This window comes from Rhinoderma darwinii, chromosome 12, assembly GCF_050947455.1.
Source record: "Rhinoderma darwinii isolate aRhiDar2 chromosome 12, aRhiDar2.hap1, whole genome shotgun sequence".
NCBI lineage: Eukaryota > Metazoa > Chordata > Amphibia > Anura > Rhinodermatidae > Rhinoderma > Rhinoderma darwinii.
The window spans coordinates 51,568,322-51,640,410 of NC_134698.1; the positions used below are offsets into that span (position 1 = coordinate 51,568,322).

General features: G+C 42.6%; 1 protein-coding gene across 1 annotated transcript; it reads right to left on the minus strand.

Annotated features, from left to right (window-relative positions):
* Positions 1-3,662: 3,662 nt before the first annotated feature.
* Positions 3,663-56,050, minus strand: SUSD6 (sushi domain containing 6). The gene is made up of 6 exons (XM_075843332.1): positions 55,774-56,050; positions 40,790-40,952; positions 11,955-12,152; positions 11,153-11,291; positions 9,416-9,840; positions 3,663-6,860 (listed from the first exon to the last, which is right to left on the minus strand). Exons 2-6 carry the CDS (start codon positions 40,893-40,895, stop codon positions 6,835-6,837), a joined length of 894 nt encoding a protein of 297 aa, XP_075699447.1. The 5' UTR covers positions 40,896-40,952; positions 55,774-56,050; the 3' UTR covers positions 3,663-6,834.
* Positions 56,051-72,089: the final 16,039 nt, after the last annotated feature.

Below are 72,089 nucleotides of genomic sequence, written 5' to 3' on the forward strand. Positions count from 1 at the left end.
AGGGCCATGGGACATCGGGCAACAGGGACACGAGGTCCACGTACCAAGAGCAGTGCGGTTAATCTAGGGCTACCAGAAAGGCAAGATTCCCTTTTGCCTTGAGCCATCTGAGGAGCCGCAGCAGGAAAGGGAAGACATACAGGAGACTGAAGTCCAACCATGACGCCACGAGAGCGTCCATGGCGCAGGCCTCTGGATTCTGAGCATGGGCGTTAAAGCAGGGGACCTGCCGATTGAACATGGAGACCATCAAGTCCATGTCCAGGTGATCCCACCTCAGACAAATTTGGTGGAAAACATCATAATGAAGAGACCACTCCTTGGGATCCACCATTTCGCAACTGAGTAATTCCATGACCCAATTATCAACCCCGGGAATATAAACTACTCTGAAAGCCGGAACATGAGATCCTGGAAGCCTCAGCCATCACTGCCATGGTAATTTAGAAAAGCCACGGCCGTGCCATTGTCCGACTAAGCCCTCACCAGGTGTCCGGACAGAGACTGAGTCCAATTCAGGAGATACAGAAAAATGGCTCTCAATTCCAGATGATTGATGGGACTAGAAGACTCCTGTGGAGCCCACAGTTCCTTAGCCGTGAGGTTTCGAAAAGTGCCCCACCCAGAGCTTGAGGCTGGCATCTGTGAAATGTATCAGCCAGTTCAGCGGGAGTATGGAGCACCCCCAGGGAACACCTGGAGAAATTATCCACCACTGAAGCGAGCGATGGACCGTGAGGGGAAAGATGAACTTCAGGTCCAGCGATTGCAAGGATCGGTCCCACAGGGAGAGAATCGCCCGCTGCAGAGGGCATCTGTGGAACTGCGCAAATGGAATTGTCTCGATTGAGACAACCATGGTACAGAGAACCCGCACGCAGAGGCAGAGTGGGATCGGGAAAGCTGTCTGTAAGGAACTAATCCCTTCCTGAAGAATGGAGAGACGTTCCCAAGGAAGGAAAACCTTTGCAGAGCGAGTGTCGAAGGCGACCCCCGAAAAGACTATCTGCTGAGAAGGGGGATAGGCAAGACTTGGACCGGTTGATGATCAAACCGAACCAACTCAGGAGTTTCCAGAGTGATCTGGAGAGCCATTGCGTTGTCCTCCGTGGATGGAGATTTGACTAGAATGTCGTCCAGGTACAAGGTGACCGACACCCCCCTGATGCGAAGGAGTGCCATCACGACAGATAAAACTTTTGTAAACACTCTCGAGTCTGTGGCCAGACCAAAAGGAAGGGCCACAAAATGGTGATGAGACTTTACCACAAAGCGCAGGAACCTCTGGTGGGAAGCACAGATAGGGACGTGCGTCCTTGATGGCCACAGAAGAAAGAAATTCTCCTTGTTCCATGGAAGAGATGACAGAGCGGAAATATTCCATCAGAAAATGACAGATCTGAATGTGTGGAGGTGCTTAAAATCCAGGATGGGCTGAACCGTACAGTCCTTTTTGGGGATGACAAAACAAATGCCCCTAAACCTTTGGTTCAAGGGTACCGGAATGATGACCCCCTGAAGAAGCAGAGAGTCGATTGCCCAAAAAAAGGGTGCCGTCCCGAATGGGGACTGTGGACGGAACAAAACGCTCTGGAGGGAGACTGGCAAATTAGATTTTGTATCCTAAAGATACTACCTCTTGAACCCAGGAGTCTGAAATGTGAGAGAGACAGACTTTTTGGCTGGGGTAATGCATTTAGGTCTATTCTGAGGAAGATGGGTGCTTTTGCCACCCGTGACTTCCAAGATAATCTTGTCCAATCTAGGCCCAAAAGACGAGACCCTTAAAAAGGTAAAGCAGTCATGGAGCGCTTGGAGGCTGAATCAGCAGACCAAGCCTTGAGCCAGGTGGTCCTGCAAATAGCGAGATAGGAAGCAAAAGCCTGCACCACAAGGCAGGCAGCGTCAAGGGCAGATTCACAGATATACTTGGCCACATTGAAGATAAGGTGAGACATTACCGAAGTGCCGGGATTGTGAATATGCATCGCGTCCTGGCTGGAAGCGATGTCTATTCACTCTCAAGACATTCCAGTAAAGTTAATGTGTGAGTAAGTGACAGCACATCGTGATCTCGCAAGATTACTGTGCTGAGTACACGAATGGAGAGAAGTGTATGACGCTGATTGGTCACAGATTGGTCAGCGTCATACACTTCTCTTCACAACGCCCACTTGGTCAAAAACTAAAAAACGCGCAGTTGGGCATTAAGAAACACATTAGCATAAATCTAAAATAGATCATAACTTGGTCAAAATTGACCGGTTTCCTAAATAAAAAAACACTGCTGTTATCTACATTACAGCACCGATCACATTATGTAGGAGATAGGGCACTTATAATCTGGTGACAGAGCCTCTTTAAGCCTCCTAGTGGCAACAGTGTATATACACACTGTCTGTGTGCCCCCCCCCATCCCAATGTAACAACCAAGAAAAGTAGAATACAGCACAGTACTGGTAACAATAAAAAGATTTTAGACTGTGGTAAAAAAAAAATATATATATATATAAACATATATAAACATTTTTTTTAGCTAGACTTGTGTATTCATTTTTATTAACAAATGTTGCTCAGACTGGAAATGGTGTGGACTAGTTAAGGGTATGTTCACACAGCTTAGCACAGTACGTCTGAAAACACACACACACACCTTTCTTCTAAAGGTACATTCCCACACACAGATTCTGCTGCCGATTTTCTGTTGCAGAAAATCTTCAGTGTATCCTAACAGAAATCCGGTAAATCTGTGACAGAAATCTATACCAAATAGTGCATTTTTGCTGTAGTTTTTCCTGCAGATTTAGTGTTAAAGTAGATGAGCACCTGCAGATTGCTAGCGGTTTTTACTGCGTGTCCGCAGCTTAAACGCTATAAAAACCGCAACAAAAAGAAAATCTGTTGCAGAATTTATGCTCCCCATTGAAGTCTTTTGGCCAAACACAGAGAATCTCCGCACAGAACCCGCAGCATAAATGGACATCCTGTGGAATTAAAGTCGCACCACAGAAGACTTACCGCACAACCTTTCTGCATTTTATTTATTTTTTTCTTCTGCACCGTGAGCATGAGATTTTCCAAACCTCACTTTGGTGCTACTGTAAATGGGTTGCGTTTACACTACATGGGAGCCCGGCCTTCGGACAGAATCTCTCTGTTTTTTGAGCCAAACACACGGGTGGACAAAAAGAAAAAAAGAAAAAACACATCAGCCTTTTCTTTATACCTTTCCTTTATACCTTTCCTTCCTTTTGGATACGCTTCTGACTTTGGTTCAAAAGAGGAAGACAAAAATAGCCTCAAAACTGTACGACGCTGGTCTAAGGGTGCAGTCAATTACATTTCCGCACTTTTCTGTGTATTTTTTCTGCAGCATGGATGAGATTTGTTGAAAACTTGTCGACTCTGGTGCTTCTGGAATACGCTGCAGATTTTCCGCAATAAAATCTGTTGTGGAAAATCTGTTGCCAATACCCCCTGTGTGCCCTAAAACTGATACGATTTGTACTGAAAAGGTACCCAAATTCATCTTGGAAATCTGAACACCGTAATATTTAATATTCTTAAACCAAAAAGGAGTTTTATGTAAGTTACAGAAATAGTTGAAAGAAAATGTGCATATTACATTGGTCTCATTTTATATGAAAGAAAAAAAAACAAAGTTTAATTTTAAAAGAAACTTTTTTTTATTATTATTTAGAAATGCAGTTATATACATAGAACAATTAAAATTAAATTACTTTGTACAAATATTAAAATATTATCTTCAGCCCCACAGCATTGTCCAGGGTGACAGTCGGAGCAGAGGGAATAAAGCTGTGATTTATTTATAATGTATCATTCTGGCACCAGAGGGGTTAACAAGCCCCATAAACCTGCATGCAATACCTCATACTAAATGACACCAGGTGACTGCACGCAGCGTGTAACACCTGGAAGACAGTATAGAGGTTAGATGACCAATCTAGTGGTGATCTATCAACTTTTCTCATGTGCTGCCCAGGGCTGTAACCTTATTTCTAAACAGCAAGTAGAAATTCCAATCACCTGATATATATGAGAGGGCTACATTCACCACCCCAAAAAAACAACAAAATTAAAATATGACAATTTAAAGCAAAGCCTTGGTTACAGTAGCAGAGGAATCTGTTGAAACTTATTTACAAGTGGTTGAATGACTGCAGGTCACAGAACCTACACACGTAATGCTCCCAAACATATTGCACATCTGATGGTGGGAAAGACGTCTATAGGCCAGAGGGCGAAGGTGGCACGAGAAAAATCTACTTGACTGGTAATCTACCCGCAGTACAGGCAGCCAGTTATAAGCCCATCAAGACAGAATGACTTCACTGAGACATAAGGCACAAAGGGGGAGACTAATCAATGTGTCGTAAGAGGGTCCTGAACGCGGGTACAGATCTGTATTGCAGCTGGCGGAATGAAGATTCAGATACTTTGAGGCAGATTTACCATTGTGACTGCAGTGTTTTTTTGTTTTTTTCATATTTCGCACCGAAATGTGGCACATTGTAATTTCGTTTTAGACATTTTATTACTAGAATGTACTGAAAAGAACAGATGCTTGTGCCAAAAAGGGTCTAGAAAAGTAGCGTGGCTTAAGATGAGCAGACGTTCATCATAATTTGGTAAAAACGGTCATAAACTAAGCCAACCAAGAGGTGCTTGTTTATAGGGAGAAAAAAAAAACAGTAACATATCTAGCAAGATGCGCCAAAGTTATCATATAGCGTGTGCCACCGTCATAAATTTGGCATATCTGGTGATATGCTGACCCATACTGGCCTGGCATATGCCAAAAGGACTCCCTTTTGCCATACATTGGGTGAATGGGGCCTGTGGATAGATTTAGTGCATGCACCAGCAGCTTTCCCGGCACAACCGCAGTTTAAAGGCGTAGTGTGAACACAGCCTAAGTAGAACGCAGAAAAACCTTTCCAATGAAGGGATACAATTCTGTTTCCTATATACATGGCTCACGCAGGGAGCTGTAATGAGACTTCTGAGAGTTCTCATGAGCCATGCAGACAGCGCTCAAATTAGAGGTTACAGTACAACATTAAGACGTCTACCCCATTGTGCCTCAATATGTTAGTGATTTTGGTACTTTAGGAACGGGGGAAGGGGTTTTGTGGTCATGAGTACTGCTTCACGGTGTAGATGTCATGGTCAATGAGAGTTTCTGGTCGGTGATGAGATTCATTTTGTAACTTTCTTAACAAAAAAGTTGCCCCTGTGGCATAAATGTATTTTGATCCCCCACAGTGTAGTCTCTGAACAGTCCATTATATATTTGTGACATAACGGTAAAAAAGGACGCCCCAAAAGCATACAACATATGCACACCCACACTCCCATACACAGGTTCTTTGTGTCCGTGAGATGAGACATTAGTCTAATGTAGTAAATGATAGACACTCTGGCAAGAATCCAAACTCCTCCTCAGTTCCTGTTTTACAAAATTCCCCCCCTCACCATTTCCTGTATTTTTTGCACAAGTTAAAAACATCCAGTTCAATATATTTTCTGGTTGCGTCCATGAACAGAACAGGGACATTATGTTCAAAGCATTAACCTCCAGGACAGGACTTCCTAGGTCATCGCCTGTTACCCCTCCACACAGCCCCCATTACTGCGGTCACTTCCTACCTGACCTCATCCCATTTCTAATTTGGCCTTTCCTGTATGACATTACTTTCTAGGCTGGCGTGTTACCGATTTCATGCACCGTGGCTACAATTTTGCAGCCAATCAACCAAGGATACATTTATCTATAACATATCCAAGTCTTAAACATAATATCTTATTTAAAGGGGAAGTATGGTAGAGACATTTAAAAAAAAAAAAAAAAACACTTTACAGCCAGTAATTTAAAAATGGAATAGTAATAAAAAAAATGCAAAACCTGATGCTTCATAGAATATTGTAAAAAATATCTTCATGTAATAGACCTGTAATGCACAAGTGTACTCAATTTTACACGGTATTAAAAGTAAGGAGGCACAAAATATGAACTCCTTGACGTCAATATGTAATCCAAACCCTTATTATATCCTGGGATCTAAAATAGAATTCGCTTTAGAGTGAAATATTTTAGGATACTTCCCCTTTAAAACTGCAGAGCACAGCTTTATAGCAGAAAAGGTCAACCCTATGAATAGTCCTAATCTACACAATAGCGGGTCTGGCTTGGGGGATACAACACAAATCCAGGGATTGAGGCTTTTCCGCATACTAAATACAACTCCGTGTGACAAAGAGAACAATGTTGTTCTATAGGACATCAAACATAATAAACTGTATGAAATGCTGTCGGCATGTAGGGCCTCAATGTCCTGTGCCGGACAAAAAATAATAATATTGCACTGGACTTTCCCATGTTTCTTACTGCGTTAGTGACTTGTTTAGCGCAAGCCGGTGACAAAGGCCCTTTATTCAGGACTTTATATATGCCGCCGCACAGGAGTGTGTCTTATAGAAGCCAAGGGTATACTGTGCGGGCGCGGAAACCACTGGGAAGGCCAAGAGACCTTATTAGAATTGGTAGGGATAAGTGGCAGGTCATGTAAGATCCAGCCCCCGTTTCATGGCTGTCCTTAGATCTGTATATAGCCTATAGTAGAACACATAGATATGTAATAGAATTGTACACCTCTGTAAGCAAGGCTCAGACTATCTCCTCCCAGAGTTCTGCAGATGGGGAACAAAAGTCTGCACTCAGTGAGATGGCGAGGTGGGGGAGGCACGATTTGACAGCTCCTGGAAGTGCAGAGCAGGAAGATTCTAGAGATCCTGCCTGGTTGTCAGAGGTACTCAAGCTTCTTTTAGCAGAGGGATATCTGGAGAAAAAAATAATAATTAGTCAAGCAGAACAAAAAAAACACTAGAGGCGGTGAACAAGCAGTTATAGATCAGAGGAGAATTCACCGAAAGAGACATAAATATGGCCTGCAAATACTTAAGAGTATCACTGAAAATGTTCAACCTAAAATATAGCTTATAATAATAATCCAAGAAAATATTAGACCAGAGTTCAATCCATATGGATTTATCTGTGAACAAATATTTTAGTGGATTATTATTAAGAGATATTTTAGGTTTGACATATTCAGTGATACTCTATAGATCAGGAGATGGAACATTAACCACAAGATACAGCTCTATGGTGCCCAAAGTCTACACTGCAAAACAAGAACCATACAAATTCATCTCCAAAAAGAAATCCATAGCACTTCATGACCACCTGCCAACACAAGTCCCGGCACTGAAAGCCACAGCCGCCATGTGTTAGGACAGCTGCCCAATGCCGGGAAGACATCTCAGCACTCTGATCACGCACAGATGTCCACATTTTTGTACCATAGACTTTTTAGGTCCATTTAATGTGCAAATGACTGTCTCAACATATCTTCGTAGTGGATGGAGCTCTGTTTTTCTGGCATAGGGCACCAAATCCCCTGCATAGTTATACATTTAAACCATCTGGCTGCTTAGTAGTTTACTGTATTATTACGGACTTCCATGTATAAACAGTACGCAGTGAGCGCCCCCTCTTGGTTGCTGCAGGTGGCCAAAATTTATATCACTTAAAGCGGTCATTTATGCAGCCCTGTCTGATGGCAGCATAAAGTAGTGACAAACAAGCACATTTTTCTAATCCAAGACTTAGCACAGAATTTTGGGTCCACTAAAATGAACAAAAATGTTGCTTGAGGGTGAACAATCACTTTAAAGTGGCTACAGAAGTGGAGAATTCGGATGTTTCCTTTGCGGTTTTGCTTTTAGTAGTTCACGGTTCTTTTGGTTTTGGATCAATTAAAATCTTGTCTAAAAATGTAACACACTATTAACCCCTTAGGTGACCACCAATACGCCTTTTCACGGCAGCCTAGTCTAAGCCCTTCACCAGTGTCTCGTGCAGGCTGGAGTGGGTGCTGAGCGGTCTGATGACAGCCGGGCTCCTGCTTCAACGGTAACAATTGAAGTTGACTTTGATCGTGGCCGTTTAACTCCTTAAATGCTGCAGTCACTAGCGATCACAGCATTTAAGACTTTACCAGAGGGAGGGGGCTCCCTCAGTCACCCAGCAGCGGCACTCTGATGGAGTGTCATGGCAGCCGGGGGCCTAACAAAGGCCCCCAGGCCTGCGCTGGCTATATGCTTATTAGGCCGTGCCAGAGGCACGTCCTAATAGATTGCCTGTCAGTTTTACACTGACAGGCAATAATGCTTTGGTATACGAAGTATACCAAAGCATTATAGCAGCGATCAAAAAAAAAATTAAAAAAAAAAAACAAATCGCATAGTAAAGTCCCCTAGTGGGCCTAAAAAAAATAAAGTAGTAAGTGTTAAATAGAATTAATAAAGATTAGTTAAAGAAAACAAAACATTTTTTCCAATAAAAAGTGTTCAAACCGCAGGGTGAACACCGTAAAAAACAAAAACAATGGCGGAATTGCTATTTATTTTCATTGTCTCCCAAAAAATAAAGTTAAACCAGTCCCAAGTACCCCCAAAAAGTACCAATGAAAACTGTCTCGTCCCGCAAAAACAAGCCCACATATAACTAAATTGACTGGGAAAAAAAAAAAAGTTACGGCTCTTGGAAAGCGACGATGCAAAAACAAATAATTTCAGTTCAAAGGTGTTATTATTGTGCAAAAGTCGTAAAACACAAAAAACCTTTATATATGTGGTATCGTCGTAATCGTACCGATGCATAGAACAAAGGTAACAGGTTATTTACGCCGCACGGTAAATGGCGTAAATTTAAAAACGCACAGAACAATGGCGGAATTGCTGTTTTTTTCTATTCCCTCCCAAAAAAAAGAGTTAATAAAAATCCAAAAATTATATGTAACCCAAAATGGTGCCATTAAAAAGCTATAACTAAGCCCGTAAAAAAAAAAAAAAAAAAAGTCCTCATACAGCTATGTCGACGCAAAAATAATTTAAAAAAAAAAGTTATAGCTCTTTAAATGCGACAATGGAAAAACAAAAAAATGTGCTTGGTCATTAAGGCCTAAAATAAGCTGGTCACTAAGGGGTTAAAAGTTTTGATCACTAGTTATTACAGCTACTTCTATACCTACCTATTATCTAGTACTGTGAATGGCTTCCATTAGTATAATCTGCAGTGCACGTCTTACACATCTGTCTGGCTGTCAATGTTCAGTTTGCTATTTGTACTATATTTATTTTATTTATATATCGCCATAATGGCTCCGTACAATGGTACCAACCAGGGTTCAAAATAGAATAAAAGTTTAGCAGTTTCCAACTGTACTAGGTTACTTTAATGCTGTAGAGTGCCCTGAACACAATCTATAGGGACTAGGGGTGCAGACAAGAGGTCGTATTATTAGAAACTAGACCAGGGACTTTCACTACTCACCATCTGTGTAATCCTCAGAGGACAGGGACAGAAGACTCTGCACATCACTAGTTTCTGATTCTGCGCCTTCCCGTCCTAATGTCCTGCTCTCTGCCCCAGCTGCCCACTGTGAAGAAGTCTGGTGAACCAGCACAGTCTCTGAGCGCTGGGTGCTGCCTGGTGGGTGTTGTGAAGTATTTGCCATAGTTTGACCTGTGACGTGAATACTCCCGATAGATTGTTCCCTGGTTTCCGAGCGAGACACCTCCTGCTGTATGTCCTGATCCTCCCCTGGTCCTTCGGATAATACTATCTGGACACGAGAGCTAGCAGAAGGGATACAGTTTCCTGCGCTGCCATACACGGCTTCCTCGTAAGACGGAAGGGCGACTTGTACACCATCAACCATGATAGACACTTGTTCCCCTGGTACACATGCGTCACGCCTGGAAGAGACAGGATAATAAGTAAATAGCTATACAAAAAATATATATATTTTTTTCCCTTTTTCTGGAGAGCCCTACCTCTGTAAAACAGCGGGCATCAACTAATCTTTTACAATTGTAACAAAATGCTTGGAATGCGCCTTTTAATAGGCAGGTAAAGTGGTCATTTGAATGACTAAAGGGGCTTTATTAGACTCAGGTGACCCAAACATGTAGATAAAAATCTGGAGAGGATTAAAAAACGAACCTCTTTTTAACTGAACGGTGTGAATTCTGTCCATACGTACATATGTTGTCTAAGGGTATGTTCACACGGCCTATTTTCGGGCCGTAAATTCCCGAAAAACGGCCGACAAATCGGAAGCAGAACGCCTCCAAACATCTGCCCACTGATTTCAATGGGAAAACGGCGTTCTGTTCCTACGGAGCGTTTTTCGCTGTTTTTTTACGCGTAAAAAAAACAGACCCGAAAAAGTGCAGGACACTTCTTGGGACGTTTTTGGAACCGTTTTCCATAGACTATTGAAAAAAGCTCCAAAAATGGCTGTAAAAAAACCCCAAAAAAAAAAAAAAAAAAAAAAAAAACGCTGCAAAAATTGCGAGTGGCACAAAAAACTTCTGAAAATCAGGAGCGGTTTTCTCTTGAAAACAGCTCCATATTTTGAGAGGTTTTTGACTCTGCGTGTGAACATACCCTAAGGCTTCCCATGACTGCTCTATAATGTAATATGCCATATTAATTACATGGGTAATGTACCTTGGTCATAACAACCTACTGGTACAAGGTTTCTTTGTTCTAATTCGGTTTATACATTTCCTTAACCCATTTAAAACCCTCCGCGTCCTGTAAAAACAACCATTAAAGTCCCTATTCAGGCTGCATATCACTCATCAGGTTTGTACATATACATTAAGGGTGTGTTCACACATGAACGTTTTAAATCAGGTTTCCTTAATATTTTCTATGCAGTTTCTAAAGCCAAAACTAGGAGTGAATTTAAATAAAAGAAGTATTTGTTTTTTATACTCTCTCTCCCATCCACGCCAGTTTTATTTTATGCAGTTTAAGTCAAAACCTGAACAAATCCTGAATGTGTGAACACACCCTAAATTAACCCTTTAGGGGAAGTTTACATTGATTGCTGTTATTTGGAGATAAAAACTAGAGACAAACAAAATTCAATAATAGTGGTTTAAGAAACTATTGGTCACTCAGGGCTAAATGTATAAGTGTTTACTGCTAAAGTATTCTGGGAAATCAACTATTCCAAACAGAAACATAGTATGTGTACATGAGCGAAAATCCACCTACCTGCTATGGTGAAAGGACTTGATTTTGGGTTGTAGTAGAACAAACAGGACAATAAGGAGCAGTATCAAGGCCACTGAGCTAGCAGTTGAGGCAACAATTGATAGCGTTGGGATCCCGAAGCTTGTATTTCTGTTTGTTTCTGAAATAAAATGTGAACAATTAGTTTTCCTATTCAGCTTATAGAGGCTCTGTCACCACATTATAAGTGGCCTATATTGTACATGATGTGATCGGCGTTGTAATGTAGACTTCTGTAGCGTCTCTGTGATTTACAGCACAGCGAGATCTCGCTGTGAATGACAGTTTACAGCGTAATCTCGTGAGACTACGCCGGTTATGCTGTAAATCACAGAGACGCTACAGAAGTGACAGGATTCTGAATACACATCACGTCCTGGCTGGAGGTAATGTATATTCATTGTCAGGACACTGCAGTAACGTTATAGTGTGTTTATGTGGCTGCACATAGCGATATAGCTATATCGCGATCTGCAGAGTAAATGAATGGACAGAAGTGTATGACACTGATTGGTCACTGATTGGTCAGCGTCATACAGTCCTCTGTACAACGCCCACTTGGCCATATAGTAAAACATGCCCAGTTGTTTATTGAGACACTCATTAGCATAAAGCTAATATAGGTCATAACTCCGTCAAAAATGATCGTTTTTCTAAATAAAAAAACACTGCTGTGATCTACATTACAGCGCCGATCACATCATGTACAATATAGGCCACTTATAATGTGGTGACAGAGCCGATTTAATGTGGGGCATTTTTTAGGGCAGACAATAGGACTCACCTTGGCTAAGTCTGCAGCTTACTCCCATAGGAGGGTTCCAAGCCCCATTCTTGCAGGTTAGAAATGTATAGTCTCCTTTCAACATATATCCCTCTGCACAGAAGTACTCTATAACACTACCCGAAGTGAAGGGCTTTTCACAGTGCGGAGGGTGACACATGAATCCACCATTTTCTGGTTCCGGAGGTGGAGGGCATACTGTATGTAAAAACAGATAAGAAAACATGAGTTGGCACTTTATAATAGTCACTGCACTAGACACAATCCGTAACCATAGGATTTTCCCATATAAAAAAATACTATTCACGCTAGAACGGCCTGCAAAGGATACATATTATAAATGTATACATAGCACTAGGAGGAATCTGCTCTTACAGAGCTGTGGGGATTGTATATTTTCAGTATACTGGTCACCCGCCTCTGGTCTACGCTGGACTATTAAACCAACTCTATTCATACAGTTGAATAGGTCGCCCACAGGAGCACCAAAGCTTCTTATACAGTGAGGGAAAAAAAAAAAAAAAAAGTCATACCAGTCTGGAGGATGCCAAAACAACACTTTTGCCATCCGTCAGGGTCTATGGACACGTTCAGCGTATGCGCCAGGAGAAGTGAATAGACCCTAAATGGCCAATGTAACATTTATAGGAAATATCGACTATGGCCACTGTGACAATTGCTCTTCCTTAGAAGATACAATATGTCATGTATATGAATGTATGGAAAATAAAGCTAAACATACAGCGTTTGCAGTTTTAATTAAAAAAACACCGGCAATTATTTATTTATTTTTTAATCTTTGGGTGTGTAGATGAGGAGTGCATTGCACAAGTGGAGCCACGAGCAAGTCAAGACAGGACGACTGCAACAGATTGTGAAGGATGGAGTGGACAGAAGTTAATGTTAATAATAATTTTCTTTCTTTAATAAAATATAGACTATAGAGTTGTGTACATAATTGTGATGAAGCAATAGTAGGATTAGATAAGTATACGTGGCAAGATGGCCCCTGAACAGGGACTACGCACTAATAAAATAACAAGTCACTTCCTGGTATGAACGAACTATGAACTATGAAGACATATCTAAAGGACCAGATAAGGGTGAACCTATCCAAGGATGACACAAGTAACAAGAGACTTACAGTGATACGTGCTTTTATAAAAGTGTGATAACATGTACCCACCCCCAGGAGAAAGGGGATATAGAACAAATGTGTGTAATAAATCAGTGACGCCTCTCCTGATGCTGAGTGAGGAGCTTTATACCAGACAGTGTCATAGAGCAGATGGTCCGTTCCCTCAGGACTCCATATTTAGAGTGCTGTCCACGTGGCTGGAACAGCTGACAACACACAGTCATCTCTACTAGAGACGGCACAGACGTGGTCCTTCTGAGGACGACATTTATGTGGTTCCAGCAGCTGAGGCAGAACATCAATAACAGCAGGAAACCACACTGTGAAAACATACCAGATGAGGGGGCAGGGAGCGAGAGGGTAACAAGCCAAAGAAGGCCGACAGACTTGAGAGGAAGGGGAAAGGAGCAAAGTAAAGAGACTTCAGAAACACATGAGTAATACACATCTGAAAATGTGCTACCAATGCCACAAAGGAATCCATATAATCAGGATTCCATATAATTCAGGCTGATTTTAGATCGCTCAGCAGTATATGACCACAGACCCAAACTAATGGAGATCACCATAGAACCCTATAGTGCTTAGAGTATGTACGGTAGAACCACAGGGGGTCGGGGTCCCGAGGCTGTAATACGGATGGTAACATAGGTGTACATAAAGGCCACCTTCGCACGATGTGTATTACGTGCGGATTTGCCAGCTGCAAATGTGCAGCATAAAAGAGTAACTGCAAAAAACCTGAGATTTCACGTAATCCAATCTACCTGTTGCAGAATTTTTCTGCACCTAAATTGACCTGCGGTGTGGATTTTCAAATCCGCAGCATGTTAATTTATCTTGCACTTCTGTCTTAGTGTCGATGAACACGATGCATATTACGTGGGGTTTTGCTGCGCGTATTTGCGTGGGGCAAAACCGCAGAATAATGCAGTACCAGCATAGACAATGAGATGCCAGGGAATCTCATGTCCACGCTACAGTATTTTTCGGGACGTAAATTGACCCATGGTGCGTATTTTCGAAACCCGCATGCAAATTCTATCCCTGTAGATTTATAGAAATACACAGCAAAACCCGCAGCATGAAAACGCCGCTATTTACGTAGCAAAACGTAAAAACCGCACTGAAAAAAAAAACATACCTGGTGCATTTCATTCCTGCAATTTTTTTTGCAGTTTCTGGCGTATTTTTCGCAGCATAATACTCAATGCGTGCATGTAGCCTTAGGGTCATTTTACATAGGTAAATATGGACTGTCAAAACGAGCGCCGATCAACGAGACAGCTCATTGATTTGCGCTCGTTTGCTCGGGTCACAAGGAGCTAGTATGGGGATGAGCGATTGCTACTCCGATAGCTCTTCCCCATACATTTCTATCACGTCGGCGGGACGTGCTCCGGTATACACAGGGAGATATGATGCAGACAACGATAATATTTATTGCTGCATAAACTATACAATCTGCTAATAAAAGAGCGTTTGCTCGCTCATCAGTTGATTGTTGCTCTGTTTACACAGGGCAATGATCGGAAAACAGCGTTCATACGAACGCTCGTTTGCCTGATAATTTGCCAGTGTAAAGTGTCCTTAGAATTGTATCTGGCAAGATTTAAAAAAAATGCGGTTTTCTGCATCAAATTATGCAACATATGCATGTAGCCTAAGGTCTTGTTCACACAATGCACAATTTTCCACAGATTTTGCATGCAATTTTTAAGCTAAAACAAGAATAGGACCCTTTATATATTTATTCTGTTTAGGTTCTCGTCCTGGTTTTGGATTTAAAAAATACATACAAAATCTGTACGGTGTGGACAAGGCCTTAGGCCGTCTGAAACTGGCCTAAGAATTTTGAAGAGTTGGAGGAAATTGGAAAACACAGAAAGAAACCCTACGCAGATGCGGAGAACTTTTCTAGTCAGATGTTTTTTTTTTTTTACTGCAATGGAGAGAATTCAGAAGAAATAGCGTGAACTGTAGACACCAGAAAGAAATTGCATTACAACTCTGTACAAAACAGAACTTCAGCATTGTTACGCCAGACTTCCCCGACTAATCCCAGCATTGAGAAACCGCTTCCTCTTTAGATTTACCACACTGCGGGGCAGATTTATTACGGTGTCTGAATGTAGAAAAAAAAATATGAAAAATTTGGGCGCAAATAGGCACAATTTTAATGTTTGCATCTCACTAGACACATTTTTAAAACGGTGTTTCAAAAAGGAGCGTGGCTTGCCAGGCACCGAAAAAAATCCACAATAAGGCCATGTTCCCACAGAGCGGGGACGCTGGGTAAAAGTACAGAGTGTATCCGTCCTGGAACCCGCAGGAAATTCCAGGGTTTATACTTATCCCGTTCTACGTGGTCATAGTGACGGTGACGCTGCCTTCTGTTCTCGTCCAGGCCTCCACCTGGCATGACACTTCAGCCTGTGATTGGCTGCAGCAGTCACATGGGATGAAATGTCAACCCAGGAAGTCGGCTTCGACGAGAACAAAAGAACGCATGACAATGGGCCGGTTGTAAGTAGAAACCATTTATTTTTATTTTTTTTGAGTTGCAATATTTTTTGGCAGAATTGCCGATTTTTTGCCACAAAAATCGCAACATTTGCTATTTGTTACGGGTTTAGCCATCTTTATCTTGACTCTTAACGCATTAAATACACAGTGGCAGGAAACTTTAACTTGACTTTTCAATGGCATTTGTTGGGTTATATCACGCCGCTGTCAAGATAAACAGTGCTACATCTCTACAATCATAAGCTGCAGATTAAAAAAAAAACACTACACCGCACCGCACCGCAGGTCAATTAAATGGTTTTGGGTGGATTTTTAACGCAGCGTGTGGATGAGATTTGTTCAAATCTCATACACTCTGCTGCTACTTGAATAAGCGGCAGATTTTCCGCAATGAAATCAGTTGTGGAAAATCTACAGTATTTACACTACGTGAACATACCATATAACTGGCACAAAATTAGCCAAATCAAGAGTGGTATAAGGAAGTGTTAAACAGGTAATGCAAGATCCGCCAAAATCATCATGCAGCATGCAACACGGTGATATATTTGGCGCATTTTGAGCCTGCCTGTAAGTTTTTGCTTTCTAGCTATTAGACAGCATTAGTAAATGTGGGCCAATGGGAGAGCATGTGTAATGTTATGGGAGACACCTAGCTTAAGAGCCAAGCAACCAGCAAGAAATTAGGCTTATATCGCGTTGTAAAAGAGAGAATGTGTTACCAATGGAAAACATACAAGATGTGACGTTAGATGTAACACGGTTCAGCAAGTAAAGTCTATAGGCAGCATTAGTAGATGTAGTTGGAATAATAACCCATGCAGTACTGCTACTATATATTCCAAAACATTTCATATTCTTCTGCACAAGTTCCCATATTACGAGATATTTTATTTTTTTTCACATATATGAAGACTGAAATGACAAGAGTACAAGTTTTTTTTTTACAAGAAACCAAGTCTTCACCATGGGTTCTAGTGAAGGCAGTACTTTTGGAGAAGAGCAGTAAGGGTATGTTCACGCGCAGTGTTTTCAGGCGTATTTTGGGGTGCTTACGCCTGGAAAAACGGAAGCTGAACGCCTACAAACATCTGCCCATTGAAATCAATGGGAAAAACAGTTTAGTTCATACGGTGCGTCTTTTTACACCGCTGTTTTAAAAAACGGAGTGTAAAAAGTAGTGAATGTCACTTCTTGAGGCGTTTTTTTGAGCCGATCTTCCATTGAACACTATGAAAAACGCCTCAAAAAACGCCTGAAAAGAAGCTCCAAATTAATTTTCAGCTTCAAAAACGCCTAAAAATCAGCTTGAAAACAGCTCCATATTTTCAGACGTTTTTTGTTAAGTGTGTGAACATACCCGAAGAGAATTTATCAAAAAACCTCCAGGAAACAAAAGGCTCTTCTCGCAAGATACGGGATAGTAGTTAGCAGGGTTCTAACAGAAAATCTGGTGCTAATCTTCAAAGAACAGCTGCTCTGCAGAGTAAAGGAAGTCACACATGGCAGATTTTGTTGCAGAAATTCCTTCAACTGAAAACCGTTCCATTTATCTGAATACAACTTGCAGAAATCCATGCACCTGCTGTAGAAACAATAACATTCAGATGAATAGAACAGATTTTCAGATGCAGAAATTTCTATAACAAAATATGCCACGTGTGACGGCACCCTAATGCCTCATATATACGCGACCGTGTGCGCCAGCCGGGTCCCATCAGTGATCTGTGGAAAGATAGGACATGTCCTGTTTCCACGGATCGGAAAGTCAGGTCCGTTTTCACAGACCCGATTCACCTGTTCAAGTGAATGGGTCCGTAAACTATTGGGTGTCACTCCGATGCCGTGAAAATCTGTTTTATTCAGTTATAGTACTCCATTGCCTAGGACGCTAGGCGTCCCTGCCTTGCTTCAGAAAAACGGTCCCGTACTGTAATCATGTTTACAGTACGGGACAGTTTTCTGCAGTGAGGCAGGGACTCCTAGCGTCGGATAACTATGACGCTAGGAGCCCGGCTCCCTGCAGTGTGTTCGGTCCGGGAAATATGGCCCTTATATCACGGACCGAACACGCTCGTGTGAATCCGGCCTAAAAGTATCAAATAATCTCCTGATGGGTAAATCTAATGGCAACTACTCTTTATTGATTCTTCTGGATCTCTCTGCAGCCTTTGACACTGTAGACCACCAACTCCTATGTGGTATGCTCCACTCTTTTGCTCTCAAGAATACTGAGCTCTCTTGGTTTTCTTCCTATCTTTCAGGGTCATTTGCTGGTTTTACTTCTCCTCTTTCCCTTGTTCTTGGGGTTCCTCAGGGATCAGTCCTAGGTCCGCTTCTCTTTTCTCTCTACACAGCCCCTATTGACCAAACCATCAGCAAATTTGGCTTCCAGTACCATCTCTACGCTTTGGACACCCAATTATATCCTCTCACCGTGACATCACCCCCGCTCTAATACAAAACACTAGTGATTGTCTGTCCGCTGTCCTAACAACATGTCCCCTCTATATCTTAATATTTCAAGAACTGAGCTCCTTGTGTTCCCACCATCCACTAACCTACCTAAACTGGATGCCTCCATCTCAGCACGTGGTACTACCAGAACTGCTGGGCAGCATGCAAAAGCAAGGGGTTGAATCCAGCGCTGTAGAGGTTAAAACGGAATGTCGTTCCAAGTTTACTAATTTATGGTTAAAAAGGTCCAAAGATATGGAGTCCTAATGTGCAGGAAGGAATGTCAGTCCAGTCGTGGAGCCTACGCGTTTCAGACGTGTTAGACGTCCTTAATCATGGCTGTTTGATGTTTGGAAACTGAGGCCCTGGTTTTATATGTATGGGTTCCGGTCTAGCAGCTGAGTTCTGATTGCGTTCCAGGAGGAGGTGAGTCACCCGGAACGCAAGGCAGAAAGAGTGATGTTCGGCATCGTTTTGGATCTAATGATAGCTCATCAAATTGGGATTTTGTAGTAGGAAGTGAGCGTCAGGAGCAAGAACATTGTCTTTAAGATGAGTTGCTTTCGTATATTGCTAACATGTGGTGCTGGAGACACAACAACCCGGCGCGCCTCTGGCTGCATGTGTCAAATGTTTTATTTGCGTTCCAGGCCTCGATGTTCTGCTGGAACGCAAGACAGACCAATCAGAAGGGCGGTGTCCAACACACCCCCAACTGTCAGCTGCTGCTGTGGTCCGCTAGAGCATGTAGTAAGTACGTATAGATTCTTTCTTGGACTAAGAAAAACAATTACCCCGCTGTCTTGGGGTAATGTTTTATTCAGATCTTTCCTTTACTCCCTATATTCAAACAATTACACGCTCCTGTCAGGTTTTACCCTCACTAAACTCTCCCCTCTCCAATCTATCCTTAATGCAGCAGCCAGGCTCATCTTTCTGACCAACTGCTACACCAACGCCTCTACCCTGTGCCAGTCACAAGCTGGTCGCCCATTCACTATTGAACACAATGTAAACTTATTACTCTCACCCACAAAGCTCTCCACAATGCTGCACCTCCTTACATCTCTTCCCTCATCTCGGTCTACGACCCTGTGCTCTTCGTTCTGCCAACGAGCGAAGACCAACATCCTTCATAATCCGAACCGCCCACTCCAGTCGCCAATATGTTTCTCATGCTGCACCAGTCCTCTGTAATGCACTATCCCCGACAACCATATTAGTTACCAACATTCATAGTTTTAAATGTGCCCTGAAAACATCTTTTTGGACAGGTCGGTCACATTCCCTAATCTGACTCCTTTCCCTGGCACCCCATTATTACATTAATCCTCAGAACCTGACCCCACATTCAGCAGTACCTGTCACACGCCTTACAATGTAATACACTTCATGTCTGTCACACAGAAACCTGGTGACCTGGTAGTACACAGAAGCTGGTGACCGGCTCATGTGTACTACCCCAGGTGTATAAAAAATTGCGGGACCATTGTACTAATCGTGCATTTTTGGGTTACCCTTATTTCCTCAGATTGTAAACTCATGCGAGCAGGGCACTTACTCCTCTTGTATGAATTATTTGTCACTATGTAATGTCTGATTTGGTCTGTACATGTTCCCTCTAAATTGTAAATTGAGTCTCAATTAAGTCTCAATTGACCCTTGGTCAGGCAGAGAACATAACTGGTGATGAACAGCTCTCCTACCAGAGTACCCCTATTTCACCAATGCTAGTTCGTCATGGGATGGAAGGCTAAAGTGGAGTTCGGCTAGTCTCAAAAACGTTGGCTGAACATGAGCCTCCGTTTACACTACGGTATCCCTACGTTCGGCACCTACATTCGGAGCTTTAAATGGCATATACACTGAACCTAAAGGCCCGATACATGACCTTGCATGTCATACAGTGGTATAAGTCATACATAGGCCCCATAGCAGTATGTACTTTATTTGCAGCGATCTACTGTAAAGGAAAGTACAGCAGACTACAACTTCTTATACAGTACAAAAAAGTATGCTTAGTGTATACGTTCCTGGCAGATGCAAAAAGGACACTTGACATTCACCAGGTCCATATAGCTCTATGGAGGATATAGGACTCTACTTTGGGAGAATCTTCAGGTGCATATGCTGAACTTATGCACCAAACTTGGTGCGAACAGAGCCCAACCTGTATGAGGGGGAAAACACAGGGATCGGGCAATGCTGGATTTCAGCAATGTAATATAAACAGACACACATCATCCGTCACCATCGGTTTCCCAGACACGTTCAGCTAATTGATACTTGGCCATGTCAAATTACAGCACATGGAGAATCAAATGGCTTTCAGAGAGTACGCAGTTATGTCACTTGCTGGATAGGTACCATGGTGCATTGGCGCGTTCACCATTGGAATCGAATATCCATAAAAGTAAAGGCTGTGAGGTTTTCATTACATCAGGGGCATTGGATTGTCAGGTCTATAAGCGGATATGCAACCCTACAATGGATAAATGATCAGACATTTGTTATATGCTGAAAATGTTTTCATGTGAAGTTTTATAAAATGTAAATTTTTATTCATTCTTCTAATTGTCAGTGTCCTTGAATTGTGTCTTTTATAGCTTAGAATGAGTTGTACTTGGTAAATATAGATACAGATTGCAGTGTAATTTCATGCACATTATATACTGCAGCTGAAGGCATGTAGGGCATTGTCCAATCATCATGGAATCAGTTCACACTGTCATAAGTTTCTGTATTCCCTAACTACTGATGAGCAGACACATAACTGTTAGGGTATGTGCACACGATATCGACAATTACGGCTGAAATTACAGAGCTGTTTTCAGGAGAAAACAGCTCCTGCATTTCAGACGTAATTGCTCGTACTCGCGTTTTGCGAGGCGTCAATTACGGCCGTAAATTGGAGCTGTTCATTGAAGTCAATGAAAAACAGCTCAAATTACGTTCCAAGAAGTGTAATGCACTTCTTTGACGAGGCTGTCATCTTACGCGCCGTCTTGACAGCGACGCGAAAAATTACAGGTATTTGAGCAGTGTTTTCAGGCGTAATTCGAGGCGTAAAACGCCTCGTTTGCGCCTGAAAATAGGTCGTGTGAACCCAGCCTTACACATTTATAAGCCAGGAGACTAAGCTCCTTTATTATAACTGTGTGACAGTCATGTGTCTGCTCATCAGTAGTTAGTGACAGTTGTTTCGGTATCCCCTCTGTGGAGAACTGGTTTGGTACAGTCCATAAATCAGGATGTGAAGAGGCTGACTCTCAATTACATTAACTGCTGTAAATATTACTATGAGGTCAGAGTGGGGTCACATGACGCAACAATAACTAAATAAGGGAATAGTTACCCAGTGATAGAACAAAAAAAAAAAACGGAGTGCCATTTTAAGTTTCATATTTATGTGCATAGTAAATCCATATCATGGAGAGAAAAAAGCAGGAGTTGGATCCAGCACTGGTATGGATGTAAAAGAGGAAACTTCTTCCAAGTTTTATTATAAAATGTAAAAATAAAAACAGCAGGATTTTTCCCAGTACAGAGGGTGATCAAGAAATCGTGGCTACGCGTTTCAGGTGTCTGAAATGCGTAGGCACGATTTCTTGATCACCCTTTGTACTGGGAAAAATCCTGCTGTTTTTATTTTTAAATTTATAATAAAACGTGGAAGAAGTTTCCTATTTTACATCCATACCAGCACTGGATCCAACTCCTGCTTTTTTCTCTCCATTCATGCCGTGTGCCAACACGAGGACCCGAGCGCTATTAGCAGTATAGGTCTGCTTCAAGGTGAGCTGGAGGATCCCTCCTATTTTCGTCTAAATCCATATCATGTCAGCAAGTATGTATTTCTCTCTGTATGGTCATCATACTTTCTTCAGAGTGCACATACAAATATAGACTTTTTTTTCCTTTTATAGGCTCTATTAATTTCCATGGGGAGAAAGCAGCCATACGATATCCTCTGATCAAGCAGGTTTCCCATTTAGAAATGTGATGGTCTCCACTAACATTACCTGTGTCTTCAGCACCTTTTAAATTAGGTGAAATAGGCTTACATGAGCCCTAACATAGAAAATAAAGATTTCAAAACTCAGATCCTGACAATGAGCCAAAGGAAACTGCATTAAGACCACCAATTAAACATTTTTATTTATCTTTCAGATTCACGGATTTGGCTGCAACAAAGAAACTGTAAAATTCTCTCATGTAACACATGCAGATTCTGAAGTGGATTTACTGTGACCAAATTCATTGCGGAAAAATACTCCATGTGTGAATCCAGCCTTAGGCTGGATCTCATCCACTTTGCTGCTATTGTATTCTGCTGCGTTTTTTCCGTCCGCAATACCGGACGGAAAAAAACGCAGCCATTCCACAGCGTGTGGACGAGCCCTTACAGTTATAGAGCAAAAAAGCAAATTAGGTCAAACGTCTCCGATGCTTAGTGCAACAGATATCAGCAGGATTATCTGTTATACTAGGAAACCTATGCTGCTCAGGGCTATTCTAAAAGCACAGGGGCTACCATGGTGTCGTCCCCCCCAATAAGGAAAGGATACAGTTAATACCATTCTTATAAACTGTCTGTCTACAGAAGAGAAGTGTGCATACAAGAAATTTTTGTATTTAATAAGGCTTCGTTCACATCTGCATCGGGGTTCCATTGATGGCTTCAGTCAGGGCAAACCATAGCTTTCTGTTTTTATTACCATTGATTTCAATGGCGACACTTCCGTTGCTAATGGTTTCCGTTTGTCTCCATTCAGTAAGGCTTCCGTTGACAGAATAAACAGCGCAGTCGACTACGCTATGGATTCCGCCGAAAAACCAAAACCTTACGGAACAGAGACAAACGGAAACCATTAGCAACGGAAGTGTTACCATTGAAATCGATGGTGATGCAAATGGAAAGCTATGGTTTACATTCATGGGTTCACCTGACGGAAAAGTCTGACGGAACCCATGAACCGAAGCCCGACACAGATGTGAACGAAGCCTAAGTTATGCAGATTCCTTCCAAAATGCTATTACTACCTTGCCATATAATACCTGGTATACTTGTGCCGCTATTTCGTAGTATGGGGAGAGGGCGACTTGTGTTCGTCAAAAGGAATACGAACATGAAGTCTACAATGTCTGCCACAGGTTTACTACATGACGGCTGCGGAGAACCTCCAGAAATGCCAAAGTATATCTTATAACGTAGCATTTTGTGTGTTCTTCAGTTTATCGCTTCTCCAATGCCGACCATACAACGGTATTATGTCCTGGTCTATTCTCAGCCTGCTAGTATTATAGATACATTCTAGAATAGAGTGTCAAAGCTGCACATTTCTATAAAGGACTCTTAGACGTGAAGGCTGATCTGGGACTTTCCCAGAGAGGAAAGTGCAGCACATTTCTGGCAACCAGTACAAGCTCACATAGCGTTTACTTAGTCAATGGTCCCGTGGGGATATGTAACTGGTAGTGCCGCCCATATCACTTAACACGAGGAACAAGTTATAAGCAGTACAAAACACGTACATGGATGATGTGTGATAGAGAACAATCTCAGCCTTACAATAGGCATGTCAATTCCCAGAACTGGACAATAGGGGACATTAAAATGTTCCCTTCTACTCTTGTGTTTTCTTTACTGCTATGTATTGAACACTAAACCTAAAGTTACCTACATTTTTTTGGGCAGTTGGATACAATCTATTGCTCCATGAAATCACCCATTCCAGGCTCGGGAGAGGCTCGGTAATGTGCTACAATGATGACTGAAAAGAAGTCCAGGAAAGTGTTTGCACCAATAATAGCAACAATGTAATGAACAGTTAAAAAAGAAAAAAAAATAAAAGAAAAAAGGAATTCTGCCCCCAGCCCATACCCATTAGATCAAAATGGTCTGAACGTGCCCATCAGCTGACAATCAAATATGTAGGGAAGTCTCCCGGCAGCAGGTGTTTGGGGGGTGGAGGGGGATCAGGTATGTTGAATTTCAAGTTTTCTGAGCCTTGCTGCGGGAGATAAGAGACTGCCAGAGGGATCTGACAGGATCAGGTTTTCCTCTCCCCATAAAAATTAAATATGCACACTCAGAGAAGACCGAGCATATTTATGGGGATGCAAAAATAAACCATAACTTTTATAAGAACTAGCATTTATCTAGTGTGTGTGGCCAATAGATATCACGATTTTATGTATTGCCAGGCGGTACAAAGGACCACACAAGGCTAAGCCCTGACCCAGCTCATCATGGAGAAAACCTGACAGGACCTGCATTTCACTTACAAATACAGATTTGACCATTTTATTGGCAGGCTTATCCAGCAGCAGAGCAGAGTTCAGTGTAGTTTTTCCCAATACGGCAAAGTGCAGTCAGCAGGGACTGGTCAATAGTGGGACTCCTGGACTCGCGGCATGCAGATCGCTCCTTTCGTCAAACAAACCATACATGTTTATGTATATATCGCAAGGTTGCTTGAGAAATTGTGTGCGCAGACGGATGCCAAAATGTGGGTTGCAGATAAAGAGAGAGACTGGCGCTTTAGCTACAAAGTTAAAGTATTTGCATGGGTTATGTTTATCTTCATGAAACGTCTACTCTAGAGGTCGCTGGGTACTTGAGCAGAATCCATTTGGCTGTCACCCACCTCCTTCATATTTGAGGTCAGGACAGTATTGCATCACTTCAGTTTTTTTACAGATGCTTCAACTTACTGGAAATTTTAATTACAGCTACTATGCATCTATTCCGATTAACGGGGGAACAAAAAAATGTTAGACAGAGAACCATTCACTACCTTATGATACATACTCAAAAATAATAAAAAAGGGGTAGAACAGATTGTCCAGAATGGGGGAAAAAAATGGCACTTGGTTAGACGGACAAAGATTAATAAAGATCTTTACGAAGTAGAAATATTAAAAGGTTTCAGCAAAATTCATAAGGTGATCCTGCATCAGAGAGAGCATCACACACCCAGACGGGGAGGAACAATCCACAGCCATAAATTTAAAATTCAACATATGGGATAACTTCAGCTCTTTTCGGAAAAACTTCTATGAGAATATCTTCAGATAACCCCACATTCCTGAAAAGAGCCAAGGAAAGTCTGAAGTTATCCCATTACAGCTGAAGGTGCCCTGCATTCAGCTGAGTGCTTCTGCTAAAATTGATTCAGAGGTCGGTAGGGGTCTCAGCGCCCAGAAGCCCACCGATCAAAACTTCTGACACGTCACTATGACATGTCAAAAGTTTTACGAAACGACAGTTACTCTAAGTGCGTTAAAGACCTCATAAATGAAAGGGGAGATCTCAGTCAGAACAAACACTGTCCACGTGCCCTATTAGGGTAGATGGATGTTAGAGGGGGTCTCATATGGGACTACTTTTCGTGAGCCAGAGAGGAGAGCTGCCAAGTAACAGTATTCATTTGAATGGACATCATGTAATACTATCAAAATGTACAATGATCACTCAGTCAGCTTCAACACAATAGGGTTAGTCATCCTGAGACAACCTCTTTGAAAGAACTCGGTCACATCAAACATGTAGTCCGATCTGCGGGCAACATGTTACAGAGCAGGAGGAGCGGAGCAGATTTATATGTATTTTTGTATGAAAAGATACAAGATAAATGAAGAAACTACAGGTTAAATCTCTGCTATCTTTGGGCTTAAGAGTCTAGTGGGCGGTCCTACTCAATGATTGGGAGAGTGAGAAATAGCTGCCATTTAATGACAAAACAAAAAATCCAGCAGCACCGATAAAGTTTGGGTGCAGGCGCTAAGGAACAGACCAGGATCCCAACTATATAGCAGTCAAAAAACAGGCAGTACTCCGTAGTATGTGAAAAAATTGAGGGTACTTTATTGCCTCATGTCTCCCAATTAATGGTTGAGACCCCCAATGCACCGGAGCCCAAAGCTAGTAGAGGCTGAAATAACAAATTACAGGTTATCTTGTATCTTTTCATACACAACTATATAGCAATCTGCTCTACTCCACCAGCTCTATAACATTCGGCCTGCAGATATGACAATGTTCAACGCGACAGGTTCCCTTAAATGGGTGTATAAGAAACCACTTTGGAGGTCCATTCAGAGGTTTTTGTATTTTTTTTTTTTAAATGGACAATGACAACATTAACAGCCACCTTGCCTTTGATGGTTGACACCCCATTTAGCCACGACCCCTGTGGCCTGACCCTCACAGATTACACTCTTATTACAAAGCAATTAAAACTAGTCTTCGGCCTATTTCACACGACCGTGTTCGGTCCGTGATATACAGACCACATGTCGGCTGCATTTCCCAGACTGAACACAGTGCAGGGAGTCGGGCTCCTAGCAGCATAGTTATGTATGACGCTAGGTGTCCCTGCCTCCCTGCGGGAACTACGGTCCCGTGCTGAAAACATGGTTACTGCAGTGAGACAGACTCCTGGCATCGTAAATAACGATGATACTAGTAGCGTTCCTCCCTGCACGGTGTTCGGTCCAGGAAATACTGCCGACTTGCGGACCGTATATCACGGACCAAACACGGTCGTGTGAATTAGGCCTTAGTGTTGTAAAATTTTATATTTTGAAAATGCACATGAATGACTAGTCAGCAGCAATTTATAAACTGTGAAATCAAATATGTGATTATTATTGGCATACAGAATTAAAACCTGGTAGAGGATGCAGCTTAACCTATGAATTACTTAGAAATGATTAAAAGGTATGACAGTGGATCTTGGTGTAGTAGTATCTAATATAATCCAAGTCCCTATCAAATAGGATATTAACTTATCGGACCCCCACTGTCTTGACGGCAGGCGTTGCAGGTCCGGAGTCTACAGCAATGTCTTTTGGCATCGCTGTAGAAAAGGCTTACGAGCGCTGTCTGTTCTGTAAGACAGCCGTTAGGGTACCCTATGTGTTGCCCTAAACACAATGTGTCATAGTAACACCGCATAATGTATTCACATACAGGAGTATACGAATACATTAGAAGTATAAAATAAAGAAGGTAAAAAGCTATCACTTCATGGGATTAATAAAAAAAAAAAAAAAGTCATAAGGAATGTCCAAAAAAAAAGCATTAACTACCATAAAAAATATTTAATTGCCCACAAATTAAATCAAAACAGAAAAACCTCCTCATTATCTACACGACCGTAATAACCTTTTAAATTGGTTCTTAAGGTTATTCAACATGAAACAATCAGTATAAAACAAAAAAAAGAATGCTGACCATCACGGTTTTCTATATTCACTCTGCAAAAATAAAATCAGACAGTAATTTATTTGTACCCCCAAACTGCGCAGGAAAAAATACAGCCTGGAGGCGATGTCTAGTCATACTCCCATTGCTTGTGTGAAGGAACTACGGCAATGACAGCACAGCGTGATCTCGCGAGATCTCGCTGTGCTGTGGATTAGGCTGGACATGAATGAAGAGAAGTGTATGACGCCGATTGGTCAGTGTCATACACTTCTCTTTACTACGCCCACTTGGTCAATCGTAAAAAAAAAGCCCAGTTGGGCATTAAGAACAAATTTGCCTAACACTTAAAATGTTCATAAGTTTGTCAAAAATAAACGTTTTATTTAAAAACAAAAAACACCACATTACTTCTCTACATTAAAGCGCCTATTAGATTAGGTAGAAGATAGGGCAGTTATAAACTGGTGACAGAGCCTCTTTAAATGCATTAAAAGTCAAATATTTTTTATTTTTTTATGAAATTGTGACTTTTCTACGTTGCATAGAAAAAAAAGTCAATAAATTCCTGTTTAAGCATCCCCTTTTTAAAATAATTTGGTTATCATAGTAATCTGACCAGCAGGTTTGGATTATGGCAGCCACGATATACTGACCTTCATTTGGCCCAAATAGCGTGGGATTTACATTTGAAGGTTATCGGACTGTTAGGAGAAGTATAAAAGAGTCAAACATTACTCACTTCTGCTTCCAGGTTCTCATGGGTCAGTGTGAAGAGATCATGAAAACAGAGCATAAAGTAGAGAAATGCATAGGGTCTTTTTGTTATGTGTAAAAATAAAAATTGACACGTTATATTATAACATTATAAAATAGAAATAATTCACAGATAGCAAGCCAGCCATATACACATGTACCCCATAAACATGCATACTTGGATCAGAGTAGTTCAATAGGCAGAGGGGTATGAGCCACCGCATGTCCCCCCCTGGCAACATTTATCTCCTGGAGAGCAAAGAATCAGGCAGGTTATAATATAAATATACCCAATCCTTGTTTCCTTCCCTGATCGGTGTGGGCTGCTCCCATACGCAATAGATTATTGGTGGGATCAGATGACATTTGTCTATGGTGTATGCCCAGCTTAAGCATAACAATTAATAGTTAATAGGCCACTAACTTTTGGAACAACTAAAGGCCCTTTTACAGCGTTCCCAATCATTGCCCTGTGTAAACGCTCGTTCACCAGCTGATTGTATCGTTTATGAAGCACAAAATATTATCGTTGTCGGCAGCACATCTCCCTGTATAAATAGATGTACTGCTGACATGATGGTAATGCATAGGGAGGGAGTGATCGTAATAACGATCTGTCATGCCCTTTAATTACTGATCATAGCTCCTGTCTTGATCGGCGCTCCTTTTTATGGCCGGTGTAGAAGGACCCTTAAGCCAGATTCACACGAGCGTGTGCGTTTTGCGCGTGCAAAAGGTTCATAAAAGCTCCGTGTGCCATCACCATATGCTGCGTGATTTTTGCGCAGCCGCCATCATTATGACACTGTTTTTCTGTTTTCATTCATAGTTTTGACTACTGTAGCGCCTCATCACACGGAAGTGTGTCCGTGTGCCGTGCGAAGTTTTCACGCACCCATTAAATTCAATGGGTGCGTGATGCGCGAAAAACGGGCAAATATAGGACATGTCTTGAGTTTTACGCAGCGGACATACGCTGCGTGAAAATCACTGACAGTCTGAACGGCCCCATTGACTAACATAGGTCTGTGCGACGCGCGTGTAGCACGGACGTATTATACGTTCATCTGAATAAGCCCTTAGTCTGAAATTATAGGATATTTGATCCTGAACAAATTTGCAAATCATATTGGTTACCAGGTAACTGATAGTTAAAATACATCTATACCCTGCTGGGTCAAAAAATAGGATTTGCTAATGGCAGGAAAAGCCCCTCTTAAAATGTAGATTTCAATAAATTATAAATAAAACATGAAAAAAAATGTGAAAAAAAACAAAAAACACCCTGATGTTGGTGTTCTGTTGAATACAGTTAGGTAAATCGGGACGTACCAAAGACTCAAAAAATAAGCATTGCAATACATCTTTGAAAAAAGTATACCATATCGTTCAGTTAGCTCTCAGGCAGAATGGTATTTATCCTCCCAAGTGTCCGCCCTATGGGTGTTAGGCTATTGGAGACTCACTCACACCTGTATAAGCACCTGTCCCTGATAGTAACCAACCAAAGGCTATTCAGGCGCTCTAAAAAGAGCGACCCCCTGCTTGATTTGAGCCGGAGTCCTGTATTCTATATATCCCTATTATCTAGCTTCAACATGTTTCGCCAGTAATTTTACCTGGCTCATCAGGAAGCAAACTGATATAATGACGGGATGCATTCAAGATTGGCAGTGGCCTCAATCTCTGTGTTTCCGCTGTTAAAGGGAACCTGTCACCAGCATGTCACCTATTAAACCAGGTATACCTGGTGGTAGTGGGTGAAAAATCATTTCTATATAACCTATAATTTTCTTCTTAGTCGGCTTTGTAGCTTTAGTATTCAGCTTTTTAGTGTTCCCACACCGTATGCTAATGAGCATAAGAGAGTCATATCTGCGTTTGAAGAGTCATATCTTCATTCCTCAAGTCTTTCCGCGTTAAACCCGCCTCCTTACTTTTGATTGACAGCTCCTCGCCTTCTCACAGCACACAAAATACCGCGCTTGTGCATGGGTTTCCTCTTCTGGTGTGTCTGCACAAATGGACACCAGAGTATTACGATAAAAGGCGTGAAATGTTTGCAGACCATTTACAGTTGGAGGAGGAATTTGGGGGAGGGGATAACGGTAATGAACTTTTGACAGCAGCGGCCAGTGAGGGGTGAGGAGAGTTCAATAGGTGAAATGCTGGTGACAGGTTCCCTTTAAATACCCTAAATCACACCCACACATGACTCACACACCTCCCCTTTGTGTCCAATCAGCAGAAGCAGGCGTGGCTTGTGCTCTGACGTGACAACTGCCTTGGATGGGGGGCGGGGCTACAGTGGTGACAGTGTCTCTATGGGAGCTAAACAGCGCATTCCCTGGCTTAGAAAAAAAACAAGCTGGCCGTCAGATCAAAGAACGGAGGTGTAATAGCATTCAGTGCTAGAGGATGGTCGTATTAATACAATTCCAAGTGGTGAGGCATAGATGCAAAACATGTTGAAGCTAGATTATAGGGATATATAGAATACAGGACTCCGGCTCAAACCAAGCAGGGGGTCGCTCTTTTCAGAGTGCCTGAATAGCCTTTGGTTGGTGCTTATACAGGTGTGAGTGAGTCCTCAATACCCTAACACCCATGGGGCGGACACTTCGGCTGAATGGTATTAATCCTCCTGAGAGCTAACTGAATGATAGGGCATACTTGTTTCAAAGATTTAGTATCAAGTATTGCAATACTTCTTTTTTTAAGTCTTTGGTAGATCCTGATTTACCCAACAGTATTCAACAGAACACCAACATCAGGGTGTTTTTTGTTTTTTTCACATTTTATTTATAAATTTAATAAAAGTTACATTTTAAGAAGGGCTTTCCCTGCCATCAGTAAATCTGCAAATCACTGATTAAAAATGGATAAATTTTCCACTCGAAAAACCTGTTTGAAATCCTTACCACTAGGGGTTTCCCTTCTTTGTAATTTGGTGTCAACTCACTGTTGAAGGCAAACCCGTCTTTAGCAACAAGGATGCCCGGACGGAATGCAGGCTCACCGTGAGGCTGGAGGGAAGGGGGCTCACGTCAAATAGCCATATCTTGGGCTGGTGACTACCTAGAACAGTGATTCTGGTGGCATATGAAAGATGAGATTCTTATCTTTCATATACCATGCAGCTCTACCTGTGACACAACTGGAGAGATCACCCGCTAAAGACAGAGTCGGGAATGGGAAATGTAAATGCATATAGTATACAGCTTCTATTCCCAACTGGTGATCTCTCTGGTTCGGTCACAGCTATATCCTGGTGGCATATAAAACATAAGACTGCCAGCTTTGAAATGCCACCAGTATCGCAATTCTAGGTGGTCCACAGCCCGAGATATGGCTATTTGAAGTGACCCCCCCCCCCCCCACCACGATTAGTAAGCACCAGTCTGTAGCAATGTGTTACTGGCAGATATGTAGTTTGGTGCAGGCCCCCAGCTTCAGAGAGGAACACAAGTTGGGGGTGCAGACAGAACAGGGCGACTTGTGCTGGAATAAACAATGATACAGCGCTCAAAGAGTTACACAGGTAAAGAATGACCTCCCAATGAGGTCTCTGCATGATTTTACTGAAATCAAAACTTGGAGTTTATTCTTGGTTACTTGCCAACTGTATGCTGAAACCAGAAAAATTAAAACGTTATAGCAATATGTATAAATCTTTAGTTATTTTGCTTCACATTCTGTCTGACTAGTCTTCAAAAAAAAAAAAAAAACATTTCCAAAAGCCCCACTGGACCTCTAATAGGCAAATTAAAAACGTTGTAGTTTGGAATTTATTTTTTTTTGGGGTTAGGCAACGTAGGGCATGACCTGACCAAAACACGTCTGTTGTTGCTTCAATTTCCAGGTTCAAAGGTTAGCTGCAGACGGCTGACACGTGGCAGGGTATAGATCCGCCAGTACAGATTTAAAAAAAAAAAAAACCCACTCTCAATTATCTTAGAGACCCTGGCTCCCACTCCCATTGAAACGCTTATTAAATAAAATGCATTCTGTTCTCCAAATACAGAAGATGCCTGTATTCTCTGTAGACAGATGGGCAGGTCACTGCACTGCCTTTGGGTCACCATAAGGATCAATCACATCCTGCATAGAATGCAGACTATGGCCCTTGTGTATTGTACAGCAAGACAAGAGCTTTGTAAGACCACTGTATGAGGCAGTCACTGCAATGTATGGATATTCAATACTCTCTGTATGCAAGGATGAGAAAATGACAACATAGGCACGAGCACGCCACTCGTGATCAGAAGCTCCAGACAAGTCCTGCGGCTTTATTTTCATCTGTTATGTCATTTAACCCCTTCCCCCTGCATGCATTCTGGGCCCTCATGACCAAAGCAAAATTAGCAGTTTCACGATGTCTTTATTTAATTGGTTATAACGTTGTAGGAATCGAATGTATCCCTACAAATTTGGTATTGTTTTTTTCAGCAGAAACAGGGCTATATTTTGGTGGTATATACTACAGGTTTTTTTTCAAAATTTTACAAAAATGCAAAAAAAGAAAAAAAAGAAGTGTGGAAAAAACCCCAAAACTATTTTCTTCAATTTGTTGTGTACATTTTTTTAAATAAATAATGTTTTTACTTTTGCATGCCTCTAGATTTAATTCTGAATTTGTTCTGATAGCTGGAATACCAAATATGTTGGTGTATGTTATCTCACGGGCACTTGGCAAGGCCTCAAACTAAAGGTGTCCAATTTCACCTAAGGATGACTGTTTCCAATGATGATTTTTAGGCACCAGTTTCTTTGCAGAGGCCCTGTGATGTCGGATCATAAAAATACACTTAAAAATGACCCAATCTGGGAAAGAAGACCCCACAGGGTTTTTACCTATTGGTATAGTTTGTACCTAGGCCTTTCTTCATTTTTGTTGAAATATGACATCAAATATATAAAATGTTTATGACACTATGTATTATCACAGACCTGAAAATATTCATCTAGGGGTATAGTGAGAATGAAAAAAGAAAAAGTCCCCCCCCCCCCCCCCCAGAATTATCATTGACAGGTTCACTTTCGCATTAGGAATCCCTCCCTATTTTGGCTTTCCGCAATTCAGTAATTTGCTACTGTATGGTAGGTCTCAAAGCATGGGTAATTACACAGTCCTGGTTTTGAAGGGCAAAAAAAAACGTGAATCGCTTCTTCAGCCATGTTTTCGGCAAACTCTGCAGCTCTTCTGCGGACACCTTTGTGTCTCAGTGGCAGGGACAGGATGTAAAAAGTGACGCTCCGTGAGTCTCTTGACATCTTCCGACTCATGACTCCTACTTCCCCTCCTTCAAATAAAAGATGTTCAATCATTTTTTCTTGGAATTCCAGATATGTCATGGTTCCCTGGGCCTTTTTGTATATTACATAGGAATTGAAAGTAGAAACCTGCAACATATATATTGCCACTTTCTTGTACCAGGCTCTAGTTTTCTTTTTGATCAAATAAGGTTGGAGAGCTTGGTCTGAAATGTCGACGCCACCCATGAACCTGTTGTACTCTGTAATACAGAGCGGTTTCTGTCTGTCCGCTGTAGCGCCTCTCTCTCTGACAGTGACCTTGGTGTCAGCATGTATAGTGTACAGCATATAAACCTCTCTGATCATTGCACTTAAGTGCAAGAAGTTCATCACTTGCGAAAGCAATGGATTCCCCCTTTTCCAGGCGCATTAAGAGAAGCTGTGGTGGCAATCCTTTGCGGTTTCTACGAACCGTCCCACAGGCCCCTGTTTCGTCAGCGTGAAGGCTTTTGAATAGTGGCACGCTAGAATAAAAATGGTCAGTGTACACTCTGTAGCCTTTTTTGAAGGAACGGCTGTATAAGGTTCATAGACTATTTTTCCACTGACACCAAGGTTTTGTGGGCATCCTGGGGGATTTATTTCACGGTCTCTGCCCTCATATATATTGAAGTCACATGTGTAACCGGTCTTACTCTCACATATTTTGTATAGCTTTACGCCATATCTCGCTCTCTTTGATGGCATGTACTGCCTGAAACACAATCTCCCCTTAAAATTTACAAGGGATTCATCCACACAAGTTCATGTCAGGAGTGTATAATTTTAGAAATGAATCTTTTAGCGCAGTAATAAAGGGCCTCAGCTTGTGAAGGCGATCGTGCCCGGGATCACTTCTTGGCAGGCTTTCTAAATTATTACTAAAATGCAGGAAACTGATTAATGTCTCATACCTGCTCCGGGACATTATTGATGAAAAAATGGGGATTCATGAATAGGACTTGCTGCCCAGTAAGAATGGATGGATGTTTTTTTTTTTTTTTACAATGCCCATATTCAGAATGAGCCCCAAATTTTTTTTTATCTCTGACATTGGTATTAACCCAGACCCTTGCATAACCACATGCAGGCTTTTCTGTCAAAAACTGCCTCGCATAAAGTTTCGTCTGGTCCACAATTAATTGTAAAAGCGCATCCGTAAAAAAAATATGGAAAAAATTGTATGGGATAAAATTCGTGGTGTCAATGTTTATGCCCGGAATGGACATAAATTGGGGCAACTGAGGGATAGAGTTTGCTGCAGGTTCCCAAAAAATTGGCGGTACTATAGGATTACTAGTTCCCACACGTGTGCCTGTGGCTTCTGCAACAGCGGCACCTTCCATAGGGGGGAGTTGTTGAAGCGTCCACAGCAGTACTGGTAGTGTCATCATAACATATTTCCGCTTCTGAAGCGGTTCCAGAGTCACTGCCTGAATCAGGACACAAAATAGCATAAGCTTGTGCTGCGCTGTAAAGTTTGTGCGCAATTCTAATCCGATTCCTCTAACAGTTTTTTTAACTACATTTTTTTCTTATAATGAATTTTTCTTATGACATTTACTATAAAAATTGAAATAAACTAAAAAAACAGGGGGGGGGGGGGTTTATATATGTATTTTTCACTGTTTGTAACTATTTGTCTCTATTCTCTCCACGGGTCTGTCTCTCCTCTCACAAAACCACAACTAAGAGGAGAGGCGGAGAGCGGAGGAGAGAGCCCGCTGTTTACATTCAGCGGCTGGTGATCGCTGTGATGGGGTGTTCACAGCGATCACCTCCTCCTATCAGGATAAAGAGAAAAGAGCCACGGCGCCACTTGGTGTGGATCAAAGAAGGAGAGGTGAGAATAGGAGGAGATATATATGCTCACCGTGAGGTTTAGGAGAGTTCAACGCTGGGGTCCACGGGGTAGCTGCTGCCAGATCCGAGCCGGTTACCGAGGTGACCGCTTAGGTACGAGAGATGCAGGTAAAAACAAATGGATCTATGTTGGCGCTGCTGCTTAATGTGGACAAGGTAAGTATCCAGAGGTCAAGTTTAAGTTTATGAAAACTGTTTAATCGCAACGCGTTTCAGCGCCGAACTGGCGCTTTCATTAGGCATAGGGATACAGGAAAAAAGACACATGTTTATATAAGGCCAGTTCAGATTAGACAATTATGTAAAAAAACCGCGAAAAAACATCAGCAGGTCAAAGTTCAGATGGAACGATCTAATATAATGTAAGTGAAGGTTTTAATGCATAAATAAAAAGACAATTAAAAGAATATAAATAATAAAAGACTGGACGTCCTATCAAAGATTGATTTTGGAACGGAGTAGATTAAAACCATGTGCAGTGTATACGGGACCGGCATCATTCAATTACTTGAAACATTAGTTGGTGTCATCGGGAAATAGGGGTGAGTAGATATTTCTGATTTTATTAATTGTTTATGTTGTGTTATGTTTGGGAAGTAAAGCGATTCTGTATGATAGTTACATTGTTTACACGTTGCCTCGGGAACCAACTGTGTTACGGAAGCCGAGGCGCTCCACAATGGATGGAACGCATGGTGAACCGCATAGCGCAAAAGATCAGAGGAGACCAGGAACAGAAAGCGTATCTGCTAGAACGAACAGAAAACTGGAGATCGGGCGGAGGGTGAGTAAAACGAAATACCAAACGTGGATTTGGGCTAGAAGCCCTGGTTAATATGTTAGTTTGTTACTTGTAGGCGTTTATTTTGAGGAAACGCTGAACAGTTTTACGGGGTGAGGATAGTAATGGTACGGTTGTCCATACCTGTATTCTTTAAAGGTATGTTTTGGTTACAATTGGCACTTGTGCACTTCTTGCAGGAGGATTGAATTTTAATTTAATATGAGTTAAACACGCAAATGTACAATGAGTGATGTATAATCATTATCGAGATAGAATGATGATTATTAGGGTGCTATTTGGAGAGAGGATGTCTCGAGGTATATTGTGTACTGGTATACATCAATTTTATTGGGCTATGTGAGAATGCTTAGGGAATCCAAGCGGTGTCTTATTGTCGGTTTAATAAGGAGTCAGTCAGATCAATTAGTCCAAAGATGACTCTGTGATGTCATTTAGACCCAAAGGGTGAAGTGTATTCATTTTAAAAATCCAGTAGTTTTCCCTTTGTTTTAACTTGCTGAATCTATTTGGGACGTCAAAATTGATATGTTCTATTGGTGTGATTTTAATTTTATTAAATTGGCAATCATGCATTTGAGAGAAATGACGGGATATGCTGTGTTTGAGGTAACCGGTGTTTACATTGAACCGATGGTTGTTAAATGGTCTAGAATAAAGCCCACTAATGACCAGCGTGAAAATGCTTATCGGCGGTCATTAAGGGGTTAAAGCAGCTACAATGTATCACGACCTTGTAGGTGGGACAACGCAAAACATGGGTATAGATGCGGCATCTTTACATTTTGTCTGTACATAGAGACATCTGTTGAAATGCCCCATCAATCCCCGTGTTTTGGGCTGTCCCACCTACCGTATTGTGATACATCGTACTGTAACACATTCATTTATAGACTGGTCAGAAACATTGCTCACCAGGACTACGGGACATGAGGAGGTAGCACTGTTGCTTTAAGACAACACTGCATGCCACTGCACATCATTATAAATTCTTAATGGAGCAGTAAATAATAAAAGGTACTTATTATTGTTATGTAACGTTGCTGCTCAAGGTCAAAATAATAAAGAAACTTTTTTCCTGATGTTGAGTAAATGAGGGACAACTGGTTTAACCTGCTGCAAGCCTGTCCCCAACACACCCTACAAGTGCTAGAACCACAAAAGCGGTTATACCTTGTGCCTGCTGACAAATGTTTTCTATTTAGAACCAAACCCAAATGTATCTATATCTATCATTTGCTGCCAGACCACCAACATAGTATTGGGAGAGAATTCGTGGTAATGGATATATCAGGGCATGGGATGATTTTACAGTTTAAAGACCCTCCATCCACAATGACAGCAGTATGATGACTGGGACCCCTACTGTTTGCACCAATTGCACACGAAAGAGAACATTTTAATCCTTACGTCACTAGCATTAACTGGACATACAATAAATGTAGTGGGATTGGCTGAATAAAGTATTTGGGGGCCTTCTGAACCCCCACGGCAGATGTCAAGGGAACGAAGGATTGGGTATTTTGGGATTTAATGTGCCTCATCCATTGTTCCTGCGGAGGATAAACCACTGCCAGTGGCTTATTCAGTTCTCCTCATTGAAATAAAAGGTTTATGGTGGAGTCCTGTAATATAGCAGTCAGCTGACAGCTATTAAAGGGGTTGTCCACTTTTTATTTTTTCTATTAGTTTATTTATAGAATAGGAAATCACGCAGATTTCTAATATACACGTATTTAAAATTCTGCTCACATACATTTCTTTATGGACAACATCCCTGTAGAGACATTTTATAAATCTAGAGACAGTGGATACAGGCGAGAGCGCGAGAGAGATGGTCACATGACAGACACCATCTTTAGTTAGCCTGTGGATGCATTATACAGGACTAATCTGTGGGCTGTACCATTCCACTGTGTCAGGGGCCTCATGCACTTATAAAAAAAAAATGTACGTGAGCAGAATTTCTAAATACATGTAGATTAGAAAACTGTATGATTTTCTATTCTACAAATGAATAAAAAAAACAATAACAAAAAACTGGGCAACCCTTTTAAATGTGTACGGCCAGCTAGGCGATGACTGCACGGAGTGAAAGCGGAAGGAGTCCAACGATGTATGATGTCTTACTGGTCTTTAAAAAACATATTGAGGATCACATACACACATTCCATGTGCGGATTAAGAAATGAATGTAGGGATCATATTTTATAAACGAGATTGCATTTATAAATAGATTCAGACATGACGCTTGTTTTCTTACATAACAGGATATCGGCTTAGAATTAAGTTGCACTTATTTACATCCGAGTATCTGAATTCAACCAATCACAGCTCAAACAGGAAAGTTGATCTTATAAGGACAACACTGCCAAAAACATTAGGGTTAGTAGCAAGAAGAAAAGGGACAATGGGGCTACCTATTGTGTAAGGTTTACAACTCCCTCATAGCCTCGCTAGATGGAGATATTTTATAAGGGAACATTCCTAAGAATATCATACAGTGACTATTCAGGAAGTAGAAGAAAATTCATGGACTTGTAAAAAGCTAGCTTTAGACAGAAGAATTAATATTGTAGGGATTTACCTATTTGATCCATCCGGCCCATTTGGAACCCTGATAGATTATACGAGATAGGTTGAATTTTAACCTGTCCAATCCTCTGTTTAGCAATTTTCTAAACAGTCTTCATTAAACTTTTTCTACCATCTGTGCTGTAGAGTCTGTGTAACTCCTGTAGACAGCTGGTGTCCTGAAAATTCTCACTCAAATCCGTCAGTCTATTGCTCATGATGGCTAACTGAACTGCCCCCCTGCTCTCAACATTAAGCCTAATGCACATGACCATAGTGATTTTGCAGTCCGTTTTTTGTATTTGCAGTTTATTTGTCTGCAAAAAAAAAAAGTGTGAGAGTGTGTGAGTGTGTGAGTGTGTGAGTGTGTGAGTGTGTGAGTGTGTGAGTGTGTGAGTGTGTGAGTGTGTGAGTGTGTGAGTGTGTGAGTGTGTGAGTGTGTGAGTGTGTGAGTGTGTGAGTGTGTGAGTGTGTGAGTGTGTGAGTGTGTGAGTGTGTGAGTGTGTGATATATCAGTATTCACGGATTCCCCAAATAAATTAGAAGTGCAAGGATGGTCCATATCGTAAATGCGGACCGTAATATGACATGTCCTGAGTTTTTGCGGTCCAACTCTCGTCCCTCATGCGGATCTTGGCAGTTCTAAATTGGCCATATGCTTATTATTAGAACATCTTGTAGATGCCCTTATGGAATGGAGTTTGCTGTAATGTTTCCCTTTAAACATAAATGTGACAACCGCAGCGCCCCCCCCCCCCCCTCCCAATAAAAAAAAAAATATATGTTCTGCATGTTTGATAACTTTGGTAACCATTGGACACAATTTCCATCAATGAAAAACAAGCAGAAAATTATGACAAACATGAACGTTATATCTCTGTTCTCTAAGCCATGGCCAGATCTGTAAAACAATCTCCAAATCTATGGACAATTTTATAGGGGTTTTCCCAAAAAAATGGATTATCCAAAGTGAACCAGTCTCTCGACGACATGCATATCAGAGTGTCCCACTGTTAGCATTGAAGAATTACACAGTTCCCATTGAAATAAAGGGTCTGTGCCATTGACGCTTTAGCTGCTCTATTATCCAGACTGAAGATGAGGGTCCTGAAAAGGGGACCCCCACTGTAACACTATAAGCTTAGAATTCCTTTAAGAGAACCTTTCACCTGCCCATACGTGTGCAGCATGCAATAGGCAGGGCTGCACAAACCCTGGGGCACCTTAAATTTTTTTTTTCCTATCCTCCTCCATTATTTAGATATTGGTGCCGTTATATTTGGCGCCCGATATTTAAATATCCCCTGAATGGTCAATGGGGCGTGTAATGGCAAGGGGACATGTAACATCTCTGTGACACTGTCCAATAAGCTATGGACAGTGTCACAGCAAGAGCTGGAGAGAGGAGAAGTGTGTGTGTGCGCGCGCACGCGCAGCTTGGAGATGTGAAGGTATGCACGCGCACGCTCTCACTCTTCAGCTCTCAGCAGACAAGCTGAATAAGACGGATCTCTCTTACAAGAGATCAGTCTTGTCCTTGTCTGCCGAGAGCTGAAGAGAGCACATGCGCACACAACTCTGATGCGGCTACCGAAGATACTCCCACCGCCAAGGAACAGAAGAATTCACATTCTTCTACTCTTCTGTTCTGTGGTGGCGATGGAGTGGCGAATGCAAACTCGCTCTTCTCTTTCCAGCTCTTGCGGTGACATGGTCCGTAGCTGATTTGACCCGGTCACAGCGATGTTACATGCCTCCTTGCCAATTACATGCCCCATTGACAGTTCAGGGGGTTATTTAAATATCGGGCACCAATATCTAAACAACAGATAGGGAATATTTTTTTATATAGTGGGACAGGGTTTGTACAGCCCTTCCCATTACATGCTGCACAGTATGGGCAGGTGAAAGATTCTCTTTAATAGGGTAATTGACAATAGTTTTCTAAACCAGACAAACCCTTTAATGAGTTGAAAGTGGACAGACTTAGTGCAGACACTAAGCACCACGGGAACAAAAAAATTAAAAGGCAACCAGATAATTGGATTTTAAAATATACCCATCCAGAACCATTCTAACGTCATTAGGATTGCCAATATAATTGACCTAATCACCCTGAATAAATCAATTTAAAAAAAAAAAGACCACGACTGGAAACCTGCTCTCCCTCTGATGTTCTGTGAATGATTTTAGGAGTGTGAAGATGTTCTTACCCGAGCTCAAGCTATATGGTAGACAGGATAGCAGGAGTACTAATAATCCACTTCTTCCAGGTGACACTTCACACCAATGGTTTCTTCCCGGTATTACGGACCACATTTTACTGCCTCAGGATATCTGTAAGCCAGGGGAGAGGTAAGACATCCAGCACTTTTTCTAGAGAAAAAGAGAAAAGAAACATTGGTTTCTCAATACCAACTGCACATTGAAGAAACATAAAAAGAAGAAGTCCTTTGTTGCGTAACTTGTATAGGGTGTATAAGCCACTGAGACATTAGGCAATGACCCTAAACTATGAAGTATTCTCTTACAGACATGCTCTCATAACCTAGCTGTAAGGAAGTATGCTTGGCCTTTCCTTCTAAGCTACTGCCCGCTCTTGCTGCCCTCCTTCATATTAGGCTTTGTACATATTACCACCTAAATAACTGCCATAAAGATGGTTTCTAGCTTATCAGACATGTTTAAAGAGGCTCTGTCACCAGATTTTGTGCAACCCCTATCTGCTATTGCATCAGATAGGTGCTGCAATGTAGATAAGAGTAACGTTTTTGTTTTTTAAAAAACAAGCATTTTTGGCCAAGTTATGACCATTTTTATATTTATGCAAATGAGGCTTTCTAAAGTCCAACTGGGCGTGTATTATATGCGTACATTGGGGCGATTTTACTTCTTTTACTACCTGGGCGCTGTGAATAGAAGTGTCATCCACTTCTCTTCAGAACGCCCAGCTTCTGGCAGTGCAGACACAGCGTGTTCGAGAGATCACGCTGTGTCGTCACTCACAGGTCCTGCATCGTGTCGGACGAGCGAGGACACATCGGCACCAGAGGCTACATTTGATTCTGCAGCAGCATCAGCATCGTTTGCAGGTAAGTCGATGTAGCTACTTACCTGCAAACGCCGATGCTGCTGCAGAATCAACTGTAGCCTCTGGTGCCGATGTGTCCTCGCTCGTCCGACACGATGCAGGACCTGGGGCAGGAAGTGACGTCACAGCGTGATCTCTGGAGAACACGCTGTGTGTCTGTGCACTGCCAGAAGCTGGGTGTTAACGAAGAGAAGTGGATGATGCTGATTCGTCAGCATCATACACTTCTATTCACAACGCCCAGCTAGTAAAAGAAGTAAAAACGCCCAGATGTTACACACAATACACGCCCAGTTGTACTTTAGAAAACCTCATTTGCATAAATATAAAAATGGTCATAACTTTGCCAAAAATGCTTGTTTTAAAAAAAAAACAAAAAACACGTTACTCTTATCTACATTGCAGCGCCGATCTGATGCAATAGGAGATAGGGGTTGCAAAATCTGGTGACAGAGCCTCTTTAAAGAGGATCGTCTGGTAGACAGACATTTCTTCATAAGCTGGAAGTAAAAAAACAAAAAAAAAATAATAGTGATCACATGGCACTGACTGATAGGATAGTATAGGAATGTCTGTATCCCAGATAACCCCTTTTAATTGAGGGACATGTAATGCTAGATTTTCATTCCAAAAGCCGGAAACATACAGTCAGACGACGCGGATCCCTGGAAGTTCGGGAAGCTAGCTACCTTTTAAAAAGAAATAACAGAACACACATATTACTCAGTATATCCAGGAGATGATCTCACGGACCTCTGTTTGCAGGGAGGATCGGTATGGTTACTCATCCATACAGCTTGTCATGATGAAAGGGTATGTCCACTTTAAACACGTCTTTAAAGTTTATATATAGATACAATCTGCATAAAAATTGTGTAACTTTGAAAAAACATTGCATTACTTATCAAACCAATCCAGAGCACTGTTCACACTATGATGTGTACATTCAAACCTCCAGGGTATAAGCTGAACGTATCCATAGAGACCTATGGAGCTAGCAAATGCCAAGAGGGTGTCCTGCGCTCCCCTACACAGTGGGCCACCGCAAAAAAGGATTCCGTGCAGTACACGTTTTTCCATTTTTTGACATGGGGACCTATGGGCAGCATATTTTATTGCATACATCAGGCCTTTACTGCAGCGCATATACCAAACGTAAAAGAAAAATGTGATGTAAACAGCCTTACAGTCTGTAATATGAACAGTCAATAAGCTTGCTGTCACACAGATTGTTAAAGGGGTGGAACATTGATGGCCTATCCTTAGAACATTAAGATTTGATCGGTGAGAGTCCAACCCCCGCGACTCCGCGGATTAGGGCTGAGCTTCAGTACCAGACAGAGCCACACATACAGACTAGTCGCTTTTAGGGTACGTTCACGAGCTGCGTTTTCAGACGTTTTTTCAGGGCGTAAAACACCTGAAAAAAACGGAAACTGAACGCCTCCAAACATCTGCCCATTGATTTAAATGGGAAAAATGGCGTTTCGTTCAGATGAGGCCTTTTTTTACGCGGCCATTTGAAAATACGTTTAACTGGTTTCCGACCGCTGGCTGTATTTTTACGGTGAGCGGTCAGGGTCCTTAAAACTTGAGCCATAGACTTTTTACGGCTCGGGTTTTAACTTGCTGCCCGCGCGATCGGGCAGCTGAATGTCGGGTGTCCGGCTGTCAGTGACTGCCGGGGACCCTGAGGAGAGGATAGAAGCAGCTTTAGCTGCTTTTGTCTTCTCCGATGTCTTTTTACACAGCACTCAATGAACGCTGTGTATATGAATAGAGGCAGCGGCCGCGGTGCTGTCTCTATTCCTCCCGGTGATCATGTGACTGGTCACATGATCGCCGGGTGCCGTTAGTGGCAGACTGCTGCTGGGTCTTACTAGACCCAGCACAGCCCTATTAGTGACAATCGTGTGCTGTGCAGCTCCAGTTACAGTGGAAAAACATGGTGTAAAAGAAAGAAAAAAAATATATAAAGTTCCCCAAAGGTCTTTTTTGACCTTTGGGGGGACAGACCATAGTAATAAAAAAATAATAAAGTAAAGTGCAAAAAAAAATTAAATAATAAATACACAAAATACCCACCCCAAAAAAAACATGTCCCCCCCGCCAATCATTGTTGTAACGCTAGCGCTGACCCAATTACCCTAATATAGACATGTAATATATTACAATTTACGGTAGACAATGACGATCACAAATAAAAGGTCTATTTTAGGATAAAACTGTTATTACCCAAAAAAAATTGCTGAAACGTAAAAAAAAGCTTATTTTTTTACTATTATTTTCAAACTTTAGGAATAAAAATTCTAAAGTAGCAAAAAAGGTGTGTATAAAAACGATAAAAAAATGAAACCTGCATTGACTACGGAAAAAAACGTCGCAAAAATCACGTCGTTAGCCCAACAAATAAAAACGTTATAGCCATTTAACTAACACGTGCTAAAAATGGCTAAACGGTGTCTGGTCCTGAAGGCTCAAAATAGCCCAGTCCTGAACTGGTTAAAAATGGTTTTAACAACGGTATTTTAAAAGGGGCACTTTGCCAAAAATTCTGAGTACAAGAATAGGCAGGACAGATCAAAGGTCCTAATTGGAGTGTCTGGCATATGGTGATTAGGTTGACTAAACTTTATAAGCCAATGCAGCACTGCACAGGAGTAGTAATCTAAACTGATCTATTTGCCAGAGCGATGCACAAGTATTGCCTTAATTGATCTGTCCGGCCTATCCTCTGACGGAGCAGAACAGAAACACTGATGCAGGTGTAAACATGGCCTTACTCGGAGCTCATACAATGCAGTGGGGGAAGTTCGTTTTCCCTACACCAGATTACTGTATATTGCCTGGTGTAAAGGCTACACTTCCAAAATATCACCAGACCAAGGAACGATGAGCACATTTCAGCTCTGAAGTCTGCAGAATAGTGACTGCAGCTCTGGACTATCATACAGTCCTTATTCACACAAACGTATTTCACGTCCATGTGTTATCCGTTTACATGACTGACAGCACACAGACCCATACAAGTCAATGGAGCTATTCACACTTCTGTGTCTTTTTCATGGAGCGTCTGTCTGTTGTGTGAAACGCGCCGCATATCCTATTCTGGTTTGGTTTTGCAATCAGACAGGCCCATTATAGTCTATGGGTGTGTGAAAAAAAACAAAACCCAAATAGCACACGACCGACACTTCTGAATCTTTTCTGTGAGATTTACAGCAACGGATACGAAATCTCGTTTACCTCGTAATCTCGCGAGATTTCGTATCCGTTGCTGGAATCTCACAGAAAAGATTCAGAAGTGTCAGGATTCTGAGTACACATGACGTCCAGGCTGGATTTCATGTGTATTCATTATCAGGACACTGTAGTAATGTTAGGGCTTGTGTATGAGGCTGCACATAGCGATATATCTATATCGCTAGTGCAGTGTAAATGAATGGAGAGGAGTGCATGATGCCGATTAGTCAGTGTCATGCACTCCTCTGTACAACGCCCACTTGGTCGAAAGTAAAAGTACGCCCACTTGGGCATTAAGAAAGCTCATTAGCATAAACCAAAATCGCTCCTAACGTTGTGAAAAAAGATCGTTTTTTTAAATAAAAAGCATTACTTTCACCTACATTACAGCACCGATCTCCTTATATAGGAGACAGGGCACTTATAATGTGGTGACAGAGTCTCTTTACTTATATAGGAGACAGGGCACTTATAATGTGGTGACAGAGCTTCTTCAATGACCAGCTAACTTTTTTTGTTTTTTACCGCTCTGCCTTTCAGCAGTCATAACTTTCTTTTTTCATTGACGTGGCCGTATGAGGCCTTGTTTTATGCAGGAGAAATTGTATTTTTTCCCCGCAGTTTGGGGGGTAGTTTCTAGTTTCTTTTTTATCCCATTCACGTTTCACACTAAATAACACATTAGGTATCTAAACGACCATAATAACCTGAAGAATTAATCTAAGAGGTGTTGGTTTTTTTGCTTTTTATTTCATGTTGGGGCAATAAAATATATTTTATGTAAATTAATGACTTCTTTTGGACATTTTTTTTTATTCAACCCCATTAAGGCATACATTAGAAGTAAAAAAAACTAAAAAGGTATTAGCATACTCTTGTATGCTAATACATTACACTGTGCGCCCTAACAGCAGGCTTACTGAACAGACAGCCCTGGGGTCCTTTCTAGATCCCAGGGCTGATTGCAGAGGGATTCCCTGCTCTTTGATCACGTCACCGGGTAGATCCCTTTGATCATGCCGTGGTCACGGACCACGACGATCAAAGGGTTAAATAGCTGGGGTCCGAATGTTTTCCGACCCCAGCTGCATTTAGCAGACTGCTCTAAGATCAGGAGCGGTTAGTTCCAGCTCCTGCTTAGAGGATGAGCGCTTATCAGCCTCTTCCACAGCGACACCAAAACACGTCGTACCTGCACCGCCGGTGGGCGGTAGTTAAGGGGTTAAAGAAGAACTCCAGTGGAAACACAACTTTCCATGTCTGCATCCCCCACCTGACTGTATACCACACTACACTTTTTATGTATTCTCTACTTACTTTTTGAACTGCTGCCTTGTCTGTGCTTTAAAAAAAGCCTCCATCTTAATTTTTCGATTTCTCCAGCTTTCATTCTCTCCGATTTGTGGTCAATCCCATGATGCTTCAGCACAGCATCACATGACCAGCTAAAGACCATACCATTTCTGCATGCTGGGGGATACGGATAATCATTCTCTATATATTCTCCTAAATAAGCTGAGAAACCATAAGTATACAGACAGGGAGGCGGCACTATGTTCTTCTACATTATACCTGTGTGACAGGAAGTATCAGTGGTAGCTGATGATAGAAGTGTCTGTCCCTCCCCCCCCCCTGTGTAATACTAGTGTGGTACAGGAACTGCTGAAGCCTGTGATGGGTGACACATAGATCTCCATAGACTCAAGTAGAGAAAGCGTCACCGAGCCGGACTCACACTGCTGCTAAGCAACATCCCAGTCTGATATATAGAGATAGAAGCAGCAAGAAAAATAAGGAAAGTTTTGTTTTGGCTGGAGTGTCCCTTTAATCATTAAAGCGATTGCCTCATGAGGCAGCCGGCTGCAAGGGAAATTTAGTATTACATGGCGCTCATTTAGTTGTAATATTACATGGCGGTCATTTGAGTCAAGCAGAGAGTAAAGGCCCTTTTACACCGGCCGATAATCGTAGATTGCCACTCGTTTGTTCCTGTCACACAGAGCTATGGATGGGGACGAGTTTATACAGAGAGATGCGCTGCCGTCAACGGTAATATTTTACTTTTTGAAAACTATACGATCAGCAGATGATTGAGCGTTTGCTCGTTCATCTGCTGATCGCTGCCCTGTTTACACAGGCCAATTATCTATGAACACTCGTCTGCCCGATAACCGCCCAGTGTAAAACCCCCTTTAGGTTTGGACACATGAAAATGCGATGAAAAATAAAATGTAGCATCTCTAGATCAAGAAGTTCCTGGCGTAACAAACATTTTTTGTTATTTCAGCCAATGTGAAAGTTAATAGCAGTAAAGTATGCAGTGACAGATTTATCAACGTGCAATGCAGTCATAAATTTGTCGCACCCTAGGTCAATAAAGTAGCCGAGCTTGAACTTAAAAACTGGCTAAAATTATGCCCCTTTCGATAAATTTGGGCACTTGTGTCTAAATATACAAACTTTATTACAAATCTGAAACACAGTTGGACTCCAGATTAAAAAACACCCACAAAAACAAGTGCGTGTTCACAGGTCGCAGATTTATCACGGATTTTACCGTTTGCAATGCAACGAGTGAGATCCACTTTAAAGCCGCAACAAAATTTGTGACGTGTGAACTCAGCCTTAAAAGGCGTTTTCCCATCAGGGACATTTATGGCATCAGATAGATGCGGGTCCCCCCTATACCCCGCTCCCTCTTTCTCTGTTGCCGCTGCCTTTTGAAATGTCCAACCATGTAAGTAGAAAAAAAGCGTAGCGCGCTGTGCTACGCTGTTTCCGTAACTGCCATTCACTTCTATGGGAGTTAAGTAAGCAGCGTAACACAGCGGGCTACGCTGTATTCTACTTACTTGGTCGAAAGTTGCAGCAGGAATAGGGTTGAGGGGGCCCTTTTCTAGTGATAGGTGGGACCCACATCTATCTGACATTTATGCCATATCCTATGGATATGCTATAAATGTCCATGATCGGAAAACCCCTTTAAAGGGAATCTGACAGCAGTTTTAAAGTCTCGAAACTGCTGACAGTGATACATGGGGAGGGCATCGTAACGATACCCGTTTCAGTCATTCAAATTGCATGACCGAGAAATCGTTGTGAATTTCCCCTGGCGCCTCAGTCGCAAGTGCGCGGCCCCTTGATGTGCAAGTGCTCTTGGCTTTAGAGAACGCTGCCAGCCCCTTCCCTCTGAGTGACAGTTTTAGCAGCTTCCCCATTGGACGCTAGGCTGTTATTAAGCGCAGAGAGTGGCACGGTGGGAGTTAAACGTCAATTTCTTGGTCATGCACCTTACAACAGCTATCGTATCAATGTCCTCCCCCTACCCTACATAGGGTTTTAGCACTTTTGAGGCCGCAAAATTGATGACAGATTCCCTTTAACAGTAAATATGGTACAAAATATAACAGTGCATTATCGTAGATTATATGCGAAGAGCACATTGTCTATTTAAGCTCTTAGTTGCTGGCTGCTTTTCCAAAAAATAAAATAAATCAAACTAGCTGCTGGAGTGGATAAACTGGCTCCTAAATTCTATAGCAATTTCTGCAAACCTGCTGGACAAGATTTACAGATGAATGCAGAAATCTCCCAAAATCATGCGGATTATAAAATAAGAGCGCTACCTGTGCTTGCTTATAACCCCCTTAAGCTAAAAAGCAAGGGATACAAAGCAAGAATTCACATCTATTCAATTATGAGAGTTGTTGGACATATTAGAATATCACCCCTGCCATTTTAAATAGCCAGAATATAAGACATACAACTGTGGGGTGGATACACACCAACATGAAGTTATCCATGAATCACAGTGAAATCGCAACTTCAATTGTTCCACATGAGGGAGAAAATTCACAAGTGACCATGCAAAATTTCCAAAACATCCATTTTTCCACCTATATGGAACAAATGCATCACGACTGCTTTTACATCATTTGTGCGTGACTTTAAGTCGCTGCAGAATAAATGTGATCAAATTCTGAGATCTCATCCTGTATATTCAGTTATTTTTGGCGGTTTCACCACATGGCCAAAAACAGGACCAAAAAAAACACATGCGTTTTTACAAGTTTTGCAAATCGCTGCAAATACACAGTTTTCGGCCACGCAAAAAACCTGAAAAACGACACCGTGTGAATACACCCTAAGTGATTACCACAAGCCATTACAGCACCGACCGCCGTCTTTCCCCAAACCTTTAACCCTTAGTGACGAGCGACGGATATATCCGTTGTAAGCAGGTGTTCGCTCCAGCATAGCGATGGATGTATCCGTCGCTCTGATCGCATGGGTACTGCCTGTGTAACCACGCGATCAGCGGCAGGAGCACGGCTGTTATACACAGCAAGGCTCCTGCCCCGACTGCCGGAATCAAAGCGCGCTCTGATTCCGGCAGTTTAACCCATTAGAAGCCCCTGTCAATAGCGACAGAGGGAGAGAGCTCCCTCTGTCACCCCATCAGTGCCCCTGCAAAGAAATTGCTGGGCGCCATCGTATTTCCATAGCAGGCGGGGGCCTAACAAAAGGCCCCAGGTCTGCCTTCAACAACTGCCTATTAGACCATGCCAAAGGCATGGCCTAATAGATTGCCTGTCAGTTTTATACAGACAGGCAATAATGCTTTGGTATACTATGTATACCAAACCATTATATAAGCGATCGGCCGATCGCATGGTTAAGTCCCCTAGTGGGACAAAAATAAAAGAATAAAAAACAGTTAAAGCGGCTCTGTCACCACATTATAAGTGCCCTATATTGTACATGATGTGATCGGCGTTGTAATGTAGATTACAGGAGTTTTTTTTATTTAGAAAAACGTTTTTTTGACAGAGTTATGACCTATTTTAGCTTTATGCTAATGAGTTTCTTAATGGGCAACTGGGCGTGTTTTACTTTTGACCAAGTGGGCGTTGTACAGAGGAGTGTATGACGCTGACCAATCAGTGACCAATCAGCGTCATACACTTCTCTCCATTCATTTACACAGCACATAGTGATCTTACTAGATCACTATGTGCAGCCACATACACGCATATTAACGTTACTGAAGTGTCCTGACAGTGAATAGACATCACTACCAGCCAGGATGTGATGTCTATTCAGAATCCTGACACTTCGGTAACGTTTGTGTGAGATTTACAGCACAGCAGGCTGTGCTGTAAATCTCACAATAACTAACATTAGTAATTCACTTTGAATTTTATTCTAGTAAGAAACTGTGAGAAGTTTTAGGATTCCTGATAACCCCTTTAATTGCCAATAAATCTGTATTGTTGTGCATTGAGCAGAGCTACAGCCCCCCACACACATTTACTACTGTTCTGCCTGTGTATACACTGCAGTTTTTCACATTATATTCACCAACCAGTAAGAATGCACAAGAATGTAGTGCCTACAATTGTGAGGTGCCAGATAAACACTGAAATTCAAAGGGTAATGTGAACATTTGTTTTTATATAGAATGGGTTATCATTGGTGGTAGCAATCTAATGGGTTACTTGTAAATCCACCGTATATACACAGACAGGAGCTGCCGTGAGCTCAGACTCTTCCCACAATACATATTTCTTCACCTCCTCCCCAGAAACTAGCTGGAAGTCTGAAATAGAGCAACTGTGTTTCCTTTTAGGGAGATTGCATCTTTTTAAAAATAGGACAGGAAAGAAAAAAGTAAATACAAAGCTGGAAATATCTGGGAATGTAATTCAGACAGAACTACAGACGTTCTCTCTCAAGAACGAGGAGGAATGAGTCACTGTCAGGCGGCATTTACCCAATCAATATGTCACATCAAATGCCAAGAACTATGACGAACAACACGAATTCAAGTCCTGCCTCAGCAGCGGGTGTCAAAGAACATCTCCCATTGGGGTTTCTCTTCATGTAAAGAATTTGTGTTGTTTTTAATGTCCTTTTCATTGGCATGATGCGTAGGTGCAGGAGGGCTAACAATCCCGGCATTTTGTTAATTTTTGGCTTGCCAAATGTTGTTGTAACTGCCGTCTGGCTTTATTTACAGATTCATGGGCTGGCAAGCACCTTTCTACCCAGAGACCTACACTTTTGTTATGGAAAGTGTAGTTTACGGCTCGAGTGATTGGGCAGTGGAATGTAGGGTGCCCGTCAGTCAGAGCTTACCAAGGACCTTGTAGAGAAGACCAAAGTGATTTTTACCGCTTCGGTCTCTGCACTCGCGGGCACAGCGCTCAATGAGTGCGGTGTATAGAATATAGACCGCTCCAACTAGGAGTCTAAAAATGCTAAAAAAAAGCAAAAATTATGTGTAGAAAACGATAAGAAAAGAAACCTGTAGAAAATTGCAGAAATCACGTCGCTAGACCAACAAATAAAAGTGTTATAGCCTCATTCCACAGTATAATCACGCAACTATCAATAATTTATTTGTTTCGCTTATGGCCTTAGGCTGGATTCACATTCACATGTTAAGTCCGTGATATACAGACAGTATGTCGGCCGTCTTACCCGGACTGACCACCGTCCAGGGAGCCGGACTCCTAGAATCAAAGTTAAGATACTAGGAGTCCCTGCCTATCCGCGGAAATACTATCCCATACTGTGATCATGTACTCCCACGGGACCCCTAGCATTATAGATAACTGTGATGCTAGGAGCCCAGCTCCTTAAACTGTGGTCCGTCCGGGAAATACGATCGACATTTGGTCCATATATCACGGACTGATCATGGCCATGTGAATCCGCCCTTAAGCTTTACTACATGTTGCGCCATTTTGACCTGCAGCGTTTGCTGTACTGCTTGGCAGTGGGTGTAGTCACCCAGCTGCTGAATGCGGAACAAAGTTAACGGGACAGGCAGTAGCTGGACGCCAGGGATTATTTGGTTTCTGCCATGGTGGCCATCGTTAGCCCATCCCTCTCATCTAAGCTGCAACCTACAGGACGTTATAACCAACTAGCCCTTCTTGTCAGTCTGTACAGAGAAGAAAAGAACATGCAGATAAGTTCACATAACCGGCTAGAGACATCGATATATTATACTGAGAAGTATAATATAATATTTTGACTAGCATTTTGGCGCGGAAACCGCTCCGTAAAACTCGTCAAAAACCAGCCGAAAATGCCTCCCATTGATTTTAATGGGAGGCGGGGGCGGTTTTCTCCCGCGAGAGACATGCCCTATCTTCGCACGGTTATGCCTCTGACCTCCCATTGACATCAATGGGAGGCAGAGAAAGCGTATTTCGCTTGAGTTTTTTGCCTGTAGCACTCAATGGGCGCGAGTGAAAAACACAGCGAAAATCGCAGCATACGCTGTGCAGGAAGGTCAAAATCTGCCTCAAAATCCCAAACGGAATTTTGAGGCAGAATTTTCAACATGCTAAAAACTCTGTATGAACAGGGCCTAATAGTTGGAGCTTGCTGAGTATTTTCTAATATTGTCACTAGCACAGACTATCGCTGCCATGATTAAAAACGATACAAACCACACTGTCTGCAACATCCTTTTCTTTACATTGCCTATTGTTCTCTCCACATTAGTTGATGTCATTCATTTCATTTTTACTCCAGCCTGCATTATGTTTTTATACCTCCTATCAATGTCACACATAGATATATAAAATGTATCTATCTACACATACACAGATTCCCTTATCCCATTTGCAGCCACTTGTCACTAAGACTTCCGGTCTTCTGACATGAAACAAGGAAGTGTGGCATTAGGTTTGGTTGCAAAAACATTATATGAAGACGTTTCAAACTCCCCCACAGGTGAATGTTAGAGAACGTTCCCACAGTTATAGGAGCGGTTACGATAACATTATGTTACGGAATTGCATTTTGAACAATTCCCGGATGGATCCTTTTAAACTCCACCAATATGGACCCTGTTGTAGCTCCGCCAGTAGCCACCTCAAATTCACACTACAGTTTTGAAATGCCAGGCACAAAACATTATCCTTGTTCTTCAAGAAGAGGCAGAAACCGTTTTACTTTACTGCTCGCTCCGATCCCAGAGCATAAAGTACGGCACGATTATAGCCGATTCCTTGTTAACATAGGAATTCATTGCATGGATATAACAAGGACTTCAAGAACAGAGGGTAGTCACAGGGCGAAGCAAGGAGAACCATAAACTGCTGCACTTTAAGCTGCTTTATTGCATCTCATTTACTTTACTACAGCCTAAAGGGGGAAGCTGTGTAACCCACTCCTCTCCAGATGTCCATGCTGTGACAGCGGGGAGGGCCGTCTATTTAGGACACACCAGGAGCTGTGTCCAGAGCAGCTCTCTCTGGAGGACCGCAGCTTCCATAGAAATCATTAGATGTCCAGCAATGCCTGGTTTCGCCAGCAGAGGCAACATGCCATTTAAGCTCAATACCCCAGGGAAATGGTAAGAGGCCCGTCTGTCAGCATTTCTCAGGGAGATCCCAAATATGAAGTGAGGATGTCCTTTATACTTTCTCCTTTATTCTACTCTTAGAAACAATGAGCCTATAAATGTAATTGCTTATATAGCAATTTCCTAATTGACTTCTGTTATCAGAATCTATAGAAGTGGCAGCTACCAAATAATAGAACAGGGAGGTCAGGGGAAAATCTAAATCCCAGCAGACACTGGTTTAAAGGGTTGGTTTATCAAGACCACCCTATATCATAATGTGTCTGGCTTCTGAAACCCCCGATGCAGCAGAAAAAGTCTGTAGTATTATTATACGCTAGCTCTTTAAAAGAACGGACACCCATCTGATAGGTGACCCGGACGAGCCTGCAATAGTGAACTGCTCTATGTGAATGGCTCGGGCTAACAGAGGAGAGGGGGATCCGAGCAAGGGAACACCCTCTATTACAATCCTATACATATAACAGGGCACATGGATAGAGTCGTCTTATTGAGTCAACCCCTTTCAGGTAACGTCAGCCTGACTTTGTGCTAGAAGTCGCACAGTAGCAATGCTAAAAACATAAGAATATCAGGGAATTCAGGTCACTTCAATTCCCTAATGTACAAGCTTTGGTACATCAATGCAGATGCAATACATAATCAAAGAGATCCAATAAGTGGAGCAATGGCTGTCAGAGAATGAACACAAATATGATTGACGTCACAAGAGGAAATAAATAGCATTTCTGTTGAGTGAACAATGTATTCATCTGTGTACATGACTGGGAATACAAGTCCGCTGTGTACAGGCCCCACTATGGAAGGAGCACAGCACGAGCACTGCGCCTCCGATACAGGGGACTGCAGCAGTACAGGATGTCAGAAGCCAGACAGAGAGTCAGCTTCATGAGACAACATAAGTAATAAGAGGGTACAGCACCGAGTATACAGACAACACAGGTAATAAGGGTATGTTCACACGGCAGCGTCCGTAACGGCTGAAATTACGGGGCTGTTTTCAGGAGAAAACAGCTCCGTAATTTCAGCCGTAATGGCATTTTGAGGTGCTTTTTGCTGCGTCCATTACGGACGTTAAATGGAGCCGTTTTCCATGGAATCCATGGAAAACGGCTCCATTTACGTCTGAAGTAGTGACAGGCACTTCTTTGACACGGGCCTCTTTTACACCCCGCCTTTTGACAGCGGGGCGTAAAAAAAATGACCGTGCGCACAGAACATCGTAAGACCCATTCTAATGAATGGGCAGATGTTTGCCAACGCTATCGAGGCGCATTTTCGGACGTAAATCGAGGCATAAAACGCCCGAATTACGTCCCTAAATAAGCCGTGTGAACATGTAATAAGAGGGCACCGCACAGAGACAACACCGGTAATAAGAGGGCACCGCATCGAGTATACAGACAACACAGGTAATAGGAGTACAACACCGAGTAGAAGGATAATACAGATAAGAGCCTACAGCACCGAGTATAGACAACACAGGTAACAAGAGGGCACCGCATCGAGTATACAGACAACACAGGTAATAGGAGTACAACACCGAGTAGAAGGATAATACAGATAAGAGCCTACAGCACCGAGTATAGACAACACAGGTAACAAGAGGGCACAGCACCGAGTATACAGACAACACAGGTAACAAGAGGGCACCGCACCGAGTATACAGACAACACAGGTAACAAGAGGGCACAGCACCGAGTATACAGACAACACAGGTAACAAGAGGGCACAGCACCGAGTATACAGACAACACAGGTAACAAGAGGGCACCGCACCGAGTATACAGACAACACAGGTAACAAGAGGGCACCGCACCGAGTATACAGACAACACAGGTAACAAGAGGGCACCGCACCGAGTATACAGACAACACAGGTAACAAGAGGGCACCGCACCGAGTATACAGACAACACAGGTAACAAGAGGGCACCGCACCGAGTATACAGACAACACAGGTAACAAGAGGGCACCGCACCGAGTATACAGACAACACAGGTAACAAGAGGGCACCGCACCGAGTATACAGACAACACAGGTAACAAGAGGGCACCGCACCGAGTATACAGACAACACAGGTAACAAGAGGGTACAGCACCAAGTATAAGTATAACACAGATAATAAGAGCCTACAACAGAGTATACAGACAACACAGGTAATAACAGTATACAGTGCTGAGTATACACATAACACAGGTAATAAGTGCTTATAAGACCTAGTACACAGGTAATAATAGCCTACAGAACAGACCCTACAAATAACATAGGTAATAGGAGCCGAGTATACAGGTAACAGGAGTAATAAGAATGTATAGGATGAGGTTACGGACAACACGGCAGGGTGTACAGAGCACGTACACTGGCTGCAGACAATACAGCTGGATACAATGTCGCAGCGCTTCCTGTCGCCTGTATACAGCCGCACTTGTCCCTCCTCCCCGGGTACACTGTGGTATAACACACATACTCCCTGCACTCACCGGCTGCTCCCAGGCCTCCGGGCTCCTCAGCCTCCGCGTTAGCTCGGTTTGCAGTATCGCCAGTTCCCCGGTCTCAGTCCTTCCGTGGCTGTTTCGTCCTGTTCTACTCCCGGAAGTGACGACCGCGGCTGAGGGGGGGTGGGCGCTAGTCACCGCTCCGCCTCCTGACGTCCTTCCCTAGCAGTAGCAGAGAACTATTGTGTCACCACAACATGGCGGCCATGTTCTGTTTTGTGTACGCTGTCACTGGGCGGCTGTGTCTGTAGAGGGTCGTGTCTAGAATGAAGTTGTTCTTGGTAGGTGTGATGACGTACATGTCACATGGTCTGGAGCGGTCATGTGACCCGCGTGTACTTTTCTCCACCGAGCACGGTCTGCAGAGAGCAGCAGCAGTGTGTTTGTGTGTACACAGGGGTGTACTGATCTGCAGTACAAGAAAACGCACTGAATGTTTAGGCTGTGTCGATTTGTGTTGGTTTTTTTTTGGCTGCGGGATCAGGCTACACAGGGTATGATTGTAGTCTAATACCATGGAGATACACACAACGTAAAACATTTGCAAAGTTTATTTTTTTATATTTTCAATGCATTGGAAAAATAAAACAAAATGGAAGTGTACACAGAATTTATAGAGAAGCTTCACCTTCATAAAACGTTACCCAGCATATTATACTTGTGAAAAATATTAACGCTATTAAACTGTAATAACGTTTTTGTTTATGTAAAAAAGCACTTCACCTAACATTATGATACCATCCGTAATAAAAAAAAATCCATGCTCGTCTAGGTATCTAAATATACATTTGACATATTAAAGGCTCTGTTCACATCTTTGCTAGTTTTTGACTGCTGAGAAGTGACCTCTACAGAACAGGAAGATATATGACATGAAAAATTGAAAAAACTTAAAAATTCTGATGAAATATGTTTAACATAAAAACTTGATTTAAACAATTTAATTTTTCTGATGACACATTCCCTTTGAGTGGCAGCATCTAGGAGTAACAACAGCTCAGCCACGAATTGGTAGACCACGCAAACTCAGAGCGGAGCAGCCGAGTGCATGGTGGATAAAAATCGCCTATCCTTTGTTACATCACTCAATACAGAGTTCCAAACTGCCTCTAGAAGTGACATCAGCTCAAGAACTGTGTGTTGGAAGCTTCATGAAATGGGTTTCTACAGCCAAAATGCTGCACACAGGCCTAAGGCTGGGTTCACACGAGCATGTTACGTCCGTAATGGACGGTACGTATTCCGGCCGGAAGTCCCGGACCGAACACACTGCAGGGAGCCGGGCTCCTAGCATCATAGTTATGTACGATGCTAGGAGAACCTGCCTCGCTGCGGGACAACTGTCCCGTACTGTAATCATGTTTTCAGTACGGGACAGTTGTCCGGCAGCGAGGCAGGGACTCCTAGCGTCGTAAAATAACTATGATGCTAGGAGCCCGGCTCCCTGCAGTGTGTTCGGTCCGGGACTTGCGGCCGAAATACGTTCCGTCCATTACGGACGTAACATGCTCGTGTGAACCCAGCCTAAGGCTATTATGCACAATGCCAAGCGTCGGCTGGAGTGGTGTAAAGCACGCTGCCACTGGACTCAGAAGCAGTGGAAACGTGTTCTCTGGAGTAAATTACGCTTCTCTATCTGGCAATCTGATGGACGAATCTGGGTTTGATAGATGGCGGGAGAATGCGACCTGCCTACCTACCTACCTACCATAGTGCCTACTCTAAAGTTTGGTAGAGGAGGTATAATGGTATGGAGCTGTTTATCAGGATATGGACTAGGCCCCTTATTCCCAGTGAAGGGTAATGGTAATGATACAGCAAACCAAGACATTTTGGACCGTTGTATGTTTGTGGTAACAGTTTTGGGCAGGTCCTTTTCTGTTCCAGCATGGCTGTGCACAATGCGAGGTCCATAAAGACATGGTGTATCGAGCTCGGTGTGGAAGAACTCGACTGACTGTACAGAGCCCTAACCTCAACTCCATCAAACACCTTTGGGATTAATTGCAAGGTCGATTGTAAACCAGACCTACTAATCCAACATCAGTGTCAGACCTCACAAGTGCTCTATTAGCTAAAGGGGCACTAGTTTCCACACGCACGCTCCGAAATCACGTTTTATATTCACAGAAGAGTGGAGGCTGTTACGCGAAAAGGGCATCTAACTCCGTATTACTGCTTTGGAATGAGATGTCCAACAACAGGGGCGTAGCTAGGGGGGGGGGCAGGTGGGGCAGCGCCACCTCCTCCTGCACTATAATTGTACCTGTGTCTATAGGACACAGGTACAATTAGAAGCAATGAATGACCGGGCACGTTCCGTGTCCGGCTATTCAGCGCTTTTGCATCAGTGAAGCGACTGGTACCTTTTGTACCAGTGAAGCTTCCATCGATGAAAGGCGCTGACTGACAGGGAAAGTCATCCTGCCCAGCCAATCAGCGCCTTTCATAGACGCTGCGTTCAACCCCCAGGAGACCTGCGTAGAAGAGAGCAGGTCTCCCTGGCTGCCGGACGGCGTGGGAGCGGGATTAAGGTGAGTTTAATTTTTTTTTCTTTAAATTGTAATTAAATTGTGTAGCTGTATCTACAAGGGGGACTTTATCTACGGGGGGGACTTTATCTACGGGGGGACTTTATCTACGGGGGGGGGCTTTATCTACGGGGGTGGACTTTATCTACGGAGGGGGGACTTTGTCTACGGAGGGGGGGACTTTATCTATGGGGGTACTTTATCTACGGGGGGACTTTAACTACGGGGGGGGGACTTTGTCTACATGGGGGGGGGCTTTATCTACAAGGGGGACTTTATCTACGGGGGGGACTTTATCTACGGGGGGCTTTACACGCGGGGGGCTTTATCTACGGGGGGTGTCTATCTACAGGGGGGGCTATATACTGGGGTGGGCTATCTATGGAGCACCATATAGAGGGGTGGGCTATAGCTACAGAGGGGGCTATATAGTATATAGCCCCCCTGTAGATATAGCCCACCCCTGTATATAGTGCTCCATAGATCGCCCACCCCTGTAGATATAGCCCCGCCCTGTAGATATAGCCCACCTGTATATAGCCCCCCTGTAGATATAGCCCACCTGTATATAGCCCCCCTATAGATATAGCCCACCCCTGTATATAGTATCCCACAAATAGCTCCCACTATAGTGCTCCACAGAAAGCCCACCCCTATATATAGTTCCCCTGTACATATAGTACACCCTTGTATATAGTGCTCCACAGATAGCCCACCCCTGTATATACTATATACAGGTGTGGGCTATCTGTGGAGCACTATATACAGGGGTGGACTATCTAGTGGAGCACTATATACAGGGGTGGACTATATATACAGGGGGGCTATATACAGGGGTGGACTATATGTGGAGCACTATATACAGGGGTGGACTATGTGGAGCACTATATACAGGGGTGGGCTATATCTACAGGGGGGCTACATACAAGGTTGGGCTATATCTACAGGGGGCCTATATACAGGGGTGGGCTATCTGTGGAGCACTATATAAAGGGGTGGGCTATATCTACAGGGGATATATACAGGGTTGGGCTATACGTGGAGGACTATATACAGGGCTGGGCTATATCTACAGGGGGCTATATACAGGGGTGGGCTATCTGTAGAGCACTATAGGGGGAGTTATTTGTGGGACACTATACAGGGGTGGGCTATATGGGGGCACTATCTACACGGGGCTCTATGGGGGCTCTATCTACAGGGGGCTCTATGGCAGACACTATCTACAGGGGGCTATATGGGGGCACTATCTACAGGGGGCTCTATGGCAGACACTATCTACAGGGGGCACAGTGTGTGTGTGGGACACGGTGTATTGTGCTATTATAATTAGAGGTGCAGTGTATGGCACTATTATATTTAGGGGCGTAGTGTGTGGTATAATGATAACTTTATATTTATTTATAGGTGCAGAAATGTTGGAAAAGTGAGAAGCTGAAGACGTCTGAGCGGCAAACTGCAGAAATGGGCTGTGACCGGGAGAAGTCATCATAGAGGTCTGGACCGGATGGAGAAAAAGAAGTAGAATCTGAGACGTCACCAGTGAGTCACTTAATGTAAATGTTCATTCTGCCTCTAATCAGTATTGTAGTCACTGTATGATCTGCAACGAGATAATTATTATAGGATTTCTTTTTTGTGAAACGGCATCTCCCAGCATATCCTTATCATTATTCGGGCCACGCTGGGAGCTGTAGTTTTACGCCGTACAAACCTATACGGCAGGGGTTGCACTAAATTGAGCTGTATTTGTGCTGGTGCTGTATATATGTACCGAGCTTGGTTCTGGTGTTGTGTATAGAACCATATTGCTTATAAAATGTACAAATGTTTTGATGCTCGCGTTACATAAAAAGAAATGACACGTCGATAGGTAGAGAAAACAAACACGGTGAGGGGGAAGGAGATGTCGGGAAAGAGGTTGGGGGGGGGGCGCGCCAAACTGAATCTTTGCCCCGGGTGCTGGAGAACCTAGCTACGCCTCTGCCAACAAGCTCAAATAGGTCTGATGGTCAGGTCTCCACATTACTTTTGACCATAAAATGTATATATTTTAAATGCACATGTACCACTTACATGCTGTAAATGTGCCACTCCCGATGAAGACATGCCGTAAAAGTGCCACTCATAGGTTGGACCCATATTGCACATGCATCACCCATACACTCGGGTACACTCAGCCATGCCCCTCACAACGTTGTTAAATTACAGGGGATCTCCTCAAAGCTTTGTAGATAATGCTGTCCAAATTCCTGCTCCTTAGTCCTATTGTGGCAGAGAGGACAGACCCTCTACTCATGGCCCCTATGCAGCTGCACGAGCAGTATGGTGGCCCCAGTATAGATATTCCTAAATACATTTTGAGAATTTTTATACATTTGGTTTTTTTTTATTCGTATTGTTAGCCAGCTTTAAATACATTATATGAACAAAAGTATTGGGACACACCCCTTAATCATTAAATTCAGGTGTTCATTCAGTCCCATTGCCACAGGTGTGTAAGATCAAGCACCTAGCCATGCAGCCGCCTTTATAAACATTTGTGAGAGAATATGTCGCTCTAGAGAGCTCGCTGAATTCCAGCGTGGTCCTGTAATAGGATGCCACCATTGAAACAAGTCAGTTTGAGAAATTTTTTCCATCTTAGATATTCCATGTGTGGTATTATTGCAAAGTGGAAGCGTTTAGGAACCACAGCAAGTCAGGCACGAAGTGGCAGGACATGTAAAGTTACAGAGTGGGGTCGTCGAGTGCTGAGGCGCATAGTGCATAAAAGTCGCCAACTGACTGCAGAGTTCCAAACCTCCTCTGTCATTTACATCCGCACAAAAACTGCACATCGGGAGCTCCATGGCATGGGTTTTCATGGCTGAGCAGCTGCATACATGCCTTACATCACCATGCACAATGCCAAACATCGGATGGAGTGGTGTAAAGCTCGCGCCACTGGAGTCTGGAGAACTGGAAACGTGTTCTGTGGAGCGACAAATCCCACTTCTCTATCTGCCAATCTGATGGATAGTTCTGGTTTTGGTGAATGCCAGGAGAGCGCTACCTGCCTAACTGCATTGTGCCAACTGTAACGTTTGGCGGAGGAGCTATGGGGTTGTTTTTATGGGGTTGGACTAAGCCCCTTAGTTCCAGCGAAGGGAAATCTTAATGCTTCAGCATACCAAGACATTTTGGAGAATTTTATGCTTCCAACAGTTTCTGCTCCAGCATGACTGTGCCCCAGTGCACAAAGCAAGGTCCATAAAGGCATGGTTGGGTGAGTGTGGTGTGAAAGAATTTGTCTGGCCCGCACAGAGCCCTGACCTCAACCCCATTGAACATTACTGGAATGAACTAGAATGTAAATTGCGAACGAGGCCCTCTTGTCCAACATCAGCATCTGACCCCACTAATTCTCTTCTGGATGAATGGGCAAAAATTCCTACAGACACTCCAAAATCTTGTAGAAAGCCTTCCCAGAAGCGTAATGAATGAAGCAAAGGAAAAAAAGGAGAAGGATCTTTCCAAGGCGCTGCTGCGTGGTTTCGATCTGAGAAATTGCAAACAGGGTATTCTGAAATAAAATCTGTTTTATTCGAACAATAGGTGGCTACGCGTTTCGACGCTGCACTAGCGTCTTCCTCAGGCCATGTGCACATTACAATTCGACTCCTTATATATCATAATGTATTCAGATTCTCAGAAAGAAAAAAACCGCCAAGACTGGAAGGGTCAGAGTGCGACCGTGACGTCACAACCGTTTTTTTTTCGGTGAACCTTGAAATGCGAAAAGACATTTAGAAAAAGTAAAAGTGACATTGCTAGAAGTAGATACAATTGTAAATTGTTTGAGGAACATTAAAACTTGACAGTAATAATACATATAAAATAATGTATAAATTAGCGGATCGATAAAAATGTATATAAATGACAAATATTGTATGCATGCTATATAGCTCAATAAAAGGTAATAAGTAAAAGGTATATTGAGCTATATAGCATGTATACAATGTTTGTCATTTACATTTTTATCGATCCGCTAATTTATGCATTATTTTATATGTATTATTACTGTCAAGTTTTAATGTTCCTCAAACAATTTACAATTGTATCTACTTCTAGCAATGTCACTTTTCCTTTTTCTAAATGTCTTTTCGCATTTCAAGAAAAAAACCGGTTGTGACGTCACGGTCGCACTCTGACCCTTTCAGTCTTGGCGTTTTTTTTCTTTCTGAGAATCTGAATACATTATGATATATAAGGAGTCGAATTGTAATGTGCACATTGCCTGAGGAAGACGCTAGTGCAGCGTCGAAACGCGTAGCCACCTATTGTTCGAATAAAACAGATTTTATTTCAGAATACCCTGTTTGCTATTTCTCCGATCGAAACCACGCAGCAGCGCCTCGGAAAGATCCTTCTCCTTTTTTCCATTGCTTCATTCATTCCGTCAAGCGGTTACCTTCGTGGTAACCGGTCTGGATCTTGGCAGCAGCACCTGTGGATTATCCTTGCGACCAAACTTTTTGTCCTTAGGTGAGCACGGTACATCTTTACCTTCAACTTGCCTTAACTTATTGACCTGCACTATGTGGCGCTGTGCTTTTCGCTTTTATTTCCCAGAAGCGTGGAAGCGGTTTTAGCTGTAAAGGGGGGATCACCCCCATATTAATGCCTATGGATTTAGAATGGGATGTCATAAAATCTCCTGTAGGTGTAATGTGTAGATGTCCCAATACTATTCTCTAAATAAATATAGCTGTCAGAAGAACAATAATTTGGCCAGCATCTGGTTTCACATCCATAAACTTGCATGCTGGGTTCCATATATTAGGGCGACCATCAATATGTTTTTTGGTTTTTTTTAAATAACACTCAATATTCAATAAATTGGCCAAAGATTGACCCAACCCCATTAATACACTATGGTCACAGTGCCCAACTAAATAGTGCCACACAGACAATGCCTATAGAAATAGTGCTACCCAGATAGTGCCCACAGGAGAAATGCTAAACATAACATACCCATAGGAGTAGCGGCACACTGATATTGCACATAGGAATAGACCTACAAAGATTGTGCCATGCAGTGCTCACATGACTAGTGTCAAAGTGCTCTTACTAATCTAACATCGCACAAGGGGGTAGAGGTCGTAATCCTTTCCCAGGAATTTCTGCAGGATTTGGCAAACAAGTGGTTCTGAGATCTGTTGAATAAGGTCCCCTTAGCAAGGAAGCACGACTTCATGGCTCAACACACATAAACCTAAATTTTTGCATGGATATACTATACTTATACACTACCGTTCAAATGTTTGCGGTCATCCAGACAATTTTGTGTTTTCCATGAAAACTCACACTTATATTTATCAAATGAGTTGCAAAATGACTAGAAAATAAAGTCAAGACATTGACAAAGTTAGAAATAATGATTTTTATTTGAAATAATAATTTTCTCCTTCAAACTTTGCTTTCGTCAAAGAATGCTCCATTTGCAGCAATTACAGCATTGCAGGCCTTTGGCATTCTAGCTGTTAATTTGCTGAGGTAATCGGGAGAACTTTAACCCCATGCTTCCAGAAGCCCCTCCCACAAGTTGGATTGGCTTGATGGGCACTTTGTGCGTACCATACGGCCAAGCTGCTCCCACAACAGCTCTATGGGGTTGAGATCTGGTGACTGCGCTGGCCACTCCATTACAGATAGAATACCAGCTGCCTGCTTCTTCCCTAAGTAGTTCTTGCATAATTTGGAGGTGTGCTTTGGGTCATTGTCCTGTTGTAGGATGAAATTGGCTCCAATCAAGCGCTGTCCACAGGGTATGGCATGGCGTTGCAAAATGGAGTGATAGTCTTCCTTATTCAAAATCCCTTTTACCTTGTACAAATCTCCCACTTTACCAGCACCAAAGCAACCCCAGACCATCACATTACCTCAACCATGCTTGACAGATGGCGTCAGGCACTCTTCTAGCATCTTTTCAGTTGTTCTGCGTCTCACAAATGTTCTTCTGTGTGATCCAAACACTTTAAACTTCGATTCGTCTGTCCATAACACTTTTTTCCAATCTTCCTCTGTCCAATGTCTGTGTGCTTTTGCCCATATTAATCTTTTCCTTTTATTAGCCAGTCTCAGATATGGCTTTTTCTTTGCCACTCTGCCCTGAAGGCCAGCATCCCGGAGTCGCCTCTTCACTGTAGACGTTGACACTGGCGTTTTGCGGGTACTATTTAATGAAGCTGCCAGTTGAGGACCTGTGAGGCGTCTTTTCTCAAACTAGAGACTCTAATGTACTTGTCTTGTTGCTCAGTTGTGCAGCGAGGCCTCCCACTTCTCTTTCTACTCTGGTTAGAGCCTGTTTGTGCTGTCCTCTGAAGGGAGTAGTACACACCGTTGTAGGAAATCTTCAGTTTCTTGGCAATTTCTCGCATGGAATAGCCTTCATTTCTAAGAACAAGAGTTTCACATGAAAGCTCTCTTTTTCTAGCCATTTTGAGAGTTTAATCGAACCCACAAATGTAATGCTCCAGATTCTCAACTAGCTCAAAGGAAGGTCAGTTTTATAGCTCCTCTAAACAGCAAAACTGTTTACAGCGGTGCTAACATAATTGCACAAGGGTTTTCAAGTGTTTTCTAATCATCCATTAGCCTTCTAACACAGTTAGAAAACACAATGTACCATTAGAAGACTGGAGTGATGGTTGCTGGAAATGGGCCTCAATACACCTATGTAGATATTGCATTAAAAACCAGACGTTTGCAGCTAGAATAGTCATTTAGCACATTAACAATGTATAGAGTGTATTTCGGCAGTGACCTCGCGAGACCGCGCTGCTCAGTGAATCAAGCTTGGGTGTAAGGCAGAGAGGTGTATGATGCGGATTGGCCAGCGTCATACACCTCTTTGTCATACACCCACTTGGTTGAAAATGTAAAAACGCCCAGTTGGGCATTAAGAACCTCATTTGCATAAATGTTCTAAAGGTCAGAACTTGGTTAAAAAAGATCGTTTTTAAAATAAAAACACATTGCTAGTAACTACATTCCAGCGCCGATAAACTGATGTAGGAGATAGGGCATTTTTAATCTGGTGACAGAGCCTCTTTAAGTAGGTTGTACAAAGTAACATCCATATAAATGGCAGGACCCAAAGTTTCCCAGCAGAACATTGCTCAGAGCATCACACTGCCACTGTGAGCTTCTTCTTCTTCTTCTTCTTCTTCTTCTTCTTCTTCTTCCTCTTCTTCTTCTTCTTCTTCCTCTTCTTCTTCCTCTTCTTCTTCTTCTTCTTCCTCTTCTTCTTCCTCTTCTTCCTCTTCTTCTTCTTCCTCTTCTTCTTCCTCTTCTTCTTCGTCTTCTTCTTCTTCTTCTTCTTCTTCTTCTTCTTCTTCCCATAGTGCATCCTGGTGCCATCTCTTCCCCAGGTAAAACTTGCTTTTCTTATTTGTACCACTTTTGATAGGTACTAACCACTGGATGCCGGGAACACCCCACAAGATCTAAAGATTTCATGAACTTGCTGTTTATTTGCGGCCCAATAAATATAGAACCATTTCACTGGTGCCATTATAATAAGATAATGTAAAGGGTCTGCCAGACACAACTTCTGTGTCGACGCCCATAGGTAATCAGTCTGCACCTGCTTCTATGTCTGTGAGACTGACTCCATCTTCCACCACCCAGGATGGCAGGCTTAGGAGTGGGAGAGCCTATCACAGCCTGGCCAGACGGAGCTAGCTCCCGCCCTCTGTCTATTTATAACTGCCTTTCCTGTTCCTCCTTTGCTTGTGATTCTTCTCTGTTGGTTTCCTGGCCCTGCTGCAGCTTCTTGAACTACTGATCCTCTGCTTGTGATTGACCTTGGCTTTTCTGACCACTCTTCTGCGCTGCGTTTTTGTACCTCGCTCATCTCCTGGTTTGACTCGGCTCGTTCACCTCGCTTGTTGCTCACGGTGTTCCCGTGGGCAACTTCCCCATTTCCCTGGCTTCTTTGTACCCTTGTCTGTTTGTCTGTCGTGCACCTATTAAGTGTAGGGACCGTCGCCCAGTTGTACCCAGTCGCCTAGGGCGGGTCGTTGCAAGTAGGCAGGGACTGAGTGGCGGGTAGATTAGGGCTCACTTGTCTGTTTCCCTACCCCGACATTGCAGATAATGAATATTTTTCACTTCACCTGGCAGTGGTTTCAATGTTATGGCTGATTGGCTACAAGTAGAGATCTTGAAAATTGTGAAGAATTGATATTAGGCATGTCAGAAAATTGCAGACCTTTTCTTTATAGAATTAATAAAATTTATTTTAGTTGACTCCTTTAAGGGTAGGAACACACACAGCGTAAACACTGCAGATTTTCCGCAACAGGTTCATTGCGGAAAATCAGCAGCATTTTACAGTAGCAGCAGTATGGGTGAACTTTCAACAAATCTCGTTTCTATACTGCGGAAAAATGCCCCTGAAAAAAACGCACATAAATTGGGTTTTCCAATTAAATACAATGGGGTGCTTAAACCCGCAACAAAGTGATGTGTGTTGCGATATTTGCGGCGGAATCACAGTGATTCCGCCGCAAAAATCGCAAGTAAGAAAAAATAAATAATACAGTTATACTTACCCAGAGCTCCCTGCTTCTTCTCCAGTCCGGCCTCCCTGGATGACCTTGCAGGCTATGTGACCGCTGCAGCCAATCACAGTGGGTAAGTATGTGTGATAATTTATGCATCGGAATTAACGTCCGAAAAAACGCACCAAAGCGTGGTGCAGGTTTTTGGACGCAATTCCCTGCGGTGTTCAGGGCGGATAGGCTGCGCAGCTTAACGCAGCCTATCCACCCTGAATACGCTGTGTGTGTTCCTACCCTTAAGGATTTGTCCTAGATTAGAAAAGTTGGTCTGCTTTTATTCCCAGAAACAGCACCACTCCTGTCCATGGGATGTATCTGGTACTGCAACTTATTCACAATTAATTGACTAGGGCTGAGCTGGAGTTCCAGTCACGGCCCATGGACAATTCTGGGAATAAAAGCAGACCCACTTTTCTAATCCTGCACAGCCCCTTTAATGATAATCTTGGAGGGCTGGCACATTTCAAACTACCAGAGTTCTTATTTGTAGCTACGATAGTGTGAAATGCGTCATCATTCTGGCATGACTTTACAATTTATCAATACAGATATGTTTTTATGGACTTTGGAGTGCCAGACAGCTCATTCCTGTATAGCTTTTTTAACCAGTACTCTCACTAACATCATAACCTTTAGCTATACCAAAGACAGCCAAATGAGTGTGATTTTAGAACAACAAGCACAGAATGCCTCTCTTGTCAGGTGTGCTCCAATGTAACCCAAGTCAAATGTCACTCTGCCATACAGGTATTCAAAAAAACAATCAAAGTCGCTTTACCATGAGAACATGGAGCCTGATAATCCACTAGGCCTTTGCACAAAATTCATCACAGTTAGGCCTTATTCACACGAACGTCTGTTTTGTGCGCTCAATAGTTCAGTGTGGCATCTGTATATGGTGCGCGGCTGCGTGAATTTCGCGCAGCCGGCATCATTATGACACTCTGTTTTTATGTTACGAAACAGTAAAGAAGGAGGGGCTTTTATGTTTCCCTTCACTTCTTTAACAACTGTAGCGGGAATCACGCGCATCACCCGGAAGTGCTTCCGTGTGCCGCGCGCGATTTTCACGCACCCATTGACTTCAATGGGTGCGTGCTGCGCGAAACACGGGCAAGTATAGGACATGTCGTGAGTTTTACTGCGCGTAAAAAGACGCCGCGCCAAAAGAAGTGCAGGTCATTTCTTGGGACGTTTTTGGATCCGTTTTTCATTTACTCCATTGATAAACAGCCACAATAACGGCAGTAAAATACGCCACGAAAAACACTAGTTGCTACCAAAACATCTGAAAATCAGGAGCTGTTTTCGCTTAAAAACAGCTCCGTATTTTCAGAAGTTTTTGGTCACTACGTGTGAACATACCCTATGTGGTAATAACTTCGGAATGCTTTAACCTATCCAAGCGATTCTGAGATTGTATTCTCGTGACACATTGGACTTTATGTTACTGGCAAAGTTTGCTCGATACATTCAGTATTTATATGTGAAAAACACCAAAATTTTGCGAAAAATTGCAAAAATCATTTTTCTAAATTTAAATGTATCTGCTTGTAAGACAGGCAGTTATAACACACAAAATAGTCGCTAATTAACATCCCCCATATGTCTACAGTAGATTGACATCGTTTTTTGAACATCCTTTTATTTTTCTATGACGTCACAAGGCTTAGAACTTTAGCAGCAATTTCACACATTTTCAAGAAAATTTCAAAAGGCTATTTTTACAGGGGCCAGTTCACTTGTGAAGTGGCTTTTAGGGCCTTATATATTAGAAACCTCCAAAAAGTCACCCCATTTTAAAAATGTCACCCCTCAAAGTATTCAAAACAGCATTTAGAAAGTTTCTTAACCCTTTAGACGTTTCACAGGAATTAAACCAAAGTAGAGGTGAAATTTACAAATTTAATTTTTTGTTGCTGCAGAAATTCATTTTTAGTCCATTTTTTTTTGTAACACAAAGTTTTACCAGAGAAACGCAACTCAATATTTATTGCCCAGGTTCTGCAGTTTTAGGAAACATCCCACATGTGGCCCTAGTGTGCTACTGGACTGAAGCACAGACCTCAGAAGCAAAGGAGCACCTAGTGGATTTTGGGGCCTCCTTTTTAATAGAATATATTTTAGGCACCATGTCGGGTTTGAAGGGCTCTTGCGGTGCCAAAACAGTGGAAATCCCCCAAAAGTGACCCCATTTTGGATCACCTCACCTTACACACCTTAAGGAAATTATCTAGGGGTATAGTGAGCATTTTGATCCTACAGGTTTATTGCAGAAATTATTGGAAGTAGGCCGTGAAAATGAAAATCTACATTCTTTCAAAGAAAATGTAGGTTTAGCTGGTTTTTTCTCATTTCCACAAGGACTAAAGGAGAAAAAGCACCGCAAAATTTGTAAAGCAATTTCTCCTGAGTAAAACAATACCCCACATTTGGCAATAAACGGCTGTTTGGACACACGGCAGGGCTTAGAAGGGAAAGAGCGCCATTTGGCTTTTGGAGCTCAAATTAAGCAGGAATGGTTTGTGGAGGCCATGTCACATTTGCAGAGCCCCTGAGGGGACAAAACAATGAAAACGCCCAAAAAGTTACTCCATTTAGGTAACTACACACCTTAAAGAATTCATCTACGGGTGTAGTGATCATTTTGACCCCACAGGTGTTTCATAGAATTTATTAGAATTGGGCAGTGAAAATAAAAACAATCCTTTTTCTTCAATAAGACATAGCTTTAGCTCAAAATTTTTCATTTTCTCAACAAATAAAGGAAAAAAAGGTCCCCAACATTTGTAAAGCAATTTCTCTGGTGTACGGCAATACCCCATATCTGGTCATAAACTGCTGTTTGGGCACATGGCAAAGAACAGAAGAGAAGGAGTGGCATTTGGAGCACAGATTTTGCTGGATTGGTTTCTTGACACCATGTCACTTTTGTAAAGCCCCTAAGGTACCATTACTGTGGAAACTACCCAAAAGGGACTCCATTTGTGATACTACACCCCTTGAGGAATTAGTCTAGGGTTGTAGGGAGCATTTTGACCCCACCGCTGTTTCATAGATTTTATTTGAATTGGGCAGTGTAAATAAAAATTTAATTTTTTTTCCAATAAGATGTAGCTTTAGCGCAAAATGTTTCATTTTCTCAAAAATAAAGCAGAAAAAGAACCACAACATTTGTTAAGCAATTTCTCCCGAGTATGGCAATACCCCATATGTGGTTATAAACTCATTTTTGGAAACACGGCAGGGCTCAGAAGGGAAGGAGTGCCATTTGGCTTGCTGGATGGGTTTCTGGGCGCTATGTAGCATTTGCAAAACCACTGTGGGACCAAAACAGTGGAAACCCCCAAAAGTGACCCCATTTTGGAAACTACACCCCTCAAGGTATTGACCTAGGGGTGTAGTGAGCATGTTAACCCTGCAGGTGTTTTGTATAAATTAGTGTGCACTCGATATTCCAGAGTGATAATGGGATTTTTCAATAGATATGCCAATATGTGGTGCCCAGCTTGTGCCACCATAACAAGACAGATCTCTAATTATTAGGCTATGTTTCCCGGTTTTAGAATCACCCTACATGGGGCACTAATCTTTTGCCTGGACATTTGACAGGTCTCAGGAGTGAGAGAATATAATGCGAAATTGAGGCCTAATTTGGCGATTTACACAGAATTGGTTCACAATTGCAGAGGCTCAGATGGGAAGTAATAAAAGAAACCACCCAGAAGTGACCCCATTTTAGAAACTACACCCCTCAAGGCATTTATTAAGGGGTGTAGGGAGCATTTTCACCCAACAGGTTTTTTGCAAAGTAAAAATTAAAATTTTTCCCCAGAATTGGCAATTCAGTGGCAAGTATGTCATGCCCAGCTTATGCCACTGTAGAGACACACCCGAAAAATTGTTAAAAGGGTTCTCCCACGTATGGCGGTGCCATATATGTGGAAGTAAACTGCTGTTTGGGCACGCTGTAGGGCTCAGATGGGTGGGAGCGCCATTTGGCTTTTGAAGTGTAGATTTTGCTTGGAAGTAGTTTTGTTTGAGTATTGCTGGTGTTTCCGTTTATAATGTGGGGGTACATGTAAGCTGGGCAGAGTACATCAGGGGCATAGTCAGGGGGTATAATAATGGGGTAAACAATAAAATGATCCATAGATGTGTGTTACGCTGTGAAGCAATCCTTTCTGCCAAGGCCGGTGTCGCACTGATAAATGGTGTCTTTACTTATCCCCCTTTTGGTCCACACTCGGCACCTTTGCAGTTTGGGGAATTTTGCTAGGAAGTGTTGTCCTGGTATAATATGGGCGCCCTCGCTTCTAGCAGATATGTTTGCCCCCCCCCCTTCCTGGTTCCCTAATTTTAGGGCCTCGATAAATCGCCTCTTGAAACAAGACGAAATGTTCCCCTCTGATCTGCATAACTGCTGTAAAGGATCTGCCAGGCACAGCGGGGTTAACTCCCAGAACTAATCAGTCAGCACCTGAGAATACATCCCTGAGACTGACTCCTGCTTCCACCATTCAGGCTGGCAGGCTTAGGAGTGGGAGAGCCTATCGTAACCTGGCCAGACTCAGCTAGCTCCCGCCCTCGGTCTATTTAAGCCTGCACTTCCTGTCCCTCGGTGCTTGTTATTGCTTGTGTTTCCCTCCTTGTGGTTTCCTGGCCCAGCTACAGCTCCTGCTATTTTTGATCCTGCTCCATACAGACCCCGGCTTACCGACTACTTTTCTGCTTTTCGTTTTGTACCTTGCACACTCCTGGCTTGACTCGGCTCGTTCACCACTCTGGTTGCTCACGGTGTTGCCGTGGGCAACGGCCCCTTTTCCTTGTTGGCTCCATGCATTTGGAGCAATGCTCTGTACCGTTGATGCAGGGATTATCGTACGATTTGGTTCTAGGTCTTCCCTGGTTGCAGTTGCATAATCCTACGTTTGACTGGAATACTGGGGAGCTAACCAAATGGGGTAATGAATGTTGTACGTCATGTTTTTCTGTTAATTCTATTTCTCCCCCTAAGGAGGCGAATACGCTACCCGAGTTTGTTCAGGACTTCGCTGATGTTTTCTCTAGGGAGGCCTCCGAAGTGTTACCTCCTCATAGAGAATACGATTGCGCTATCGAATTGGTACCAGGAGCTAAGCTTCCTAAGGGTAGGATATTT

Bases quoted from the DNA above. Each gene is read 5' to 3' on its own strand.
- SUSD6 (XM_075843332.1), bottom strand. From the start codon at position 40,895: ATGTGGTCCGTAATACCGGGAAGAAACCATTGGTGTGAAGTGTCACCT. The intron at 12,153-40,789 runs GTAAGAACATCT...TTTTACATACAG, and splicing joins ACCATATAGCTTGAGCTCGG to TATGCCCTCCACCTCCGGAA. The intron at 11,292-11,954 runs GTGAGTCCTATT...ATTTTATTTCAG, and splicing joins AAGCTGCAGACTTAGCCAAG to AAACAAACAGAAATACAAGC.